Source organism: Sciurus carolinensis, chromosome 16 (assembly GCF_902686445.1).
Source record: "Sciurus carolinensis chromosome 16, mSciCar1.2, whole genome shotgun sequence".
Classification (NCBI taxonomy): Eukaryota; Metazoa; Chordata; class Mammalia; order Rodentia; family Sciuridae; genus Sciurus; species Sciurus carolinensis.
In genome coordinates this window covers 59829606-59901027 of record NC_062228.1, presented here as the reverse complement: position 1 = coordinate 59901027, position 71422 = coordinate 59829606, and the positions used below count along the sequence as shown (strand labels likewise).

The 71422-nt window shown below is 43.9% G+C and overlaps 2 protein-coding genes across 6 annotated transcripts; one reads left to right on the top strand and one right to left on the bottom strand.

Annotated features, from left to right (window-relative positions):
• Window positions 1-55431: 55431 nt before the first annotated feature.
• Fpr2 (formyl peptide receptor 2) lies at window positions 55432-62889 on the bottom strand. Of its 3 annotated transcripts, none has more exons than XM_047528720.1 (3): window positions 62743-62889; window positions 62374-62441; window positions 55432-57599 (listed from the first exon to the last, which is right to left on the bottom strand). In XM_047528720.1, exon 3 carries the CDS (start codon window positions 57586-57588, stop codon window positions 56533-56535), a length of 1056 nt encoding a protein of 351 aa, XP_047384676.1. In that variant the 5' UTR covers window positions 57589-57599; window positions 62374-62441; window positions 62743-62889; the 3' UTR covers window positions 55432-56532. The 3 variants fall into 3 exon arrangements, with proteins under 3 accessions (XP_047384676.1, XP_047384675.1, XP_047384677.1); XM_047528719.1 differs by having other exon boundaries at window positions 62374-62445; window positions 62743-62823; XM_047528721.1 differs by lacking the exon at window positions 62743-62889 and adding an exon at window positions 62592-62611.
• Window positions 62890-65883: 2994 nt separating this feature from the next.
• Fpr1 (formyl peptide receptor 1) lies at window positions 65884-71191 on the top strand. 3 transcript variants are annotated; one of them, XM_047527152.1, is made up of 2 exons: window positions 65884-65949; window positions 69472-71191. In XM_047527152.1, the coding sequence occupies exon 2, from the start codon at window positions 69483-69485 to the stop codon at window positions 70536-70538; it is 1056 nt and encodes a 351-aa protein (XP_047383108.1). In that variant the 5' UTR covers window positions 65884-65949; window positions 69472-69482; the 3' UTR covers window positions 70539-71191. The 3 variants fall into 3 exon arrangements, with proteins under 3 accessions (XP_047383108.1, XP_047383106.1, XP_047383107.1); XM_047527150.1 differs by lacking the exon at window positions 65884-65949 and adding an exon at window positions 67521-67769; XM_047527151.1 differs by lacking the exon at window positions 65884-65949 and adding an exon at window positions 67796-69296.
• The last annotated feature ends 231 nt before the right edge of the window (window positions 71192-71422 follow it).

Below are 71422 nucleotides of genomic sequence, written 5' to 3'. Positions count from 1 at the left end.
CATAAAAGTCTACAGCTTCTACAGCTTGGTGAATTTCTACACTCAGCACCTAGTTCAAGAGTACCAGGGCACTTTGCAGGGTGGCATTGTATAAATCTAACACTGTTTCTCTATCTGATACATTTTTACAAATGCTCCTACATATGCTTTCATGAACATTTTGCATTTTTTAATTTTTTTATTTAAATTTTTTTTACAGACTGCATTTTGATTCATTGTAAACAAATGGGGTACAACTTTTCATTTCTATGGTTGTACACGATGTAGATTCACACCATTCATGTAATCATACATATACATAATACTGTTTCATTCTACTATTTTTCCTTCCCCCACCTCCTTCCACCCTATTTTCCTCTACACCATCCAAAGTTCCTTCAGTCTTTCCCCCCCACCCCCCAGCACTCCCACTCATTATGTATCATCATAAACTTATCAGAGAAAACATTCAGCCTTTGGTTTTTTTGGACTTGGCCTATTTCACTTAGCATGATATTTTCCAACTTCATCCACTTACCAGCAAATGCCATAATTTTATTCTTCTTTATGATTGAGGAATATTCTATTGTGTATGTATACCACAGTTTGTTTATCCATTCATCAATTGAAGGGCATCTCAGTTGGTTCCACAATCTAGCTATTGTGAACTCAGCTGCTATGAACATTGATGTGGCTGCATCACTGTGGTATGCTGATTCTAATTCCTTTGGTATAAACCAAGGAATGGGATGCCTGGGTCAAATGGTGGGTCCATTCCAAGTTTTCTGAGGAATCTCCATACTGCTTTCCAGAGTGGCTGTACCAATTTGCAACTCCACTAGCAATGTATGAGTGTGCCTTTTCCCACACATCCATGCCAACACTTATTATTGCTTGTGCTCTTGATAATAGTCATTCTAACTGGAGTTAGATGAAATCTTAGGATATTTTTAATTTGCATTTCTTTACTTACTAGGGATGACGAGCTCTTTTTCATATATGTGTTGATCACCCATATATCTTCTGTAAAGTGTCTTCTGAGTTCCTTAGCCCATTCATTGATTGGGTGCTTTGTATTTTTGCTGTAAATTTTGTTAAGTTCTTTACAAACTTTGGAGATGAGTGTTCTCTCTGAAGTGTGTGTGGAAAAGGTTTTCTCCCACTCTGTAGGCTGTATTTCCACATTATTTATTGTTTCCTTTGTTGAGAAAAAACTTTTTAGCTTGAATCTATCCCATTTATTGATTCTTGCTTTTATTTCTTGCACTATGAGGGTCTTGTTAAGGAAGTCTGTTCCTAAGCCAACGTGATGGAGATTCAGGCCTACTTTTTCTTCTATTTGGTGAAGGGTCTCAGGTTTAGTTCCTAGATTCTTGGTCCATTTTAGTTGAGTTTTGTACAAGGTGACAGGTAGGGGTTTAATTTCATTTACTGCGTATGGATTTCCATTTTTGCCAACACCATTTGTTGAAGAAGCTATCTTTTCTCAATTGTAAGCGTTTGGCATCTTTGTCTAGTATGAGATAATTGTACTTATGTAGGTATGTCTCTGTGTCTTCTATCCTGTACCATTGGTCTACCTGTCTATTTTGCTGCCAATACCATGCCATTTTTGTTATTGATGCTCTATGGTAGAATTTAGGGTCTGGTATTGTGATACCTCCTGCATGACTCTTCCTGCCCAGGATTGCTATGGCTATTCTGAGTCTTTTGTTTTTCCAGATGAATTTCAAGATTGCTTTCTCTATTTCTATGAGGAATGTCATTGGGGTTTTAATTGGAATTGCATTAAATATGTATAGCGCCTTTGGAAGTATGGCCATTTTGATAATATTAATTCTGCCTATCCAAGAACATGGGACATCTTTCCATCTTCTAAGGTCATCTTCAATTTTGTTAATGTTGTGTAGTTTTCATTGTAGAGTTCGTTAGTTAGATTGACTCCCAAGTATATTTTTTTTAGGTTATTGTGAATGTAGTTTTCCTCATTTCCCTTTCAGATGTTTCATTGCTTATGAATAAAAATGCTTTAGATTTATACATGTTGATTTTGTATACTGCTAATTTTCTGAATTCATTAGGTCTAGAAGTTTTCTGGTGGAGTTTTTTTTGATCCTTTAAATATAGAATCATGTCATCAGCAAATAGTGACAGCTTTAGTTCTTCTTTTCCTATTCATATCCCTTTAATTTCTTTGTTCTGTCTAATTGCTCTCACTAGTATTTCAAGAACAATGTTGAATAGAAGTGGTGAAAGAGGGCATCTCTGTCTTGTTGCAGTATTTAGAGAATGCTTTCAGTTTTTCTTTTAAGAATGATGTTGGCTCAGGGAGGAGATAAAAAAATTCTTAGAGGTCAGTGAGAATGATGATACAACATATCAAAATCTCTGGGACACTATGAAAGTGGTACTAAGAGGAAAATTCATCACATGGAGTGCATTCCAGAAAAGAATGAAAAGTCAACAATTAAATGTCCTAACATTACAGCTCAAAGCCCTAGAAAAAGAACAGAATAACAGCAAAAGTAGTAGAAGACAGGAAATAATTAAAATTAGAGCTGAAATCAATGAAATTGAAACAAAAGAAACAATTTAAAAAATTGACAAAACAAAAAGTTGGTTCTTTGAAAAAGTAAACAAAATAGACAAACCCTTAGCCACACTAACAAAGAGAAGGAGAGAGAAAATTCAAATTACTAAAATTCGTGATGAAAAAGGAAATATCATGATAGATACCACTGAGATACAGAACATAATGAGAAGCTACTTTGAAAATCTGTATTCCAACAAAATGGAAACTACCAAAGACATCGACAAATTTCTAGACACATATGCTCTTCCCAAACTGAACCAGGAGGACATACACAATTTAAACAGATCAATATCAAGCAATGAAATAGAAGACGTCATTAAAAGCCTATCATCCAAGAAAAGCCCAGGACCAGATGGATTCTCAGCCGAGTTCTACAAGACCTTCAAAGAAGAACTCTTTCCAATACTTCTCAAAATATTCCAGGAAATAGAAAAGGAGGGTACCCTACCAAACTCATTCTATGAAGCTAATATCACTCTCACACCCAAATCAGGCAAAGACACATCAAGGAAAGAAAATTTTAGACCAATATCCTTGATGAATATAGATGCAAAGATCCTTCAGAAAATATTGACAACCCATATCCAAAAACACATTAAAAAAATCATGCACCACGATCAAGTGGGGTTCATCCCTGGAATGCAAGGATGGTTTAACATCTGTAAATCAATAGATGTAATCCATCATGTCAATAGACTTAAGGATAAGAATCATATGGTTATTTCAATTGATGCAGAAAGTGTTTGACAAAATACAACACCCCTTCATGCTCAAAACACTACAAAAATAGGGATAGTAGGAACATACCTGAATATCGTAAAGGCTATTTATGCTAAGTCCATGGCCAACATCATTTTTAATGGAGAAAAACTGAAACCATTCCCTTTAAAAACAGGAACAAGACAGGGATGCCCTCTTTCACCACTTCTATTCAACACTGTCCTCGAAACTCTAGCCAGAGCAATTAGGCAGACTAAAGAAATTAAAGGGATATGAATAGGAAAAGAGGAACTTAAGTTGTCACTATTTGTTGATGACATGATTCTATATTTAGAGGATCCAAAAAACTCTTCCAGAAAACTTCTAGACCTCATCAATGAATTCAGCAAAATAGCAGGCTATAAAATCAACACACATAAATCTAAACCATTTTTATACACAAGTGACAAAACATTTGAAAGGGAAATGAGGAAAACAACTCCATTTGCAATAGCCTCGAAAAAAAAAATAAAATACTTGGGAATCAATCTAATGAAAGATGTAAAAGATCTCTACAATGAAAACTACAAAACATTGAAGAAAAAAATTGAGGAAGACCTTAGAAGATGGAAAGATCTCCCATGTTCTTGGATAGGCAGAATTAATATTGTCAAAATGGCCCTACTACCAAAAGTATTATACAGGTTCAATGCAATTCCAATTAAAATCCCAATGATGTACCTTACAGAAATAGAGCAAGCAATCATGAAATTCATCTGGAAGAATAAGAAATCCAGAATAGCTAAAGCAATCATTAGCAGGAAGAATGCAATGGGGTATCATAATACCAGAACTTCAACTATACTACAAAGCAATAGTAACAAAAAACGGCATGATATTGGCACCAAAATAGATGGGTAGATCAATGGTACAGAATAGAGGACACGGACACAAACCCAAATAAATACAATTTTCTCATACTAGACAAAGGTGACAAAAATATGCAATGGAGAAAAGATAGCCTCTTCAACAAATGGTGCTGGGAAAACTGGAAATTCATATGGCACAGAATGAAACTAAACCCCCTATCTCTCACCCTGCTCAAAATTCAACTCTAATGGATCAAGGACCTTGAAATCAGACCAGAGACCCTGCATCTTATAGAAGAAAAAGTAGGTCCAAATCTGCAACTTGTTAGCTTAGGATCAGACTTCCTTAACAGGACTCCCATAGCACAAGAAATAAAAGCAAGAATCAATAACTGGGATAGATTCAAACTAAAAAGCTTTCTCTCAGCAAAGGAAACTATCAGCAATGCGAAGGAAGAGCCTACAGAGTGGGAGAAAATCTTTGCCAATCATACTTCAGATAGAGCACTAATTTCCACAATATATAAAGAACTCAAAAAACTCTACACAAAGAATTCAAATAACCCAATCAACAAATGGGCTAGGGATATGAACAGACACTTCACAGAAGAAGATCTACAAGCAATCAACAAACATATGAAAAAATGTTCACCATCTTTAGTAATAAGAGAAATGCAAATCAAAACTACACTAAGATTCCATCTCGCCCCAATTAGAATGGCGATTATCAAGAATACAAGCAACAATAGGTGTTGGAGAGGATGTGGGGAAAAAGGTACTCTCATACATTGCTGGTGAGGCTGCAAATTAGTGCAGCCACTCTGGAAAGCAGTGTGGTGATTCCGTAGAAAACTTGGAATGGACCCACCATTTGACCCAGCTATCTCACTCCTCGGCTTATACCCAAAGGACTTAAAATCGGCATACTACAGAGATACAGCCACTTCAATGTTCATAGTTGCTCAATTCACAATAGCCAGATTGTGGAATGTAGGGACATGTTTAAGTAGCCCTAAGATGGCGGCTGGCGTTGGACCAAGAGGTGGTGCATAATTAGTGTTAACATGGTGTGAACTACCTTTGCCTGATTGGTTGATGTCTCTTCTGTGCTAGTGGTCAACAGATGTTTCTAATTCTTACTTGGTACCATAGCACATGTTCCTATCATGCTACTTAATCCTAAGCTGATTGACTGCCTTAGTGTATATAAGATATTCTCTTCACCTGGGAGGAGATCACAGATCGCAGAATGGAGAACTAAAGCCACACCTCTAGGTCGCAGGTCGCAGGTTGCAGATCACAGTACACGGGAATAGGAGCACACCTCTGGGTTGCAGGTTGTGGATCGCAGGACAGAGGACTAAAGTCACACCTCTAGGTCGCAGGTCGCAGGTTGCAGATCGCAGTACACGGGAATAGGAGCACACCTCTGGGTTGCAGGTTGCAGATCGCAGGACGGAGGACTAAAGCCACACCTCTAGGTCACAGGTTGCAGGTTGCAGGACGCAGGACGCATGCTGCACCCCGCACCTCCAAGAAGCGACCCACCTCTAAGAAGCAGTAGATCTCTGAAAGCATAGTCTCTCTGAAAGTGTAGCACCTCTAAAATTAAGCAAAGCCTCTCTTCCTCTAAGCAAAGTTTCTCTTTCTCTAAAACTTCTAAATGAAAGCAAATCCTCTCTTCCTCTAAGCAAAGCCTCTCTTCCTCTATAAACTAGCAAATAAGCAAGCAAGCAAGAAAGCAGCCCACTAAAGAAAGATAATAGAAGTAGTTCATTCCCAGTTCACCGCTGATTCCTTCCTGTGGGATTGTTGCTGCAGATGGCAACAAATGGTGGCCCGTATGGGGAAGGGAAATCAGCAACAAATGGTGGCCCGTATGGGGAAGGGGGAATCGATATGGTGGGGAAACTGAGGAACCTCACAGGAATAGGGCGAGGGACAATTCCCAGTCCACCTCCGGGAATTGGCACAGTAGGTAAACTGAGGATCCTCGCAGGAATAGGGTGAGGGAAAGTAGGAACCTCGCGGGAGTCTCTAGCCAGAGCGGTTTAAGGGCAAGGGATGGTAGGAAAAAAGGGTCTGTCAAAGACCCAAATGGCTAAAGGTCAAAAAAGACATGACAGTGAAGGAAATCACTGCACAATCATATATTCAAACAGTGGCAGAAATAAGCCCAGGGTTTATAGAGGAAAAACTGCTCAAGGTGCCACAATGGGAAAGAGAACAAAGTGAGAAATAGAAAACAATGACTCAGAAAACTTAAGAACAAGGGGAGAAGGTAGGGGGGAGTTAAATCTAATACAAAGAACCCCAAAATTCATAGAACCTGCCCATATTTAGGACAAAAATAGAGATATCATCAACCATTAGAAAAACTTTAAAGAGGCAGTTATGACTGATTGGAAATAGCTATGCAGAGCAGTGTTATCTGGAAGACAATATCTGAATTGGAGAGCTCAGTGGCAAGAAATAGCTGTTGAAACTGCTTGCAGAAATGCAGTAGCAAGGTTTCCTGGTAGAAATGTTGATATGCTAATAGGAGAAGGCCAATACACTTCAATAGATACACAAAATCAATATGATCCTGGAGTATATGCACAGATATATACAGCATCAAAGAGACAATGCCCTAACAAAAGACAAAAGATAACTACAGTAAAATCTGTTACACCTCGTACCCCAGGTCTTTGCCCAAAGTGCAGAAAAGGAAAACATTGGTCTAATGAGTGCAGATTAGTTACTGAAGGCAAGATGTTACAAAATCATTTAAAAAATGGAGCACAGGGCCCACAAATGCAGGGAGCTTTAGAGGGAAACAATATCAAATCACATATTCAGATGGTTCCTCATCAAGATCCTTTCTACCCATAAAAAACAACCTATTCCTCTGGCCCTGAATGTTTCTTCTAATGGTACTGCTGCAGTAGTTATTCACCAAGATACTATCATACATCTCAAAAATTGGCTCAATTGGTGGAAATTGAAGCAGCTGTCATAGCCCTTGTGAAATTTAAGGAGCAACAGATGGATCTTTTTACTGATAGTGATTGCATCACTCTCGCGATTCCCAGATTGGAGTTGGCTGAACCTGTGGCCCCTCATACTCCAGCATTCAAATTGTTTTTGCAGGTCCAGGGGCTTTTGTGGGAGCATGGTGAGCCTTGGATTGTTAGACATATTAGAACTCACACCAACTTACCTGGTCCTTTACATGAGGGTAATCATAGGGCTGATTCGGCCACTCAGACGGTTTTCATCTTTTCCTCAGTAAAGCAAGCTGCTTGTTTTCATCCTGTGTAACTCACTTTCCAGTCCCTTATGTTGGTATTAGTCCTAAAAGGGTTTTGCCTAGTCATTTAAGACAAATGGATGTTACACATGACCCCAGTTTCGGGAAACTTAGATTTATTCATATGTCTGTTTGTGTTAGCATTTTACTGCATGTGTAAGATGCACCTATGCCAACAAAGGGATAAGATTATTGTTAAAAATGCACTTGCTGCCTTAGAAGCCAGAACTGCTTGGTTGTCTAAAATGGATGGCTGGTGGTCAAAAATGGGAAAGTCTCATGTGGCTGACATATCAACCTAAGACAGGAGCCAAGACAATAATATCAAGCTTCTTGGTAATCTGATGACAGGTAAGAATGTCAGTAAGACAGGTGGACACCTAAGACAGGCACAGTCGATCCAGATGTAGTGATAGCTATCATGCATCCATTAAAGTTTTCTTCACCTTTTAAAACTAAAAAGGGGGAGATGTAGGGACATGTTTAAGTAGCCCTAAGATGGCGGCTGGCGTTGGACCAAGAGGTGGTGCATAATTAGTGTTAACATGGCGTGATCTACCTTTGCCTGATTGGTTGATGTCTCTTCTGCGCTAGTGGTCAACAGATGTGCCTCATTCTTAATGGTACCATGGCGCATGCTCCAACCATGCTACTTAATCCTAAGCTGATTGGCTGCCTTAGTGTATATAAGACATTCTCTTCACCTGGGAGGAGATTGCAGATTGCAGAATGGAGAACTAAAGCCACACCTCTAGGTTGCAGGCTGCAGGTTGCAGATTGCAGAATGCAGGACTAGGAACACACCTCTCAGTCGCAGGTTGCAGATTGAAGGACAGAGGACTAAAGCCACACCTCTAGGTCACAGGTTGCAGTTTGCAGGTTGCAGGTTGCAGGATGCAGGATGCAGGATGCAGGCTGCACCCCGCACCTCCAAGAAGCGACCCATTTCTAAGAAGCAGTAGATCTCTGAAAGCATAGCCTCTCTGAAAGCGTAGCACCTGTAAAATTAAGCAAAGCCTCTCTTCCTCTAAGCAAAGCCTCTCTTCCTCTAAGCAAAGCCTCTCTTCCTCTATAAATAGTGAACAAGCAAGCAAGCAAGAAAGCAGTTCACTAAAGAAAGATAATAGAAGTATTTCATTCCTAGTCCACCTCCGATTCCTTCCTGGAGGATTGTTGCTGTGGGCGGAAACAGTGGAACCAACCTAGATATCCTCCAATTGATGAATGGATAAAGAAACTGTGGTATATATATACAATGGAATATTACTCAGCTATAAAGAATAATAAAATTATGGCATTTGCAGGCAAATGTATGAAATTGGAAAATATCTTGCTAAGTGAGATAAGACAATCTCAAAACACCAAAGGATGAATGATCTCGCTGATAAGTGGATGATGACACATAATGGGGGGTGGGAGGGGGAAGAATGGAGGAAGGACTGTATAGAGGGAAAAGAGGGGTGGGAGGGGTGGGGGGAAGGAAAAATAACAGCATGAATCAAACATCATTACCCTATGTAAATGTATGATTACACAAATGGTATGCTGTTACTCCATATACAAACAGAAACATGTATCCCATTTGTTTACAATAAAAATAAATTAAATTTTTAAAAAATGATGTTGACCATGAGTTTGGCATAAATAGCCTTTACAATGTTGAGGTATGTTCCTACTATCTCTATTTTTTTCTAGTGTTTTGAGCATGAAGGAGTATTGTATTGAATGCTTTCTCTGCATCTATTGAAGTAATTATATGATTCTTATCCTTAAGTCTTTTGATGTGATGAATTACATTTATTGATTTCCATATGTGAAATCAACCTTGCATCCCTGGGATGAAATCCACTTAATCATCTTCTTAATATATTTTTGTATGTGATTTGCCAGAATTTTGTTAAGGATTTTTGTGTCTATATTCATCAGAGATATTGGTCTAAAATTTTCTTTCCTTGATGTGTCTTTGTCTGGTTTTGATGTCAGAGTGATACTAGCTTCATAGAATGAGTTTGGAAGGGTTCCCTCTTTTTCTATTTCCTGGAATACTTTGAGGAGTATTGGAATGAGTTCTTCTTTGAAGATATTGGTCCTGGGATTTCCTTGGTTGGTAGGCATTTGATGGCTTCTTCTATTTCATTGTTTGAAATTGATCTGTTTAAATTGTGCATGTCCTCCTGGTTCAGTTTGGGAGAATCATATATCTCTAGAAATTTGTTGATCTTCAATATTTTTTATTTTGTTGGCATATAGATTTTCAAAGTGGGTTCTCATTATGTTGTGTATTTCAGTGGTATCTGTCATGATGTTCCTTTTTCATCACAAATTTTAGTAATTTGAGTTTTCTCTTTCCTTCTCTTTGTTAGTGTGGCTAAGTGTTTATCAATTTTGTTTACTTTTCCAAAGAACCAACTTTTTGTTTTGTCAATTTTTGAATTGTTTCTTTTATTTCAATTCCATTGATTTCAGCTCCAATTTTAATTATTTCATGTCTTCTACTACTTGGGGGTTATTCTGTTCTTTTTCTAGGGCTTTGAGATGTAATTTTAGGTCATTTAGTTGTTGACTTTTTAGTCTTTTCTTGAATGCACTCCATGCAATGAATTTTCCTCTTAGTACTGCTTCCATAGTGTTCCATATATTTTGATGTGTTGTATCATCATTCTCATTGACCTCTAAGAATTTTGTTTTCTGTTTTCCATGCTTCATTCAATAGCATATTGTTTAGTCTCCAGGTGTTGGAGTAATTTCTGTTTTTTATTTCATCATTGATTTCTAATTTCTTTCCATTATGATCTGATAGAACACAATATAGTATCTCTATTATTTTGCATTTACTAAGGGCTGCTTTGTGGCATTACATGTGGTCTGTTTTAGAGAAGGATTCGTGTGCTGCTGAGAAGAAAGTGTATTCACTTGTCAATGGATGGAATATTCTATATATTAAGAATAATTAAGTCTGTTATTGATTGTGTTATTGAATTCTGTGGTTTCTTTGTTTAGTTTTTGTTTGGAAGATCTACCCAGTAGCGATAGTGGTGTGTTAAAGTACCCAGAATTATTTTGTTGATTCCTGAAATTGGGAAGGATTTGTTAGATGTACACAAATGGGCCTTTGGGGCATAAACATTTACAGTAGTTATAACTTCCTTAAGCAGTATGAAATGTCATTCTTTAACCCTTCTAACTTTGACTTGAAGTCCACTTTATCTGATATAAGGATGGAAATCCCTGCTTTTTTCACTGAGTCCATGTGCATGGTAGGTTTTTTCCCATCCTTTCACCTTTAGTTTGTTGGTATCTTTTTCTATGAGATGAGTCTCTTGAAGGCAGAATATTGTTGGGTCTTTCTTTTTAATCCAATTCAGTGTATATATTTTGATTGATGAGTTTAGGCCATTAACATTCAGGGTTATTATTGAGATATGATTTGTATTCCCAGTCATTTGGGCTTATTTTTGGTTTTTAACTTGACTTGGTTTCTCCTTTTTATGGTTTTTCCTTTAAGGTAGTTCCTCCCTTTGCTGACCTCCATTGTTGTTTTTCATTTCCTCCTCATGGAATATTTTGTCGAGAATATTCTGTAGTGCAGGCTTTCTATTTGTAAATTCTTTTAACTTTTGTTTATCATGGAAGGATTTTATTTCATCTTCAAATCTGAAGGTTAGTTTTGCTGGGTACAGGATTCTTGGTTGGCAATCATGTTCTTTCAGAGCTTGAAATATGTTGTTCCTGGCCCATCTAAGTTTTAGAGTCTAGGCTGAGAAATCTGCTCATATCCGTATTGGTTTCCCCCTATATGTAATCTGATGCTTTTCTCTCACGGTCTTCAAAATCCTACCTTTATTTTGGCTGTTAGGCATTTTCATTATAATGTGCCTTGATGTGGATCTGTTGTGATTTTGTGCATTTGGTGTTCTGTAAGCCTCTTGTATTCGATTTTCCATTTCATTCTTCAGGTTTAGAAAATTTCCTAATATTATTTCATTGAATAGGTTGTTCATTACTTTGGTTTGTATCTCTGTGCCTTCCTCAATTCCAATAATTCTTAAATTTGATCTTTTCATGATGTTCCATAGTTCTTGGAGGTCTTGTTCATGATTTCTTACCATCTTCTCTGTTTGGGCAACTTTATTTTCAAGATTAATATTTCATCTTCATTTTCTGAGGTTCTATCTTCCAAGTGATCTATTCTGTTACTGATGATTTCCATCGAGTTTTTTATTTGGTTTATTGTTTTCTTCTTTTCAAGGATTTCTGTTTGGGTTTTGTTTTTTTTTTTTTTTTTTTTTTTTTTGAGAATCTCTTTCTCATGGTTGAAATTATCTTTTGCTTCCTGCAGTTGGCCTTTCAACCGCTTATTGGAGTGATCATTCTTTGCCTTCATTTGCTCTCTTATCTCATCCTTTGCTTCATGAATCATTTTAATTCTGTATATTCTGAACTCCTTTTCTGACATTTCTTCTACAATACTGTCACTAGATTTTTTTAATATAGAATCTATTAATATAGAAACAAATCTAGATTTGTTTGGATCATTTTCTTCCCTTGTTTTTTCATGCTGTGCATGTAACTTCCACTCTAGCAGTTCAGATCTGGTATATTGCAGTTTTTCCCCTATAGGCTTATAGTGACCCTATAGGTTTCCAAAACCTCTTCTTTAAAGGGGAGATCAATATTAGCCGTGCCCAGTACAGACAATATGCAACCCTAAGCCAAATAACTCCTATGAAGATATTAACAATATTGTCATAATAAACAGAGAGAATGAGTTCAAATAGTATCTACAGTATAACAAATAGATTTACAATAAGGTCTGTAGTTTCTAATGGAGGACAAGGAGGATGGGGAAGGGTGTAGGATGTAACTGTTAATGGGATAAGAAAAGACTGTGTAGGTTTTATTTATTTAAAGATAGTAACACAGACTTCTCCCCAGAGGGAGAAGGGGGCCATGGCTGACTTTCTAGAATCCCATGAAGTGAGCACACCCAGCATCTTTTATAGATTAGGGTCTTCTATGTTTTCTTTCCCCCCCTGCCCCTCATCTCTCTCTCCTTCCTGCCTATGTGACTAGGTTCAGGAGATGGCAAAAAGGTGAGAAGAAGATGGACAGGGGGAGAGCCAAATGAGGGATTCAGAAAGGTTGGGACCCAAGGGGCATTAATGAGCAATTCCCTGCCTGCATCTTCTTTGGGAGGGGCAGTTAGGCAGGTAACCTTGGTGACCAAAAGATCACTGGAACACTGACATTCCAATCTCCCAGGGCCATCTCCAACTTCCCAGATTCAGATGGCTTTCATTTCTCCATTCAACCAGATTTCTTATTCTACTTTAACTGCCTGTCCTCAATTCTGGCTTCACAATCTCTAGCCCTATGCCCCTTTTTGCCACAATTAAAGAATTGCCTCTTAAAATTGGCCTCCTTTAAAGGAGGTTGTACAATTTTTTGGGGGGGTGCATATAGATTTTTTAATTAACTTTTTTTTTATTGTAAGCAAATGGGATACATGTTGTTTCTCTGTTTGTACATGGAGTAAAGGCATACCATTTGTGTAATCATAAATTTACATATGGTAATGTTGTTTGATTCATTCTGTTATTTTTTCCTTCCCCCCCCACACCTCCCAGCCCTCTTTTCCCTCTATACAGTCCTTCGTTCCTCCATTCTTGCCCCCCTCCCTAACCCTACTCTAACCCTAACACTAACCCGTCCCACCCCCCATTATGTGTCATCATCCACTTATTAGCGATATCATTAGTCCTTTGGTTTTTTGAGATTGGCTTATCTCACTTAGCATGATATTCTCCAATTTCATCCATTTGCCTGCAAATGCCATAATTTTATCATTCTTTATGGCTGAGTAACATTCCATTGTGTGTGTGTGTGTGTGTGTGTGTGTGTGTGTGTATATATATATATATATATATACATATATATATATATATATACATACATATAATCACAGTTTCTTTATCCATTCATCAATTGAAGGACATCTAGGTTGGTTCCACAATCTGGCTATTGTGAACTGAGCACCCATGAACATTGATGTGGCTGTATCTCTGTAGTATGCTGATTTTAAGTCTTTCGGGAATAGGCCAAGGAGTGGGATAGCTGGGTCAAATGGTGGTTCCATTCCAAGTTTTCTAAGGAATCACCACACTGCTTTCCAGAGTGGCTGCACTAATTTGCATCCCCACCAGCAATGTATGAGTGTACCTTTCTCCCCACATCCTTGCCAACACCTGTTGTTGCTTGTATTCTTGATAATTGCCACTCTAATTGGGGTGAGATGGAATCTTAGGGTAGTTTTGATTTGCATTTCTCTTATTACTGGAGATGTTGAACATTTTTCCATATGTTTGTTGATTGCTTGTAGGTCTTCTTCTGTGAAGTGTCTATTCATTTCCTTAGCCCATTTGTCGATTGGATTATTTGTAATCTTGGTGTTGAGTTTTTTGAGTTCTTTATAGATTCCGGAGATTAGTGCTCTATCTGAAGTATGATTGGCAAAGATTTTCTCCCACTCTGTAGGCTCTTTCTTCGCATTGCTGATAGTTTCCTTTGCTGAGAGAAAGCTTTTTAGTTTGAATCTATCCCAGTTGTTGATTCTTGCTTTTATTTCTTGTGCTATGGGAGTCCTATTGAGGAAGTCTGGTCCTAAGCCGACATGTTGAAGCTCTGGACCTATTTTTTCTTCTATAAGATGCAAGGTCTCTGGTCTGATTTTGAGGTCCTTAATCCATTTTGAGTTTAGTTTTGTGCACGGTGAGTGATGTGGCTTTAGTTTCATTCTGTTGCATATGGATTTCCAATTCTCCCAGCACCATTTGTTGAAGAGGCTATCTTTTCTCCATTGCATGTTTTTGGCCCCTTTGTCTAGTATGAGAAAATTGTATTTATTTGGGTTTGTGTCTGTGTCCTCTATTCTGTACCATTGATCCACCTTTCTATTCCGATACTATGCCATTTTTGTTACTATTGCTCTGTAGTATAGTTGAAGTTCTGGTATTGCGATATCCCCTGCTTCACTCTTTCTGCTAAGGATTGCTTTAGCTATTCTTGGTTTCTTATTCTTCCAGATGAATTTCATGATTGCTTGTTCTATTTCTTTAAGGTACGTCATCGGGATTTTAATTGGAATTGCATTGAATCTGTATAGCACTTTTGGTAGTATGGCCATTTTGACAGTATTAATTCTTCCTATCCAAGAACATGGGAGATCTTTCCATCTTCTAAGGTTTTCTTTAATTTCTTTCTTTAGTGTTCTGTAGTTCTCATTGTAGAGGTCTTTCACCTCTTTTGTAAGATTGATTCCCAAGTATTTTTTTTTTTTGATGCTATTGTGAATGGGGTAGTTTTCCTAATTTCTCTTTCTGAAGATTCATCACTTATGTATAAAAATGCATTAGATTTATGTGCATTGATCTTATATCCAGCTACTTTCCTGAATTCACTTATGAGATCTAAAAGTTTTCTGTTGGAATTTCCTGGTTCCTCTAAGTATATAATCATATCATCATCAAATAGGGATAGTTTGAGTTCTTCTTTTCCTATTTGTATCCCTTTAATTTCTTTGGTCTGTCTAGTTGCTCTGGCTAGAGTTTCAAGGACGATATTGAATAGAAGTGGTGAAAGAGGGCATCCCTGCCTTGTTCCAGTTTTTAGGGGGAATGCTTTCAGTTTTTCACCATTTAGAATGATATTAGCCATGGACTTAGCATAGATGGCCTTTACAATGTTAAGGAATGTTCCCTATTTGTTCTAGTGTTTTGAGCATGAAGGGATGCTGTATTTTATCAAATGCTTTTTCTGCATCTATTGAAATAATCATGTGATTCTTGACTTTAAGTCTGTTGATATGGTGAATTACATTTATTGATTTCCTGATATTGAACCAACCTTGCATCCCTGGGATGAAACCCACTTGATCATGGTGCACTATCTTTTTAATATGTTTTTGTATGCGATTTGCTAAAATTTTGTTGAGAATTTTTGCGTCGATGTTCATTAAGAATAGTGGTCTGAAATTTTCTTTCCTCGATGTGTCTCTGTCTAGTTTAGGTATCAGGGTAATATTGGCTTCATAGAATGAGTTTGGAAGGTTCCCTCCTCTTCTATTTTATGGAATACTTTGAGAAGTATTGGAATGAGCTCTTCTTTAAAGGTTTTGTAGAACTCAGCTGAGAACTCATCTGGTCCTGGACTTTTCTTTGTTGGTAGGCTTTTGATGACTTCTTCTATTTCATTACTTGAAATTGGTCTATTTAAATTGTATATGTCCTCCTCGTTCAGTTTAGGCAATTCATATGTCTCTAGAAACCTGTTGATGTCTTCAAAATTTTCTATTTTGTTGGAGTATAGATTTTCAAAATAGCTTCTAATTATGTTTTGTATTTCAGTGGTGTATGTTGTGATATTTCCTTGTTCATTTTGAATTTTAGTGATTTGGGTTTTCTCTCGTCTTCTCTTTGTTAGTGTGACTAAAGGTTTATCAATTTTGTTTATTTTTTTGAAGAACCAACTATTTATTTTGTCAATTTTTTGTATTGTTTCTTTTGTTTCAATTTCGTTGATTTCAGTTCTGAGTTTAGCTATTTTCTGTCTTCTACTACTTTTGGTGTTGGTCTGTTCTTCTTTTTCTAGGGCTTTGAGCTGTAGTGTTAGGTCATTTATTTGTTGAGTTTTACTTCTTTTATTAAATGCGCTCCATGAAATAAATTTTCCTCTAAGTACTACTTTCATAGTGTCCCAGAGATTTTGATATGATGTTTCTTTGTTCTCATTTACCTCTAAGAATTTTTTAATTTCCTTCCTAATATCTTCTGTTATCCATTCATCATATAATAGCATATTGTTTAATCTCCAGGTGTTGGAGTAGTTTCTGTTTTTTACTCTTTCATTTATTTCTAACTTCAATCCATTATGATCTGATAGAATACAAGGTAGTGTCTCTATCTTCTTGTATTTGCTAACATTAGCTGTGTGGCCTAATATATGATCTATTTTAGAGAAGGATCCATGTGCTGCTGAGAAGAAAGTGTATTCACTCTTGGTTGGATGGTATATTCTATAAATGTCTGTTAAGTCTAAATTATGGTGTTATTGAGATCTATGGTTTCTTTTTTCAATTTTTGTTTGGAAGATCTGTCCAGTGGTGAGAGAGGTGTGTTAAAATCACCTAGTATTATTGTGTTATGGTCTATTTGGTTTCTGAAATTGAGAAGGATTTTTTTTACATACATGGATGAGCCACTGTTTGGGGCATAGATATTTATGATTGTTATGTCTTGCTGATTTATGCTTCCCTTAAGCATTATGAAATGTCCTCTTTATCCCTTCTGACTAACTTTGGCTTGAAGTCCACATTATCTGAAATGAGGATGGATACTCCAGCTTTTTTGCTGAGTCCATGTGCATGGTATGTTTTTCCTCATCCTTTGACCTGTAGTCTATGGGTATCTCTTTCTATGAAGTGAGTCTCTTTCAGGCAACATATTGTTGGATCTTTCTTTTTAATCCAATCTGCCAGTCTATGTTTTTTGATTGATGAATTCAGGCCATTAACATTCAGGGTTATTATTGAGATATGATTTGCATTTCTGGTCATTTGGTTCATTTATTTCATTTTATTTATTTATTTATTTTTTTGACACGACTTGGTTCCTCCTTTATTTGACAATTCCTTTAGGATAATTCCTCCCTTTGCTGAGTTGCTTCTTTGTTTTTCATCTCTTCCTCATGGAATATTTTGCTGAGAATGTTCTGTAATGCTGACTTTCTTTTTGTAAATTCTTTTAGCTTTTGTTTATCATGGAATGATTTTATTTCATTGTCAAATTTGAAGGTAAGTTTTGCTGGGTATAAGATTCTTTGTTGGCATCCATTTTCTTTCAGAGCTTGAAAAATGTTGTTTCCAGGCCCTTCTAGCTTTTAGGGTCTGGATTGAAAAATTTGCTGATATCCGTATTGGTTTCCCCCTGAATGTAATTTGGTTCTTTTCTCTCACAGCCTTTAAAATTCTGTCTTTATTTTGTATGTTAGGTATTTTCATTATAATGTGTCTTGGTGTGGGTCTGTTGTAATTTTGTGTATTTGGAGTCCTATAAACCTCTTGAACTTGATTTTCCATTTCATTCTTCAGATTTGGGAAATTTTCTGATATTATTTCATTGAATAGATTGTTCATTCCTTTGGTTTGTTTCTCTAAGCCTTCCTCAATCCCAATAATTCTTAAATTTGGCCTTTTCATGATATCCCATAGTTCTTGGAGATTCTGTTCATGATTTCTTACCATCTTCTGTTTTGGCCAACTTTGTTTTCAAGGTTAAATATTTTGTCTTCAATATCTGATGTTGTCTTCCACCTGTTCTATCCTATTGCTTATGCTTTCTATGGAGTTCTTAATTTGGTTTATTGTGTCCTTCATTTCAAGGATTTCTGTTTGTTTGTTTTTTTTTCAATATCTCTAACTCTTTATTGAAATGGTCTTTTGCTTCCTGTATTTGCTCTTTTAACTGTCAGTTGGTGTGATCATTCAATGCCTGCATTTGCTCTTTCATCTCATCATTCAGTGTCTGCATTTGCTGTTTCATCTCATTGGTTCTTCTCTGATCATTTTAATTATGTACATTCTGAACTCCCTTTCTGTCATTTCTTCTGCTATGCTGTCATTGGATTTTATTGATGTAACATCTAGATTTGTTTGGGGCATTTTCTTCCCTTGTTTTCTCATATTGTTCAGGTATCAGTGGACTGCTAAGATATTGCAGATTTCCTCTGTTGACTTATAATGTCCCTGAAGATTTCTAGTATATCCCCTCTTATCCTTCAGTAGCCTGAAGTCTTGGAGGAAGTTGATAATGCGGTGTTCCACAAGGAAGCTGCCTCTCTAGGGGTGGTGACCTTCAGGTGGGGTATATTCCCTGATAGTGGGCAGAGGTGCCTCCACTTGTTGACCAATGGTCATCCAAAGGGGAACTAGTCTGCAGGCTGAGGCAAGGCCTGTTTGGGCCTGTGTCTCTGGTTTTACCGTCCTTGTGGGTAAACCTCACCCGGCAGGGAAGACTCACCTGGTGGGGAGGTCTCGCTGGTCAGTTCCCCTCCTAGAGGTTCCCCTCAATCTACAACTACCGCCTGGGCTGGGCAGCCTTCCTCTGCCATGTTCCCAGGGGCCCAGATCTACCTCCTGGGCCTGGGAGCCTCACCCTCCGCAGACGAGTCTCCTTAGGCTGCCTCTCCTCAGAGAATCTGCCCACAGTCCTGGAAACTTTGCTCCGCCCTAAGCATGTCTCTGTGGGGCTCTTCCACCAAGAAGTCGCCTAGGTCCTGGGACCCTGCTCTGCACCTAATCGCCTGGCTATGTGGCCCCTCCTCTGAACAGCCACCTGGAGCCCTGTACAGTCACTCCGAGTCCCAGCGACCCACCACACGCCTCTTCCTCTGGACAGCCACCCGGTGTTCTGACGCAGTCACTAGGAGTTCAAGCAACTCACTTCGCATCTCCTCCTCCCGCCAACTGCCCATAGCCCTAGGCAGTCACTCCGAGTCCAAGTGACCCGCCCCATTCCTCCTCCTCCTCCAGGTAGCCCCCCGGGTGTTCAGTAGTGGTCACTCTGAGACCAAGTGACCCACTGCGCTCCTCCTCCAGGCAGGCCCCCGGTGTTCAAGAGCAGTCGCTTTGAGTCCAAACAACTCACCACTCGCCTCCTCCTCTGAGCAGCCACCTGGAGCTCTGATGCAGTCACTCCTAGTCCAAGTGACCCACCGCACTCCTCCTCTTCCTCCGGGCAGCCCCCCAGTGTTCAGAAGTGGTGCCTCTGAGTCCAAACAGCTCGCCGCGCAGCTCCTCCTCTGGCATCCGCCTGTAGCTCTGGTGCAGTCACTCTGAGTCTAAGTGACCCGTTGCGCTCCTCCTCTTCCTCCTCCAGGCAGGCCCTGGTGTTCAGAAGCGATCGCTCCGAGTCCAAACAACTCGCCACACATCTCCTCCTCTAGGCAGCCGCCCGGAGCCCCAGTGGTTGCTCCAAGTCCAAGCACTGTGCTGAGCGGCCTTCTCTATGATGCTCCCAGTTGTCCAAGTTCACTGCTCCAGTGGGGGGAGGGATGTCTCGCCGGGCAACTCTACTTCACAAAGTTCCCTGTGTTCCGGGACTACTGCCCCATCCGGGATGCCTCCCCAATGGGAGAGAATCACCCAGTGGCTTTGAGTTGGTCCCAAGTGTCTCACTATCTCGTCTTTTGAATCCTGAGTCCTAGAGCAACATGAAATGCAGCCACCCTCTAGTCCGCCATCTTGAAACCTCCTACAATTTGTTTTAAGGTGGCAGCCATTGCTACACATGAGAGCGTGTTGGTCCAATATCAGAACAGAGACAGATATAATCTAATATTTTTCCCTTTTTACAATGTTGCTGAATTACCTGTTGGCAAACTTTATTAGCATTTTCAAAAGCCAGCTCTCTAACTAAATTCTCGGTCACTTGGATCTGCAACTATATGGCACATGGCTTAATATAGATGTACCACAAAGTCTGAGAAATTTCCTTTGGCTCCTGGGCCCTGCCAAATCTGGTTGAGTTCTAGGGTTTTCTCTCCCTTAAGAGGTAATTCTCCCCATGCCCTTTTCACACATGCGCTTATCTGAGCATAAGTTTGCAAATCATAGTTTAATTGCTGCCCCAAATCAGCAAATTGTCCTGTCCCAATTAGCATGTCTAAAGTAATTTTAACTCCATGCAGTCTGTTAGTTTCTGCCTGCTCATAAGAATTCTCCATCCAATTGGATTTCCATAACAAATATTTGCCTCCCAAAAAGCAGGCTTTCACTAGCATGAGTCAATCACTAGGCAGTAGGGCCTCATTAAACATCAATTCTAGGGACTGGGGAGATAGCTCAGTCGGTAGAGTGCTTGCCTTGTAAGCACAAGGCCCTGGGTTCAATCCCTAGCACCAAAAAAAAAACAAAAAAAAAAGTCAATTCTAAAAGGATTTGTATGAAAGGTGTATTTGCTCCATACATAGAGCAAGCCGATTTTAACTCTTTTAATGTTTTTAAAGGAATAGGTACATGAGTTCTTCTTGGATCCTCTGGATTCTGAGGATCTGTTTGTTCAAAAATAGGGTATTATCTGAATCCTGCCAATTCCTCCCCTATTGCTTTAGCAACTTGAAGGTCCTGTTGGAGCTGGGTATTTTTTCAGCAACAGGAAGTTTGGCCTTCGTGACCTGTAATCTTCCTCTAGGGTCAAGGTGGATCAATAATAGCATTTCTATGTCTCATGATCAAATTTCCCAAAGTCCACAATCCAATATCTTGGTCTGAATACAAGCAAGTCTCTATTATAGTCCAAATTCCTTCTGCATTTTCAACTGTACTCCTAGGCATGTTAGCTAAAATACAACCCAAATGTAGTTCCCTGTCTAGTTTTTCCCAAGGACACAAATCAAGCAATTCTTCCTCAGAAAACCATGGACATCATCATCTCTAAAAATTGAGCAAGATGAGTTTGTTTTACATACTTTCCCCTCTGTTTTATGATAGTTTTCAAGATAGCTCAGTAAAGTTCCCTCTCAATAAAGAGTGGATTCCCCATGCTTAGCACCACGCTATAAAAAGATTCCTCTCTCTTCCTCTCAATAAAGTATTCACACATGCATGTTTTCCACGAGAGAGGGCCAACACCCACCTGTAATCTACTTCTTCTGGATTCCTTTTGAATAGTCCCTGTCCAGGCGAGATTTTGCCACATGTCCTTTGTGGGTGAGGAAAAGTGTTCCTGTCAGAGGGATGGACTGGCTGTAAATTAATGGCTAAGGAATTTATTTAACAGAAAAAATAACAGGGTACAATTATCTTTTTGGATCAGGGGGCATACTAAAGGGTCTGGCTCTAACAAAATGGAGGAGCCCACATTTTCTTTATTTATAGTGGTACAGAAAAAAGGGGAACTAGGAGGAGCTTCTTCCATGAGAAACAGGATGGGGTGGAGTTAAGCAAGTCATTTTGCTTTAGTGGGTCATTTGCCATATTTAGGGATGCAAATTTCAGTGGTGAGCCACTGCTTGGAAACCACATACTCTGGGCAATCTGGAACAATCTCTCATGATTGTCAGTTCCTGAGAGCCAGATTTCTGTATCTGATAGCTTGACCAAGTCTGGTTTTCTTTTTGCTGGACCATGCCTGGTTTTTTTTTGCATGGCCATGGATGCACCACCATCCTTGGTGGTGCATGGCTGCAGTTTCTATTTTTTATCATTGATTTATAATTTCATTTAATTATGATCAGATAGAATGCAGGATATTACCTCTATTTTTTATATTTGTGAAGAGTTGTTTTGTGGCATAAAGTGTGGTCTGTTTTAGAGAAGGATCCATGTGCTGCTGAGAAGAAAGTGTATTCATTCATCAATGGATGAAATTTTCTATATATGTCTGTTAAGTCTAAATTATTGAATGCATTATTTAGTTCCATAGTTTGTTTAGTTTTTGTTTGGAACATCTCTCCAGGACTGAAAGGGATGTGTTAAATTCAGTCAGTATTATTGTGTTGTGGTCTATTTGATTCCTGAAGTTGAGAAGAGTTTGTTTGATGTACATAAATGCTCCTTGTTTGGGGCACAAAAATTCAAAATTGTTATGTCTTGCAAATGTATAATTCCCTTAAGCAGTATGAAGTGTCCTTCTTTGTTCCTTTTTGTTAACTTTGGCTTGAAGTTCACTTTATCTGATATGAGGATGGAAACCCCTGCTTATTTTCCAGATTCATATGAGTGATATGTTTTTTCCCATCCTTTCACCTTCAATCTGTGGATATCTTTGCCTATGAGGTGAGTCTCTTGGAGACAGCACATTGTTGGGTCTTGTTTTTCAATCCAATCTGCCAGTCTGTGACTTGTGATTGATGAACTTAGGCCATTACCATTCAAGGTAATTATTGAAATGTGATTTGTATTCCTGGTCACTTTGGCTTATTTCTGGGTTTTAATTTAACTTGTTTTCTCCTTTGATTGATTATTCCTTTAATGTAGTTCCTCCCTTTGCTGGTTTTCACTTTTTCTTCACTTCATCCTCATGGAATATTTTTTGTAGAATATTCTGTAGTACAGGCTTTCTAGTTGCAAATTATTTTTTTTTATTGTACACAAATGGGATACATGTTGTTTCTCTGTACATGGCGTAAAGGCATACCATTTGTGTGATCATAAATTTACATAGGGTAATGTTGTTTGATTTGCAAATTATTTTAACTTTTGTTTATCATTGAAGGATTTTATTTCATCTTCAAATCTGGAGCTTGCCTTTGCTGGATATAAAATTCTTGGTTGGTCTTCATTTTCTTTCAGAGATTTATGTATATTATTCCAGAACCTCCTAGCTTTGAGTGTCTGGGTGAGGAAATCAGCAGAAATCCTTATTGGTTCCCCCTATATGTAATTTGATTTTTTTCATTCATGGCCTTTAAAATTCTAACCTTAATGTGTATGTTAGTCATTCTCATTATAATGTGTCTTGGTGTGGGTTTGTTGTAATTTTGTGCATTTGGGGTTGTGCAAGCCTCTTATGTTTGATTTTCCATTTCATTCTTCAGGTTATGGAAATTTTCTGATATTATTTCATTGAAAAGATTGTGTATTACTTTGGTTTGTATGTCCATGACTTCATCTATCCTGATAAGTCTTAAATTTGGCCTTTTCATGTTATCCCATAACTCTTAGAAGTTCTATTCGTGGTTTCTTACCATCTTCTCTGCATGGTCAATGTTATTTTCAAGATTATATATTTTGTCTTTGTTGCCTGAGATTTTGTCTTCCAAGTAGTATGTTCATGATACTTTCCACTGAATTTTTAATTTGGTTTATCGATTCCTTCATTTTGAGAATTTCTGCCTGATTTCTTTTCAGAGTCTCTTTATTGATGTCGTCTTTCACGTCCTGAAATTTATCGCTGATTTCACTCCTTACATCATCCTTTATGTCATGGATTAATTTAACTATGTACATCTAAACTCGTCTGAAATTTATTCTACTGTGTTGTCAATGGATTCTATTTTTGGAGCATCTTGCTTTGTTTGGGACATTTTATTCCCTTGTTTCTTTATGTTGTTTGTGGTCTTCCCATCCAGCAATGTGAATATGAGGCAGTATAGTTTTTACCTTGTAGACTTATAGTGTCCCTGATGGTTTCTAGTACCTTACCTTTAAGGAGGAGACCAGTATTAACAGTACCCAATGCAAATAATATGCAGCCTTAAACCAAACAGCTCATATTAAGACATCTACAGTTTTGTTACAATAAACAGAAATGATGTATTCAATTATTGTCTACATATAAATAGTAAGTATGCTAAAAGGGTTTACAATTTCAATGGTGGACAAAAAGAAAACAGAAGTGGTGTAGGATGTGATGTGTATGAGGAAGGAGGAGAGAAGACAGAGGTAAAAAGTTATAGGAAGAGTGAAAGAGGAATTAATAGAGGTTGGCTGTTAGCAGGAGAAAAGAGAGAAAGAGAATACAGGGAAACAGATAAATGAGAGGAAAAATATTTGGCCTTGGGTTGTGGCTCAGTGGTAGAACACTTGCCTAGCACATGCAAAGCACTGGGTTCAATCCTCAGCATCACATAAAAATAAGTAAAAGTATTATGTCCATCTATAACTAAAAAAGAAAAATTTTAAAAATCAAAAGTAAAAATAAAAGAATGCCCAAGAAAACTGCAATATACTATTCAGACCTCCAAGTGCTCAATAAATTGATGCATAAAAAAACTACTTGGTTTCAAAACTGGTAGAGATGTGAGAGGGAAAAAACGATCTCAAGGGAAAATTGAACAATTTTTTCCATTGGTGTTCAAAAGTCTCTCAGCTTCCCTTCTGAGCTGATAGGTGGGGTTGTCTGGAGTTTGATGGTAGCTCCACCCTCAGGATAGTGAGTGTTGCTAGGGTGGGAGGGCTCGTCCTAGAGGCAGAACTCCTGGAGGTGGGGTATAGTAATTGCTGGTCCATGTTGGAAGACTGCACCCCAAGAATCTCCTTTGGGGCTGGGGAGATAGCTCAGCTGATAGAGTGCTTACCTTGCAAGCACAAGGCCCTGAGTTGAATCCCCAGTACCACCAAAAAAAAAAAAAAAAAAAAAAAATCTCCTTTGGGTTCTACTCATTTGATGTAGGAGCCTGACCTTGGCCCCTTACATCACCTGTGGACCTCACAATTACTGGTCTCTGATTTAGTCTCTAAATTCAATCTTTTTCACTCCTGTCCTTTTAAATTCCTGGTCAGGCATTTCTATCCCAGGCAGTCCTGAGGGCTGGTTGCTAGGACCTTTGTCCCTCTCATGGAGACTGTATTAGGCAGATCAAGACCCAGGCACTGAGACCTGTGGGCCAGCCAAATAGTTGCAAGCACTGGGCCAGGTTGGGGGTTATAGAGTAGTAGAGAGACTGAGGACTGGGGAACTGGGGCCCTGTTTGATGCTGGACTGGTGCTGGACCTGGCAATGGATTCCATACTGGAGAGGGAGTCAGGGAGCAGATTGGTGCCAGGACCCATCAAGTGCTGGTCCAAGTGGGCCCTGTGAATCTGGTGGCTGCCGGACTGGCTGGCTGGTCAAGTTGCTAGTAAGATGCCCTCATACCCTCTTTCAATTTTCCAACCTACTGTAGCCAGCCCTATTTGTCCCCATGCATTTCAGGACTTATAAAGCTGACAGAGCCCAGCTCTCCCCAGTCTCTCTAACCTGTTTTTCCCCCAGGTGAAATGCTCCCAATTTCTGACTTTCCATAGGATTTCTAGACTCAGACCAACCCAGGCAGACCCAGCTGCAAACTCACTGATCTGGGTTTCAGTTCCTATAGGTTTGCCACACTGAAATCCCAAGATCTCGATGTTGTTTTAATTTGCAATTAATTTGTAATTTGCAATTACCAGGGATGCATACAAATAAAGGAGTGACCCTGTGAAGAAACAGCAAGATGGTGTCCATTAGCACACCTAGCAGAATCTAGGTGTAAGCAAACCTGCAGGTACCTCAGGTGTAAGCAAACCTGCAGGTACCTTGATAATGGACTTCCAGGCCTTGGCTGGTATCCCAAGCCATGTCCCATGATGATGGTGGTGGCAGTGGCTTAAGAAAAGTTTTGATGTAAAAGAAAAAGATTTATCTTGTGCATTATTTTATAGGCATGCAACTGAAGGATTTGGGAAGTAGACTAAATAATGAACCACATGTGGCAAGGTCCAATAAGCACAAAAATAAACATACCAGGCTGGCCAGTCTGAATAACAATTTTGAACTCACTGGTGTGGAGCCTGCTAACCATGAGTGTAATCACCAGAAGGGTTAGTTCATGAGTTCCTGAAGGAGCAAGAGTTCTATCAGAACTGAGAACACCAAAACAAATCTGCACTAATTCTAGTCCCCAGCCCTCAGGACCTTCTGAAGACCTTCCCTTGACAAAGACTTTTGGTGACTTTATCCTTAGGCTACTTTTCCTGGCCCAGACTGGGATTCAGGTCCTTGAAAATACCTGTCTTCTCTTAGCTCATGCCTCCATGTCCTGTGCTGGCCATGCAGTAAGGCCCACACACCTGATTCTCAACAACATGACCTTGGCCAACTTCTTGGATCTCATCAAGGGAATTCTCCAGATGATATCCATCTGGGGAGTGATGCCCTTCCTGGGAAACACAGGGTATAAATTTGCTTTCTGTGTCCACAGAGTGGTCCAGTCCTTTCTCTTTGTACTACTTACCTCTTGAGCAGTTTTTGGGCAATCACCATCAAGCCTAGAACTGGTGCCAGGATGGGGCTCAAAGACCCTGTTTGGAAGAACAGCAGCACCTTCTACCTTCTGTGTTGGATCTCCAACTTGCTGATCAATATCTTTATTCCTATAAATATCAGTGTCCTTCAGCACATCCACAATTCTACCAAGATGAAGGACTATGAACTCTGTTCTTCTAAAAGTCCTAAAATAAATGCTGCCAAATACATAATTCTGTTGGCTTTCCGTGATGTTCTATTCCTGGGGCTCATGTCAGGGGCCAGTGTCTACATGGTTCTTCTCCTGCACAGGCATCACCAGAGGATAATGATCCTCAGCAGTTCCCACAGATTCTCCCCTGAGGCAAAAACCTCTCAAACCATCCTGCTTCTGATGAGCATTTTTGTTTTGTTTTATTTCATCAATTCTACCCTTATAATTTATAACATTGGTTTTTTTTTTTTCCAAGTCTTGCCCTGCAGCACACCACTACTTTCCTGACAGTATGTTATCCCACCCTTAGCCCCCTGATACTGACGCTTTGAGACTCCTGAGCACTAGTATTCTGCTCATAAATGTTGAAAAAAAATCCAAAATTGTTGTTGGTACCCTTCACAATGCTGTTCAGTAACTCAAGCAAGGATCTTTGGATGTCTACAACATGAAAGATATATTCCCCAAAATATGGATGATAAAAAGATTTGCATGATATTAACTGAGCCACATAGAGGCTTTCAGCTTTACTTGGAAAGCAGACATAAAACCAATTAAGCACAATACCTTGTGTTAGCATTACCTTGATGCTTTCTGGTTATATTGTTCCTTTAACATATTGGATGAACTATGGAGGTAAGTTTGGGTAGAAATAATTTTGAGACGTTAGAATTTTTTAATGGTTTATCAGGACAATTATTAAGTTTCATCTAATATTGTATATTGATAAACAATAATGGCTTTGTGTATCAACTACAATGGCAGCCATGGGGAATCATTCACTCATAAGAGTTTTGGTACTTATTTGTAAAATTAATAAATTGTATCCTATGAGATCATGTGCAAAATAAGAAAATGAGGTGATAAGTCAGCACTTCAAAAGTAGCAGTGTGAGGGCCACTGTGAGGCCATTCTTCCATGAAAGCAACATAAATACCAGCCAAATTATCCATCAACTTTTTATAGCTCTAGAAATTAGTAAAAAGTTTCCAATAAAATTTTGAACCTCCATAAAAACAGTGGTTTTTGTGGATGTTGAACAACGCCTCCCACCCCCACCTCCCCAGCTCTCTACACTAGCTTGAAGAATAGCACCCTCATTGCCACAGTATTCACAAAGACCATCAACCTCGCAACCACAAGGGGTGCAGTAAACTTGGCAATTTTCCACACCCAACCTCAGAGCAGTGCCCTTCTGTGGCCTGTGTGCAGCTCCCTGGTAGTTCTACTCATGGTCCTAACATGCTCTTTGATAAAACTCACAGCTCACTGAGAAGGAAAAACCCTATACCAGAGCACTAGTCAAAGCCAATCAGCTGTCATTGTCAAACCCTGCAGCAGTCTAAGGCTGAAGCACTGGCCAGAGTAAACAAGAGCCTGTTCAAATGATTTTAAAGGGACATCTGAAGTACACAGTGTTCACAGGGAGCCCTTAACAACTGTTGACCTGTTCTTGAAGCTCTAGAAAGCAGCAGACATCCCCAGACTGTGTGCATACCCACAGGGGACCTATAATTTTCCTCTGGTTGACTTTGAAGTCCTGCAGAAAAAGGAAGAGAGCCAAGGCTGACTTTTAAACTACTCAAGCATTGAAGTATTGCCTTAATACACACAGTGTCCTTGGCAAAGAGTGGAGACTTACTGGATCGGGTGATGAGGGAAATCTCCCATGACTCATTAGTTTATCAAGCAGAGATTCCAATGGGTGCATACTACAGGGAACATAGAGGTACAGGATAGTCCAGGCATGTCACTAAGCAAACTGCAACAGTGGCAGCTACAGTGAATACTGGGGAAAGAGAATTTGGTTTTTAGCCAGCAATACATTAGCTAAAATGTCTAGTCTCATCAGAAATTAGTGACACACAAAGAATCAAGGTTATGTCCCAGACACAAGGACAAAATGTGTTTTTCCACTGCTCTCAGATCCAAGTCAAATTATAAAACTTCAATGACCCTAAAAAATGTGTGGGTTTCTTCCCACCAGCAAACAAGCAATTCTGCAGCAGTGGGACACCCTCTGGGGTAGGGGAAACATTAATTCAATTGTTCCAACTCTTGTATCTTAATGCCAGATCCCACAAGTTTAGAGTTCAGTCCCCAAGACTGCCCCCCTTCAGATGCCAGTTGAAAGTCCCAGGTTCTTACCTGTGCTTCTGACCTGTCCACTATAAATTGAAGTTCCCACAACTCGTTCCTTGGGTTCCATTAATCTGCTTGACAGTTCACAGAACTCAGGAAAACAATTACTCATGTTTGCAGTGTGTTATGAAGGATACAGGTGAAGAAGTGTGTAGGTTGAGGTATGGGAGAAGAGAACAGAGCTCCCACACACTCTGTGGCAACTTTCAGGGTTCCAGGAACCTCTAATACCAGTTGGGTATTCAGTTGAGGTCAGGTCAAGTTGGCATCCTGAACAAAGATTTGAGTGAGACACCAGAATAAAGGCAGAGTGTAGATTTAGTGAAAATAACACTCCTTAAAATAGAGCACAGTGGACCTAGTGAGAGAGTGATTCAAGGCCCCATGTCTGGGTGAGTCTTTTATGCTGAGTTGTTCTTTGATTCTTTTCATGCAGATCTGATTGAAGATTTAGCCCTACCTTGAACTGGTGGTTACTTTATTTTCACCAAATTAGAGCACAGTTTCCATTGGTTATGTTTATGTTTATCTGGCTAGAACACAGAACTTGTGGGGGAGTTGCCAAGGTGATAAGCCCTTAGTGGTGGAAGTTGCCATGGTAATGAATGGGACTTATTGTAAACAAGGCCATAAATACTCATCTCCCCCATCTTATACTGCAGTAAGAATGTTTCTTCTACCCTGTCTCACCATCCTGACAGCCCTAAACTCTTACCTCACCCTCACATATTCAGTTATACAGAAGCTCCCCAAACATTTCATTACATAGGCATGATTGATTACATCATTGGCCACTGGTGATCCACATAACCTTCAACCCCTCTTCTCACTCCCAGAGGTTTGGAGATAGGATTCACTCTCAACCCTACAATCCTGCCAGTGTTTCTAGCAACCAGCCCCCATTCAGAAAGTTACAGGGACTGCCAGCCATCATCAGCTCATGAGCATACAAAAAGACACCATCACTTCAAAGATTCCAAGGATTTTAAAAGTTAAATGCCAGTTCAGCACACCTAAGGAGTCTGAGGCAGGAAGATTTCAGATTCAAGATTAGTCTGGGTAACTTAGACCTCATCTCAAACAAACAAAAGAAAAATAAGGGATGGAGGGCAGGCTGGGAGGTTAGGCATGTAGCTCACAGGTAGAGTGCTTCCTGGGCAAATATGAAGGACTGGGTTCCATCCATGTTAGGATTTCTGCTTGATTTTTTTTTCAGAATCTTTATCTCTTTATTGAAGTGATCTTTGGCTTTCTGTATTTTCTCTCTGATTTCACTCCTTTCATCATCCTTCATCTTGTAGATCAGTTCAACTTTGTACTTTCTAAACTCCTTTGCTGACATTTCTTCCACTGTGATGTTGATGAATTCCATTATTGAAGTATCTTGTTTGGGGTGCTTTGTTCCCTTGCTTTTTCATGTTGTTTGTGTGTCTACCCATCTACCAGGATGGATCTGAGGCAGGGGGAGACAAATAATAACAGCAACCAATGCAAACAATGTACAACATTAAACCAAATAGTTCTAGCTATGACATCTACAATGTTAATTGTCACAATAAGTAGAAATGATGTGATCAATTTTCACCCACAGTAATAACATTAAGTTTGCAAAAGGGCTTACAGTTTTTGAATGGTGGACAGGGACAGGACAGAAGTGATGCAGGATGTGAGGATTATGAGGGAGGAAGAGAGAAAATAGAAATAAAAAATTTAAAGGAAGAGTGAAAGAGAGAATAATAGAGATTGAATTTTAGCAGAAGAAAAGGGAGAAACAGAATCAAGGAAAACAGTGAGAGGAAAAAATATACAAAAAGTAAAAATCCTTAAAAATTAATTCAAAACAAAATCAAAATATACTGATCAAACATCCTAGTTCTCAAAATACTGATCCATGAAAAATAACTGGCTTAAAAAATGTTAGAAATTAGTAAAAAACAAACATGAATATGTGTAAGTGTCCATGAACCATTCAGGTCACAGTTAAACAGAGAAAAGAAAAAAGAAAATAAAAAATAAAGATCTCGATGAAAAGTTAAAGAATTGTTTCCACTGGAGTTCAAATGATTCTCAACTTCCCTTCTCAGCAGTGTTAGGTGGTGTGGTCTGTAGTGTGATACTTGCTCCACCCTCAGGGTGGGGTTTTCTAAGTGTATGAGGAAATCCCATAGGTGAAACTCCTGGAGGTGGGGTTTAGGCTTAGGTAGTCTCTGTGATCTTTGTTGAATGGTGATTGGTCTGAAGATTTTAAATCAGAACATCACCAGGACCCAGCAGTTGCCAGTCCCCTCTGGAAGACTGGACTCCAGGGATCTCCCCTGGGTTCCACTGGTGTGATGGAGGAACCAAAATGTCCCCTCCATCACCTGCAAAGCCCACATTTCCTGGTCTCTTGGGTTCAGTCTCCAAACGCAATCTCTTCCACCCCCACCCTTTCTAACTTCCAGTCAGGTGTACCTCTCCCAGCCAGTCTTGCAATCAGCCAGGTTAAAGCTGGAGGGGAGAAACCTAGTGGGTTTCCATGACAAGTCTTCTGCTGTGTAAACCCTTCTCCACATTTGACTTTCTGGTCACTTAGGCACACTCTGTGTTGTGCAGTGGGGGTTTTCCAGGCCTGTGTTTTGGGCCAAACTTGGGTTTGCAGATAGGCTCCACCAGCTGCCACAGACCCTGCAGCATGGCTGAAAAATGGTTCCTCCCTCTGTTCTCTACAGGTTGCCAGGAGAGATGCAGGCCCTTTTCCACACACGGATATTGTGCACATGCCTTTCAGTTTAGCTGGGTAGTGTCTTTGATTTCTGATCTCTCTGACTCAGACACATCTAAGGCCTACTAAAAATGTGAGTTCTCTTATTTCTCCCCTTTACTTGGGGAGGGACTATTCTGTTTGGTGCCTCTCGCTGTGGCAGCAGCAATGTCCCTAGGGATTGCTATTTTATTATATCCAACCTCCTGAGTCCCTGATCTGCTTTAAATGTCCAGTATTAAATCCCAGTAAATTCCACCCCCTGCTTACTTCATCCACCTTGCTGAAAACCTACCTATCTGCTTCCTTGGCTTCATGCCACAGAGTGGCCAGGAAGGTGGCCTTCTCTATTTCACCATTTTGAAAAACTGCTCCATCCCTGTTAGGTAGTAGTTAGCAGTGAGCAGTGAAATGCATGGCAAGGGCACAAGTGTTCTTCAAATTGCTTTCAAAGTGGATGGGAAAGAAAATGGTGGCAATTAATTTATAGAAAATAAACACAAGCAAAAGGAGCTAATTGGGGGAATATGTCAAAAGGATTAATGTGGCTAACTCTTGACAAGATCCATTGCAGTAGATGTGAAGTTAGGAATTATGGCTATAGATATCTCTATTTGGGAAGGAAGATTCCTTTAGTGATGTGGGTTCAGTAAGTTAACTTCTGACCTGCTACTGACCCCAATGTCCCCATTAACATGGGATTGACTTGTAGATGAGACCCCCATGAATAGGATGACCATCATGACAGTTCCAGAGAGGACCAACTGAGGTAAAAGAAAAAACTCCACCATCCAACATGAAGAGTTGAACACCTGATTTGCAGAGTGCAGAAGGTGGACTCCAGTTCTCAAGGCAAACATCAAACAGTAACAAATTTGGAAACAGCATTGTCTCCTTTGTTGTTCTGTGCTTGGAGATGATCCATTCTCTCTTGAGTGTGCTTTCTGCTTGAGCCTCACTTTTACTTTTACTGTATTGTCACTTATAATAAAATTCTCTTGTATGGCTTCTGGTATCTGACTTTAAATTTTTTTTGTGGAACACAAGAACCGAAGTTTGGGGTTTCAGCTACCTACTCTCTTGTGACATCCTGGGGATGTCAGAAATACCAGGAAAAAGGGACAAATACTAGATATATATTTCACAGTCTCACAAAAGGAGTCATAGAAACTGTCCTTGAGGAGGACTATGTCAGACTCAATATGCAGACTTTAAATAATCCTTTATAAGTACCTTCAAGGAACTAAAAATGCATAAAGAACTAAAGGAAAGTATGACAATGATGTCACACTAAACGTGGAATGTAAAAAAAAAAAAAAGGTAGAAATTACTTTTTAAAATTTGCTAGAGGGTTCAATTTGCAGATTTGAGGTGGCAGAAAGAATACAGAAAGATGATGATAGATCAATAGAGATTATTCAGTCTGTGGAACAGGAAAATATATGACAGAGAAAAGCAAAGAGAAAGTGAACATATCAGTCTTTGGGTGAAGGTCTCAGCCCCATGGTCCTAACAGACCAGGCATGGCCATCTGTCCCCATAGGAGAATAACAGGACAGGAGTTTACTCAGCATAGCTTCCCTGGGAAGAAGATATATAGGTGTACAGTGACCAGAGATCTCTTTTCAAGGGACTGAAAAAAACAGATTTTATAGAAAAGGGAAACAAAGGCAAGAGTTGGTGGCTGGTCTACAGAACTGGCAGAGTAAGTCATCTTGATCATCAGGCATGTTCTTGTTAATCTTTATTCAGGACTAATTCTGTGAAGCTCTGGGAAGGTCATCATTGCTTGAGGGGGTGATTCATCCAGTGAGATTACTGCTCCTTCCTGGGTGGGGAAGCCTGTTTCATCATGGGCAATTGAGCCCAGGTGGGGGCATACTTATCATGGGGTTCTCTGTTCTGCAAGTTTCAATGTTGTTTGAAAGTAGGTTCAGTCCCTTGTCATAAAGATATTTATCAACCAGAAATGTTGTTCCTAGAATCCAAGGTGACTGCAGAAAAAAGTGGCACAAAGGGGGGGGGGGGGTTTGATGGCAGTGGGTCCAGTAGGTAGGCGGCTTTGGGATGGTAGAATTTTGAATGCAATATAATAATAGTATCTCATCACATTTATATCCAACAGTTATTAAGATCATTTCATAAATACTTAGTGTATATTTCTCTTTGTGTTATTTATCTACTTTCCAACCTGAGCTATTTGAAAGAACATGATATATTTTTTTAATGTTATTTCTTCTGCTCTGTGTACTTGGAGAAGGTACCCAGACTCTACACACTTGCGTTTTCTCATTAGGAAAAAAAAACAATATCCACCTATCAGTTTTGTTTTGAAGATATAATTGAAATGGACTGAACTTAAGGGTCCCTCTGAAATTAAGACTAACTTCCTGGTAATAAAAGTAAAAGCTGCAGAACTGCCATCTTGGTACAAGCAGTGCCAAGGAAGCTGAGAATAGAAATTATACCCTGCCCTCTCCTGACTTATTCTCTGTCCAGCACAGGCTAACTATACCTGCATATGTACATTTCCTATCTCTTGTCTTACTTTGTCACCTCTTCTCTTACAAAAGCTTTCCTGAACCTTATATACCAAGAAATGAACCACTTAGGTAATATGGTGATTTCATTCCTAGTTTTGTAAGGAATCTCCACACTGCTTTACAGAGTGGTTGCACTAATGTATAGTCCCACCAACAATATGAGTGAACATTTTTTCCCACATCCTCACCAACATTTATTAATATTTATATTCTTGGTAATTACCATTCTGACTGGAGTGAGATAAAAATCTCAGTGTAGTTTTGATTTGCATTTCCTTGATTGTTAGAGATGTTGAACCTTTTTTTCATATGTGTATGTGTGTGTGTGTGTGTGTGTGTGTGTGTGTGTGTGTTTCACATTTCTTCTTTGTTTGGGGGGTACTCAACCACTGAGCCACATCCCCAGTCCCATTTTGTATTTTATTTAGAGACAGGATCTCACTTTTGCTGAAGCTGGCTTTGAACTTGCAATTCTCCTACCTCAGCCTCCCAATCTGTTGGGATTACAGGTGTGCACCTGTATTTTTTTTTTTTCAGATTTCTTTTGCTCACTTGTTGCTTGGATTATATCTGAGTGTCAAGTTTTTTGAGTTCCTTATGTATTCTGGATATTAATCTCCTATATGCAGAACAGGTGGCAAAAATCTCCCATTCTGTAGGATTTCTCTTCATTTTGTTTCCTTTGCTGTGCAAAAGCCTTTTAATTTGATGCTGTCCCACTTATTGATTCTTGGTTTTGTTTCTTGCACTCTAGAAGTCTTGTGAAGGAAGTCAATGCCTGTGCCAATATGTTGGAGTGTTGAATTGACATTTTCTTCTAACAGTTGCAATGTTTCTGGTCTAATTCCTAGATCTTTGATCCACTTTGAGTTTTGTGCAGGGCAAGAGGGATCAATTTTAATTCTTCTACATAAGACATAAGTTTTGCCACCCCCATTGATTTAAAAGGTTATCTTTTCTTTCCAACACGTTTTAGGCACCTCTGTTGATTATCAGATGACTGTACCTATGTGTATTTGCCTCTGCTTCTTCCATTCCATTGCTTTTCATGTCTATTTTGGTGAAAATACATTGCTATTTTTGTTACTATAGCCCTGTAGTATAATTTGAGGTACAGTATTGTGATTCTTGCAGCATCGTTCTTCTTGCTCAGGATTCCTTTGGCTATTCTGGGTCTCTTATTCTTTCAAATGGATTTAAGGACATTTTTTTCTAGTTCTGTGAAGAATGTTATTGGTATTTGATGGAGATTATATTGAATCTGTATGGGTCTTTTGGTAATAAGCCATTATAACAATATTATTTGTCTACCCAATAACATGGGAGGTCTTCCCACCTTCTAAGGTCTTCAATTTCTTTCTCCAGTGTTCTAGAGCTTTCATTATAGAGGTCTTTAACCTCTTTCATTAGATTTATTCCTAATTGTTTGACTCCTTTTTTTAGGCTATTGTGAATAGAATAATTTTCCTAATTTCTTTTTCAGCATTCATTATTGGACTATAGGAAAGTGATTGATTTATGTATGTTGATCTTATATCCTGCAAATTTACTAAGGTTATCAGCTCTAGAAATCTTTGTGTGAAGTTTTTTTGGGTTTTCTAACTGTAGGATCATATCATCAGCAAAGACAATTTGGCTTCTTTTCCTATTTTGGTCCCTTTAATTTCCTTCTCTTGTCTGATTGTTCTGGCTAGCGTTTCAAGGATGATGTTGAATAGGAGTAGTGAGAGTGGACATCTTTTTCTTCTTCCTGATCTTAGAGGAAATGCTTATAGTTTTTCTCCTTTAAGTATGATGTTGACCTTGGAATTGTCATATATAGCCTTTAAAATGTTAAGGTAGGTTCCTTTTAACCCTAGTTTCTCTGGTATTTTAAACATAAATGGGTGCTGGTTTGTTAAATGCTTTTTCACTGTTTATTGAGATAATCATGTGATTCTTGTCCTTAACTTTATGTGCTGAATTACATCTATTAATTTTTATATGTTGAAGCAACATGCATCCCTAGGATGAAACCCACTTGATCATGGTGCACTATCTTCTTAACGTGTTGTTTTTTCCTTTCCATTACTATAAAACTATCTTGGTTTATTTGAGTTAATAACTTTTGCGAGGTTAAAGGTGAAATTTTTTTTAATTTTTTTTTTTATTTTTTACAGACTGCATTTTGATTCATTGCACACAAATGGGGTACATCATTTTGTTTCTATGTTTCTACACAATGTAGTCATGCCATTTGTGTGTTTTTTAATACAGTTTGCCAGTATTTTATTCAGAATTTTTGCATCTATATTATTGGGATATTGATCTGAGGTTTTCTTTTCTTGATGTATCTTTGGTTTTGGTATCATGATGATGTTTACTTCATAAAATAAATTTAGCAATGTTCCCTCCTTTTGTATTCCATGAAATAATTCGAGGAGGATTGGCATTAGTTCTTTTTCAAAGGTCTGGTTGAACTCATCCAAGAATCCATTTAGTGCTGGGTTTTTCATTGGAAGCTACTTCGATTTCATTACTTGATATTGGTCTAAGTTTTCTCTTCCTTTCTGGTTCAGTTTGAGTAGATCACATACTCTAGAAATTTGTTAATATCTTTGAGATTTTCTAACTTATTGGAGTATAAATTTTCAAACAGTTTCTAAAGATCCTCTGAATTTTAGTAGTGTCTGATGATATCTCCTTTCTTATCTCTACTTGTGTTGTGTCTTCTTTCTCTTTGGGTTAGTTTGGCTAAGGATTTATTAATCTTGTTTGTATTTTCAAAGAATCAGCTCTTTGTTTCATTAATCCTTTGTGTAACAAAAATGCCTAATATAGAGAATAATGATATCATTTTAAATGCTGCAAAAAATGGCAGGTCACATTTAGAAGTAAACCAACTTGGATATCAACTGATTTCTCAATCCAAACCCTAAAAGCCAGGAGGGCTTGGAATAATATATACCAAGCCCTGAAAGAAAATGGGTGCCAACCAAGACTACCATATCCAGCAAAACTATCCTTCAGAATTGAAGATGAAATAAAAACCTTCAATGATAAGCAGAAACTAAAAGAATTCATAACCACTAAGCCAGCACTACAAAACACTCAATATTTCTTGAAGATATAAAAAATACTAATGAAAACCAGTATTGTAATCATTTATTCTAGAAGAATAGTCAATTAAAGGAAACTTAAGTATGAATTAAGCATTTCCCAAATCTTATATTTGAATTTAAGCTTTGGAGTATTCATTTTAAAACATCCCATAATTTTATTCTTATTTATTTTGAAAATAGAGTATTTACTTCATATACCATGTTAATTGTTCCTCAACTTGCTTTTTCCATTTAACAGCATATGAAAGCAAATTTAAGGAAATCATGAAGATAATTCAGTTAAAAAGCAAGGTTCTTCTCATCCAGAGGTATAGAGACCAACATTGTTCCCATTTGTACAAATGATCTCAGTAGATGCTCCATATACTTGGGACATCGAACATCAGAATGATATGAGAGAATTTAAGCATCCTGCAGTATCTCAAATTTGTAGAGAGCTGAGTGCCCAACATTACAGGGAAGTATTCCTTTATTCCTTCCACAACTTCATTAACAGCATACTCCTTATTAATTTCCTGAAAATCTCTTGTAGTTTGTATAATCCCCTAGGAATGGAATCCATTCTTTTTGGCAGGAAAGAGCTGGCTTTTTCCTGGGAATGAAGTTCCAGTCATCAAAAAGTCACAGTTTTAGCTCTTCAGGAATTTTAAACTTCAATTCTGTTCATAAATGTTTATGTTTGACAGAAAGATCTACCTGGGTCATTTTCTTCTGATGAGGCTGATGTCTCTCACTGGTACTGCCACCATCTCTTTTTTCCAGGTGTTTTCTTTTTTTAAATATTTTTTTAGTTATCAATGGACCTTTATTTTACTTAGTTACATGTGGTGCTGAGAACTGAACCCAGTGCCTCACACATGGGAGGCAAGCATTCTACCACAGCAACCCCAACCCCATTTCCAGGTGTTTTCTGTTTTTTCCTCTTTGTTTTCACTTCAACATTTTTCTGTTGCAGATCAGATATCTTCTTCCTGGAGTGGTCTCTCTCACCTTCCCATCTGCATACTGCTCCTGAATGGTTTTTTAGAGTTCTCACTGATTCTGCAGATTTGTGTCCTGGACTTGAGTACTCGGCTCTCTGGAACCCCTCATCCTAATTTTTATTCCAACCACTATAATAAAGTATTTCACTTGTTTGTTCTTTATGAAGCAAAGCGTGTAAAGGTTGCCATAAAGAGGCAGAGCACTCACATACCCTCCTGGAATTTCAGCTTTGGGTCCTGCTTGAGCATCATTTATAAGTGATTTGCCAACTCCACCCTCTTATACCACCCCCAACGACTGACCCCTACTCTCTACCATATTGAATTTTTTGTCAGACATGCTGTCAGGCACAGCCAGCTCCCCATGCTTGGCCCCATTTGCCAGTACTGAAAGACCTCAGCACTGTAATCCACCTACACTGCTCCTGCCCCTTCTCATAACTGTAAATAGTGATCTCTAAGTTTCCATCCTTGTGTTAGTCAGATTTTCCTACCTGTGACAAGAACAGCTTGGAGGAGGAAAAGTTAATTTGGGCTCACAGTTTCAGAGTTTTAGTACTTGGTCTGCCATGGGCTAGCCCCACTATCCACCAATAGGTCTCAGAAGGAAAGATGTTGAGGGTCGTCTTGGGCAAGATGGCGCCTGGCAGTGAGCCAAAGGGCACCGGCTACCAAAATAAGGAAGTGTCTGGAGCCGGCAGGTCACGCCCCTGCCTTGCCACATGTTGAGCTAAGATGGCACCTGCCGAATACTGGCGGGGCGTGCCTTTCCTTCACACGTAACTGTCAGAAAATACTATGTGTGTATCAGGCTAGATTGTGTGGTGCTTTATGATTGGCCAAGTATGCTTCCTTACTTTCCTCTGATTGGCTTTTGTATTAATATAAACTGGACTCACTTCCTTAATAAACGAGACTTGATCAGACTTTTGTCTTGTCTCCATTTCTCGTGTCTCTTGTCTCTCCCAATCCCCGCTCCCCCTTCCAGGGTCCCGTTGTAGTCCTGTGGGTCGGGACAAGGAAGTACCCAAAAAAGGCTGTTTGCTGTTACTAGTTCCTTGGAGACTTATGACGTGTTAATGCCAGGCTCAAGGATTGGCTATCTAATATCATGCCACGCGTGGACAGCTCGTGATTCATATAGTGCTATGCTGACATTCCTCTGCATGCTCTCCTGCGTGAGAGAAAGCTTTACTATAATTGGCTGATAAGTTAGGAGCCTGGGGGAGGAGAGAGGGAGAGAGAGGAAGAAGGAAGATAGAGAACAAAGGAGACAGAGAAACAGGGAGGATGCAATAAATCTCGTCAAACTAAAGATTAGTGGTGTCGCCTTTCTCTGCGCTGGTTCCACTGGATGGAACAGAAAGATGTAGGTTGATGATTGTTACTGATATACTAGGCTTATTCTTAGGGAACTATTTTTTGCACTTTGTGGCATTCCTTCCTGCATTGTATGTGACACTATGCCACTTTCTTAGTAATTTATTGTGTGTATGTGTTTTGTAAACTTGCTCACAATATAATTGTCAAGCACTTATCCTAACCCTTTTAATGGGTTAGCAATTTTCTATGTCCTTTGTTAAAGGACCATTCCCAGTGTTTGGGGAAGAAAACTACCTACAATGTTCCCTGTGTCCTTATTTATTCCTCTCCAGAGAAAGAGGATGAGTTTAACCAAATGGTTTGTCCTGGATGGACTATAGCACTTCCTTTCTCTGTGGTTAACTATAGGTAGGTGGGGTATGACTGGAGGAGGTCGGTCACTGGAGGCTGCCCTGGAAGGGTTCATCTTCCCTGGGACCTCTTCCCCAATCTCTGCATTCTGACCACCTTGAATGTGAAGCTGTCTTGAGCAGCTTCTCTCCACCAGGCCCTTCCACCATGATGTTCTCCCTCACCTCCTCATGGCCAAAACAATAGAGTTAGCAGTCTTTGACTTTATCAGGAGGGAAGTTACCTGGTATGGAGGAAGGGGAGTCCCTTTCTTGTGGTGTGCTTACTTCCTGTGGTATGGCTACCAGCATATTGACGTGCTTGAGTTCCAATGGCCCTAGCCTTGGGGCTCCTTCTGTTGAACTCTGCATCTTCCAGACCCAGCGGTGAGCTTCTTCACCATTAGTGGACCATTGTTTGTGCAGTCCTGTGGCTCACTGTATATTCCTGTGAACTTTTCTGCCTTGCTTTGGGCTGCTTTTTTACACTACCTCACACCCACACCCTCTACAAGATCCTTTCCCAGGGTTCTCTGGTTCTTTGGAAAGTTAATATGATCGCTATGTACCTCGCCAGATTATTCAAGATAAATGGAGGAGTATCCCACAAATTATCCGGCCATATTTCTGATAATATTCTACAAATTCAAAATTCTTTAAAAACAATTCCTCAAAACTGACTCACCACTGTTGGGATACTTATCCACACAGGTTAAAGAGAAAGCCCACCCGAGTGACCACATTCACAATCACCGGCGTCCGAGACACAGGCGGCCCCCTTGGCGAGGGGCGGCCGACGGGGTCTGCGCCACCTTCTCCCGTCGGGGGCCGGGACTCGCCCGGGGCGCCCTCGCAGGCCCCGCTTCCTAACGACCCGGCTCCAGCCTTCCCAGACCTCTTTCCTCAGACGCATCTCGGCGTCCTGGCGGCGACCGCTGCCTGGCTCTGGGGGGGGGGGCCCGTTCTTTCGGGCCCACCCGCTCCCGCCCGGCCTCGGCCTTGCTGCGGCTTCATCGGACGCCGAGGCTCGGTGGGCGCAGCCGCTTCCGCTGAGTTGCAGCCTGCGACTGGTTAGGCTCTTGGGTCAGGTTGGAAGACTGACAGCACCGAAATGCTACTGAGCACGCGCTTTACGGTGGCGGCGCCGGTGGACGCAGAGGTCCTGGGAATGAGAAGTCCTGAAAACAAGTGAAAGAGGATCCGTTGCACTTTCTCCTTGTCGCCGAGGCCGGTAGATTCCAACGCCTGAAACGGACGTCTCACTCTCCGTATGACGTAACTGAAAGATGGCCGCTCCCGGCATCCGGTCACAACCTGGGCGCGGCCATCTTGCCGAGCGATAAGCCTTCAGGCACCCGGAAGTGGCGCGAGTACGTAGAGCCCTCCCGGTAGGTCGCTACTCTGAGGGCCTGGCCCAAGGAGCGGAAGCGGAAGTGCCGTACGGAGGTCGTTTCCCTGGGCGTCCATTCCCGGGGAAACCGGTACGCGCATGTGATTTCTGCGCAGCCGTTTAAGATTCCGTGGCCTTGGTTGTGGTTTGTGCTGGGTTGTGGTTTAGGAGGCTCCAGGGCTGTCCCGGCCCCGGCCCGCCTCGGAGAGAAGGGCTCCTTGTGTTCGACCGAGGCGGACCTTGCTGTGGACAGGACTGGGGCCGGCGGTGGGAGGCAGGCACTGGGGTGTTCCCTATCCCAGTATTTCCGCCTGAGGAGTTCCACGAGTACAGAAAACGTGGAAGGATAGCAACATGGGCCCCTGTGTACCCACCATCGTCGCCATGCGTTTTTTTAAAATCATGCTGCAGGCGAGGACTTGTTTGCACTCTCGTATTTTTATTTTATACTTTTTTTTTTAACAGTTTTCTAAATGTTATCAGTAAAAAGTCTCAGTTACAGAAAGCATATCTAAAATGTCTAAATTGCTGTGCAATAAAATCATATCTGTGTGTGTATATTATATACTTGCAATTTGAAAAAGGACTCACATTCAGATTTACATCTCACATATATCGTAAAGATTGACCTAAATTCTTTTAATTTATGAGCACATTTCCAGCTTATTGGCACATTGACCTTTTTTTTTTTTTTTTTATAATTGCCAATTAATGAGAAGAACGAGTTTTTTGAAATAACACGTTCTCCTAGCTTTTTATGTCATTTCTGCCACGGGTCTGGGTGACTTTGGGTAAGATACCCCGCTGCTATAAATATCAGTTTCCCCCTTCAAATAAATTGATACCCACCTTGCAGGTATGTTTCCAAGGCAGTGAAGCCCTTGGCAAACTGCTGATTATGGTAGTGTCAAAAGAACCGAAGCAACTTAGCGAAACCCTTTCTCTAAATAAAAAATAAAAAGGGGTGGGGATGTGACTCAGAGGTTAGGTGCCTCTGGTACCAAAAAAAAAAAAAAAAAAAAAAAAAAACATTTTCCTTTAAAGGCCCAATTGCCTTTTTTTTTTTTTTTTTTTTTTTTTTTTTTTTTTTTTTTTTTTTTGCGGTACTGGGGATTCAACCCAGGTTCTTGTGCTTGGGAGGCAAGCACTCTACCAACTGAGCTATATCCCCAACCCACCCAATTGACTTTTATTTGCACTTTGCCCCATTCTAGAAAACAGAATGAGTGTTCCATTGCATGGGACAGAATGTTTGGTCTTTGTAAGGTGGGAACAAGGAAACGACAGCATTGGTTCAGCTGGCTGCCAGTATTCTGCCACCCACCCCCACACACACACACCATTTTACAACCCACATTGTCAGTCCCTGAACATCCCAGCCAGCTAGTTTTCACAGGTCTCCTCAGCCTGTGAACATTCTTGGCAGTCATTGGTCCAGATTGTCAGCCTGCAAACATCCTAGCCAGTCATTGGTCCACTCGTCAATCTGTGAATTCTTGTCAGTCATTGATCTGTTATTAGCCTGCAAAATTCAACTACTTAAGAACAGCTCCACCACCTCACTCTCCCTCGCTCTTGCTCTTGCACCGTTCCCTCTTGCTCTCCCCCCCCCACACACACACTCTTTCTCTCTCATTTTCTCTCTCTCTCACCCTGTGGGCAGACACTGCCAATCTGCTTAATAAAATCTCTTGGGTGAGTTCCCGCGTCCGAAGTGGTTTCTGGGTGCTTTCAAACAGCAAAAAGCAGCCTGGTCAACATCATCACTACAGGTTACTTGTCTTCTAAGAAGCAAAGCAGGGGGGACCTTCCTTATTACACTAACTTCAGTAGACTACCATGTTTCTAATCAGTTGCTGTGAACCTCCTGTTTTCAGGAAAAACTGGTCTGTTTGGGATGGCCTGCCTCCTTAAAGTTTCAGCTTGATTATTGTAGCGTTGCCTTGCACTTCAGAGTTCAGAGCAATGTAATATTGAGGGCTTTAGGCTATGTTGGTATGTTTCAAGGGTATCTTGGCGTCTCTGCTTTATTCCCAGTGTTAAATTAATTCTTTACAATCAGAACTAATTCTTGAACAATCAGCATTGGTTAGAATAGCTATGACTGAGGGTTTGTGTGAAAATTACATCTCATAAACAGAAGTGCGGACTTGAGACTCCCCTTGGGATTTCATTGCAGAGTTTTTAAAACACAGACCGTTCTCAGTGGTGGACAGCTTTATTTTTATAGGTAAAATGTTCGCTTAATTGTGATATAGTTTTCATACCAGTTGAAGGACTTTCAGAAATGTCTATCATTGTGTAAACTACCATTTGAATCAATATATAGAACCTTTCTGTCAACCTCAAGTTTTCTTGTGCCCCTTTGTATTTGAATTTGTTCTCCCAGTCTCTGTTGTCTTGCAACCTCCTGTGTGCTTTCTGTGGTTATGCATATTCTAATAATTCAAATTAGGCAGTCTTATTAGTACATTTATTATTAGTACATGTATTTATTATTAGTGGCATGTATTATTAGTACATTTTGCATGTATTATTAATTTTTCTACTGAGTAATATTTGCTGGTACTAATATGCCACAATATGTTTATCCATTTCTCAATGGATGAACATTTTGAATTTTTTGTACAATTTGGAAATTGTGAATAAATGTGCATGTCAAAGTGGCTGTAACTTTTTGTATTTTCACCAACTGTGTTTAAGTGTTCTTTTTGTTTTGCATTCCAGTCAATATTTCTTTTTTTTTAAGTTGTCAATGGATCTTTTATCTATTTATATATGTGGTGCTGAGGATCAAACCCAGGGCTTCACACATGCCAGACAAGTGCTCTGTACCACTGAGCCACAGCCACAGCTCCCGGTCAGTATTTCTTTGTACTTATTTATTTGTGTACACAGTGCTGGGAACTGAACCCAGGGCTTTGTGAATGCCAGGCAAGTGCTCTACTGCTGAGCTGCACCTTTGGTCCTTGTGTTTTCAATTGTAGCCATTCTAGCGGGAATATAGCCAGATTTTCTTATGTTTTTGATGTATTTGAGTTTTCAACACCATTAATGACTGATAAAGCAAGAATAGAAGCTTTGAGGGTTCCTTCTTCAGTTGTGGCTGGACAGTCTCAGGCAGCAAGCTGCAGCTCTGGCACACAGAGGTTTACCTTATTGTTTCCCTTCTTCTCTGGCCATGTGTCAGGAAATAGTTGTTCTAGATATTTTTCCACATTTAGCTGGTCAAAACAAGAAGAATTCTGATAATCCTACCTGTAATCAGAGGTTTTACCAATTCTGAAGGTTTGCCCCTTAATCCTCTTCCACTAGTTTCATATACTTAACTTGGTGTTTGATCTGTCCTTTCTTGATTTTCTCTAAAATGTGGTAATCATTTAGTCTGTATCTTATAGAGTTGTGAGCATGAAATGACATAATAACATGCTTAAACCATCCCTTGCCCATTTAGGAACTTGCTCTTATTTCTGCATCAAACAGATCATCATTTGAGTCTGTGGATGCTGGTTTCCTGAAATGAGGTCGTTCTTGTAATGGAAACATGGTGGATCTCAATTTCAGAAACTCATCATTGTTGAGGATGCTCTTGATGAGACAGAATTATCAGAACTTCAGGGTAAACAGATACTGAAAATGTTGGCCATTTCCTGAAAGCTGCTGAAAACGACCAAGTCCAGGTGAGCTGTTTGCCACCACCAGAAACTTTTAAAATCTCCTTTTATCTGTAAAAAGAATAATGGTGATGATGTAAAATTACACACCCTGACACCAGCTGAAAGAGTGGAAGCAGCTGATGTTTCCAAAAACATGAGGATTGAAATGCCATCTGTGCTGGTATTGAGTGGGGAATGTGACCTGATGTCCCTGCTCCCCAGAACGTGGTGCACCGTTTCCTAGGGCTGCCGTAGTGACAGACACTCATCCCCACTGTGGGTGGGGGACACGTTCTGCGACCCCAGTGGATGCCTGAAACTATGGGTGGGAGCAAACCTGATAGGTAGTACTTTTTGTTGGCCATACATACCTATTATGAAGTTTAGCTTATAAATCAGGCAAGTAAAATTCCACAATATCTAATAAGGTTCAACAACTGTGATGGCAGGCTGTGACAGCATTGCCAGCATCGGAGTCCTTGTTAAGTAAAAACAGGCACTGCTTTAGTGACACGCACTCTGGAAACCGCATGGCTACTAAGTGACCTATGGGTTGGCTGTACGTACATATGGACCCGTGGGCTCAAGGGGTGGCCTGCCTGTGGTGGGACAGAGCCGGGTGGCAAGCGATTTCATTACCCCCCTCAAAAATGCGTGTGGTTCAAACTTAGGAGTTGTTTACTTCTGGGATTTTCTGGTTAATGTTTCAGTCTGGTTGACCGTGAGAAACTGAAGCCACAGATAGCAAAACTGCAAAGAGGGGGTATTTTGGTGCTTTGCATTGCCATGACCAAAATACTGACAAGAACACCTGAAGAGGAGGGAAGATTTATTTTGGCTCACAGTTTCAAAGGTCCAGTCCATGCTGGGCCAAGTCCGTTCCTTTGGGTCCAAGGACGTCATGGAGGAAGGGTGCGGTGGAGAAAAGTAGCTCAGGACCACAGCCAGGAAGCAGAGAACTCCGCTCACCAGGGACAAAATATAAACCCCATAGGCCCAGCCCAGTGACCCTCCTCCTCCAGCCACACTGGCTTGCCTAAGTTACTGCCCAATTACATCGTGGGTAATCCACTGACTCAGCACACCTCTTATAATCTGTTTCAGCTGGAATGTTCCTGCATTGCCCCACATGTGAGTGTTGGGGGGATTACTATACTACAAACTGGGTGGCTTACAACGAGAAACTTGAAGTCAGGGGGGCAGCGGGCCATGGTCCCTCCGAAACCTTCCTTGCTTTTCCCAGCTTGGCATCCTCGACTCCTGGGTGTGTCACTGTCTGCCGTCACCATCTCTCTGTCTTCACGTAGCACTCCCACGGTGTGTGTCTGTCTTCACGTGACTGTGACAAGGACAGCAGTCACTGACTTGGGGCCCTTGCTGTGCCACCGTGATCTCACCTGAGCTGGTGACATCCGGGCTACTCTGAAGTGTGACCTCAGCTTCTGGAGGTGGCCCCTCTAGCTGCTTGGTTCCTTCCTGACTTTCTGGTTCTGGAGGTGGTTGCTGCTCTTTGCATTTGCTATTTCTGAATTGCTTCCAGCCCTCCTTTACCCCTTTTTAACTACTCTGTAATCGTTGGCACCTCTTCAAATTACTGATGTGAGTTCTTGCACTTACTGAACCCTGACGGATAAATACCTTTTATTAAATATGAAAATATACAAAAGAACCATATTTTTCCATGTGTGGACAAATACCATTAAGAAGAAAACAGCAGTTAAAATACCACACGCCTGTTGTAGACCATTGCCATGCCCAGGCAGAGGAGACCACAGCATGTGGACAAGGCAGAAGTGACTGGGGACTGGCAAGGCAGGGCTGGAACGTGCAGGGACAGCCCTTACCAAGGGCAGGCGGGAAACTCCCAGGCCGGTGCTGCTGTGTCAGCCCACAGCAGATTTCTTCATGAAAACCTCAGTTCTATTTGTAAAAACCTCTTTTAAAAAAACTTTGGGAAGATTTTATTTTGAATTTTTTTGGTAAGAGCTCTTGACTGATAGGTTCCGGCCCATCCAGATGATCAGGTGTGCTCTCCTTTGCCTGAAGTCACCTGCCTGTAGATGTGAATCATATCTGAGAAAACTTCCCATCCTGGTTGACCCGCATCAACTTGGCACCGGACACAACTGACGGTCCTGCGTGCAACCAAAAAACGCACTTTTTCTCCAGAAAAGTCTTCAGAGTCCTTGGTGATAGTCACTATTCTCCTTGATATCCTCACACGTAAATACATACTGTAAAATCACCTGTTACGATATGTCTTGTTAACGTCACCCATTTCTTAAGGCATTTATGTTATTGATACACTTTATGTAGGTAAGGATAAGAGAGGAAGAAGGTCACGGCTCAGTGGTAGAGCACTAGACGAACATGAGAGAGGCCTGGGATTCGGTCCCCAGAACTGAAGAAAAACAGGGAAAAGAAAATGGTTTGACACACACAAATCGGTCTATGACAAAATAAGGTGGAAATACTCATAAAATCACAGCTTTCATTTCTGCAGCTGATCACATGACGATAGCTGGTATTTATAACTACCCCCTTCATTCCCCTTCCATATTCCGTTGTCCCTCACAAGTTCTTCAGGTGGTCATCACTCTTCACCTGGTTGGGTGATGCAAACCTTCAAACTTGAAAGGTCTGGGCTGTTAGCAGTCCTGCCTGATCTGGGTCATTGCCTTTTCCAGAGTCCTCTGTGACCGACCAGGCAGCAATGGGAGACGCCCTGAGGGGTCTCCTGCATGGCAGTCACAGCTTCCTGAGCTCCACGCTAGCACCCCACTCTCTCCCTTTTTAATTAGGACACATGGTCCCATCAGGCACAAGAAGACTCTTCTTTGCCTGCTGATTCAGAAGCAGGAAGAACCCAAATTAGTGGTGGCAGTCCTCCCTTTCAGTTCAGTGGAATCACTGTCCTGTCTCTGGATAGAGATCCTTTTCCCTTTGGAACAAAGACCTGTGAGCCAACAGAACATATGATCATGGGAATGGGAAGCAAAACTTCTGCTGGTGGATCCCTGGGGGTAATAGCATTTTCCGTGCCCAGTTCTACCCCTTGATTCCTGGGCCTGTGGATCCTGGCTACAGCACCACGTGTCAGTGCTGAGTCAGAGCATGCAGGGCTTCCTGGAAGACACTGCTCTAATCCCTCCAGGTATTGGCACTGGCTGCGGCACTGACCGAGTCTTCAGAAGGCCACTGTTCCATCAGCCTGCTACCTGAGGATGGAGGGGGATGTGGTAAGACCAGTACATGCCAGAGGAGCGCCCACTGCCACACTTCATCGGATATCAAACCAGCTTTTTTTTTTTTTTTTTTTTTTTTGCAGTCCTGGGGATTGAACCCAGGGCCTTGTGCTTGCAAGGCAAGCACTCTACCAACTGAGCTACATCCCCAGCCCTATCAAATGAGCTTCTTGATCCGAGTGAGGCTATGTGGAATATCACAATGTGCACAGGCCAGTTGGTAAGTCTGCTGATGGTAGTTTTGACAGAAGCTTTGTGTGCAGAGAAATAAAAAATCCATGACCCGAGTAAAGATCCATTTCAATGAGAACAAGGCACTGTGCTTTCCATGGTGGGAGTGGTTCGTGTGAGTACCCCTCTGTGGGGTGGTTGGCTAATCACCCTGCAGAGTGGTGTCCTGTCAAGGACTCACTGGTCAGCTCTGCTGTTAGCCAAATGGGCTCTCAGCAGTGGCTGTAGCCAAACTGTACTTTGTAAGCAGAAGTCCCTTTTGCTGATCCCAAAACCATCCCTGCCACCAAAACCCTAGTGGGAGGCAGGGAGTGGGTTGGAATGGTCAAGGATAGAAATTAGATTTATCTAATGCATCCTCTAATTTATGGTCTTTTTACTGCACTGGAAGGGGCCAGCGGTGATAGACATGGAAGACAATGTACCAGGTGCAGAACAGCACAACCTATGTAAACCTTTGTCAGTGGTGCTTGGTTTTGAACTGGACTTGAGACTCGCATCCTGACACCAAAGGCTGGGTGCTTGTCCCTAATGCCACTTCAATAACAAGAACAAGGTTTTGAGGAAAAGGAAATTCTAAAAAATTATCGCTTTGCTAGCAGAAGAGAAACATAGGGGACTCCTGTCCCAGAGACTGTGATTCTGTCTGGGGAACCATGGACTTTTACCGAGTGGATTTAGAGGCTGCACTACAGCTGTGCCCTGTCAGGAACCATAATTCACTTACAGCCTTAAAAGCCAGCTGTTCCTTAGATCCCCAGTGCCAGCCCCAAAGTCTGGATTCTCTCATTCCTGTGTCCATGAGCTGAAGGACAGACTTGGCCTATGATGGGAAGAAGGGTCATCTTGCTTCCCCCATGGTTAGGGAAGGGGAGAGGGAGAAGAGGAAGGGGAAGATGTCCATTTTAAAATAAGCCACCAGCGATAGAGCAGCAAGGGTTATATTCAAAGCATGAAGTCCAGAAAAACTTCAAGGTATAAGATGCTTACCGAGACCAGGTAATCCACAGCAACCTCTGGAGACGGTGGCAGGCTGTGTTTTCCACAGAGCACTGTGCTCTGAACGTACTGCACCCATGCGTTCTCACAGGCGACTCCCCTGGGGAGGGGTGTTTTTCTCCCCCACTTGAATCTGGGCTGGAACTTTCGATGACCCTAATCAATGCAGCATGGCAGAAGTAAGGCTGCGTACCTTCCAAGTCCAGGGTCATCAAAAGACCAAGACTTCCACCTAACTCTTACTCACACAGGTCACTCATTCTGGGGAACCAGCAGCCATGTTGGGAGAAAACTCAAGCAGTTCTGTGGAGAGCAGCCACCCTGCTGGCAGAAGACCTTCAGCCGTGGGACTGTGTCACCTGGAGGTGACTCTTCAGGGACTGTGTCACCTGGAGGTGACTCTTCTAGCCCTGTCAAGCCTTCAGATGGTGGACATCAGCAACAGAGACTACAACCCCATGAGAAATCCCCAAGCCGGAAACACCCCACAAAGCCACTTCCAAGCTTTGGCCCACAAAAATTGTAAAAGAGAATAACAGGTTCCTGTTATTTTAAGCCACTAAGTTTTGGGGGGTGATTTTCTATGTAGCAATAGATCACGAATACAGGGATCAATTGGTATAATATTGGATCACATGTGACATAGAAGTAGGTCAAACATTATGAAGGGCAAAGTATTTTATCAGCTCTGTGAGTTTCACACAATTTCCACCATTAGCTAGTTAATTCCTTGATCATATCTTTCCAAATTTACACCTTGATTGCAACTTCAAGTGGAAGAGAACACATTAGTCAAAAAAGTAACCATTTGATAACTATTGACCTAAAAGTTAAGAGGAAGGAAGTGTTAGAATTGGAGGGCAGGTTGGGGAGACTCTGGCATGTGTGTGTGTGTGTGTGTGTGTGTGTGTGTGTGTCTGTGTGTTTGTGTCCGTCCTTTCTCCCTGTCAATATCTCGTGTGCTTTATGTATCCATACACAAAGCTGATCCTGATTTAGCCATGCTGATTTACTGGTTGGTGCAATATTGCTGGTGGGAATGGGGAGGCAGAAAGGGTGGAAGGAGACTTCTTTCTAATTATTGATTCTATTAACTGTTCCTAAAAATCTCTTCTTTCAGAAGAACAAAATATCAACAGCTTAGCTTGCTGACACCTGCCACTTCAAGATCAAGGCATGCTCCCAGAGGACCTTGCCCAAGATGTTAGGGACAGCAGCTTTTCTCTCAAGATTTGTTTTGCTGGCTGGACTTCTGCCTAGGTCCTCCTTCCAGTGGCTGCATGGACACCAGTGTGAAGAAGACGGTTTGCTCTGGGGTGTGGACTGTAAGGACATATGTCTTTCCAAGGACTGATATTAGTTCTTAGTCTTCTGTACAGTATTAGCTCTTGTTCTGTTCTTCACTAGAGTATTTATTCAACTGCTAAGAATCAGGAGTATCTAGTTGCATGTCGCAGTTACCAGGGAATCCTTCAGGTGAACAGATTCAGGCTGTGAAGCGGGGCAGCCTCCTGAGTTCTGCCTCAAGACTTTATGAATCAGGGCCAAGGCCTATAATCCCAGCAGCTAGGGAGGCTGAGGCTGGAGGATCCCGAGCTCAAAGCCAGCCTCAGCAAAAGCAACTCGGTGAGACCCTGACTCTAAATAAAATACAAAATAGGGTGGGGGAGTGACTCAGTGGTCGAGTGCCCCTAGTTCAGTCCCCCGTACCCCAGAATAAAAGAATAAACAAAAACTTTATAAATCAGACGCCACGGCGCCATGGTGTACTAGCCCGTATTTGCAAAACTAGCAAAACTGAACCACAGACTCCTCAGGTGACTCTGATGGAACGCCCCTGATGCACATCATCACCGACACGTGGAAGCGGAGCGTGGAGCTGGGGAGGCCTGAACCTGAACCAGAGGGGAAGCGCAGCAGCATCCAGAGATTCTGAGTGGTTTGCACAGATTTTCTTTTATCTAGAAGCAGCGGCAGCTCTTAGGGTGGGGTGGACACAGGAGCAATCTCCAGACGCTCCAGGGTCTGGCCTGTGCATTCCGAAATAAAGGGGACTTCCTGGACTTGAAAGGCAACGTTCCTAGCTCGCAGGTCCCCTGCGGTCCCGGGAGACAGCTCCCCTGGGGTTACCTTGGCGCAGGAGGAATTGCTGAGGACGCGGCCAGACCTCCTTCCGCGGCCAGTGCTTGAGCGGCCGCAAGGTGGCGCTCCCTCCCCAGCCCGTCCTTTGCGCGGCGCCGACCCGGGAGCGCTGCAGAGCGGGCGCTCCAGCCAGCCGCCGCCTTTGGCCCCTCGCTTCTGCCGCTGCCTCCAAACCTAGAGAACCGCGCGGCTCTGTGAGTGGGCGCGCTGCCCCAAGCTGCCTGAATCCACGGTTGAAGCTTTCCTGGCAGGAAGGACAAGGAAGCCGAGTTTGACTCTGTGCGTGTGTGTGTGTGTTTGACTTTTAAAATGTAGAAAATAACAGGCTGGACACGGCGGTGCACACCTGCAATCCCAGACTAGGGAGGCTGAGATCGCAAGTTCAAAGCCAGCCTGGGCAGCTCAGCAAGATCCTGGCTCTAAGTAAAATATCGACCCTGGGTTCAATGTGAGCATGACGATTATTACACCACGAAAAGAAACCACCGCCCAAGTGAAGAAATAGATCCGCGGCAGCAGCATCCCAGGCCCCAGTGACCTCCACCCTCCTTCCCAGCCTCTCCTCTCCTGGCTGTCACCAGCATCTGACTGTCGTGGTCCTTAGCACATCCCTCCCCTCCGTGGTTGGTCTGTGTAGTTACAAACCCCTAGATGTGTATTTTAATCTTGTTGATTTAAGTTTTGACATATAATCAGAATCATATGGTTTATGCTCTATTTTCTATTTTTTCCCCAATATAATATCTAAGAATCGCATATATAGGTGTAGTTTTCTTTTTAATTATTACCAAACAGCAACTCGCTGTGTGACTACACTATAATTTACTTATTCTATTGTTCACAAACTTTTGGGGTTACTATAAACAGTGCTGTAATAAACATTTGTGAATGTGTATGCTATTAAACATGAATACGTACCTATAATTGAGAATATTTACTCAGATGTGGAATTGTTGGTCCTAGGAGAGTAAAAAAAACTCTTAATAGAAATTTCAAGTAGACACAAAAGAAAAGAGTGTAATAATAATTCACCAACTTCAACCATTGTAACTATTTTGTCAATCTTATTTCATTTAGTTTTTCATTCCTTTCTTCTACTCTTGAAATTTTAAAGCAAATTTTAGATATTTTATCATGAATTACTTCAGTCTGTATCTCTAACAGATAAGGACTTTAAAAGCAATATCCACAAGGTCATCACACCAAACCAATTGGGCTTCCAGATAGACACACACCAAGAAAGTCTTCCTGTAGCACTGGGCTTTGTAACCCTGGAAAGAGTAGATCCATGCAATCATGCAGTGTCTTTTAATTTACAGAAACCTGGTGTATACACAGAGGGCATGTGCAGGAGAAAATGTTCACAAAAGATGTCAGATAAAAACTCTTACCAGACATATTCAAAGGATATTCAATATTAAGAACACAACAGTTGGGATGGTGGCACATGCTTATAATCCCAGTGGTTCAGGAGGCTGAGGCAGGAGGATCACAAGTTCAAGGCTAGCTTCAGCAACTTAATGGGACCCTAAGCAACTCAGCAAGACCCTGTCACTAAACAAAATGTTAAAAATGTCTGGAGATGATGTATGTGGCTCAGTGATTAAACACTCCTGGGCTCCATCCTTATAAAAGAAAGGAGGGAGGGAGGGAGAGAAAGAGACAAACACAGGCAACCCCTTTTAATTACGGAACAGAAAACTTAGCATACACCTGAACAAAGAAGATACACAGATGCCAATTAGCACGTGGAAAGATGTGGTGGTTGTGTCCTGTGGGGGAGTCAAACCAGAATGAGATAAGGTGCCCTGTGGGCTGGGGTGGTGGCTCAGTGGTAGAGCGCTTGCCTTGCATGTGTGAGGCACTGGGTTCGATTCTCAGCACCACATATAAAAAAATAAAAATAAAGGTCCATCAACAACTAAAAAAATATTTAAAAAATAAAAAGAAGTGGTCTTGCTCCAGTCCTGACAACACCACATGCCTTGCAGGACGTGGAGGCGTATGACGTGGTCTGTGGGAACCTGACCAGTACAGTCCCCTCAGGGACAGCCTGGTGGTCTCCCTCAGTGTGAAGCACCACACCCTCACCATGCAGCCTAGCCACTGTGCTTCTGGATATTCACCCCAAGGGACTGAAAACTCGTCCACACCAAAACCCACACTTGATGGCACAGAGCCGCTTTGCTCATTACCAAAACCGGTAAGCACCCGAGGTGCCCTTCGCAGGTGAATGGCCGAACGCAGGACACCCAGACATGGGATGTTGCTCAGTGCTAAGGGGAGGGGACTGTCCAACTTTGAGAAGACACGGAGGAAACTTGAATGCACGTTACCACAGGAAAGCAGCCCATCTCAGAAGGCGTACATGCTGTAGGTCCCCCACCCTGTGACATTCAGGAAAAGACAAAACTGCAGCCAGTGAAAAAGATCAGGGCTCACCAGGGGTTCGGGACAGAGGGGGACAAAGTGACAGAGCACAGAGGACTTTTAGGGCAGCTCCGCATGGTCCTATAATGGTGGCGCGTGTCATTGCCCATCTGTCCAAACCCACTGATGTGCACCCTGATGAGACCGCGGCTCTGGGTGACGTGTCAAGAGAGCCTCTTCTGCTGCGGCACACATACTCCCCTGGTGGGGGCTGTGGGTAACGGCAGAGGCTGTGAGAGGGCAGGAGGCATCTGGAAAAGTTCTGTATCTTCTGCCAAATATGCTGTGAATCTGGAACTGCTCTGAAGAAAATAAAGTCTATTTTAAAGGGAAAAAAAATACTGCGGCCGCCTCTCGTGTGCTGATATGATACCGATCTTGCGTCTCGTTGCTTGGAATGCGCTCACAGCTGGACAGAAGGATGGCTGGGGACATTGCTGTGGCTGGGTGATTGACACCCTCTTTGTTAGTGAAGAAGGGGGTGGATGCTGGGGAGCAGGGGAGTCCCTGCCACAGGCCAGCCGTTGGCCACTGGGCAGCCCTCCATACTCTTCTTACCGAACACAATGGTCCCGACCCTCCAAGACCCAGATCCCCAAAGTTCTTGTTCGTTTGTTTGTTGTGGTGCTGGGGAGCAAATGCCAAGGTTTCATCTTGGTGTTTCTGACTCAGGTCTGGAAGCATTTCCATGTGACAAGTGACCCATGAACCTAAAGAACCCTCAACTTCCAAAGACACCCAGTGTAGACAGGATGGTGCTGTGGGTTCCCAACACCCACCTGAAAACTCCTAGTGAGGAAAAGACAAATGGACAGGTTGTGACAGGTACGACTGTATTGCCATCAACCAAGACCAAGACCAGTCAGTGAGAATTCCCTGCCCTGGACACCAGGGGCATTTCTAGTCAGCCCGCAGGGAAGCACGGGTCCTCCCACCTGCGGGTGCAGTGCAGTTCTGGGCGCTCCTGAGTCCCCCTCCTTGCACTTTGCCCTGGTTTCCTTTCCTCTGAGGCCCCATCTGAGTCGGGCATTGAAGATTTTGCATGTCTGGGGAACTTGGAAGAATAGATAGCAGTCAAGAATGCCAATGGCACGGGCCAGATGCTCTGAATCCAAGTGTGAAGAACTCCAGGGGGTGACCTGAGGGCGGGGAGCAGGCGTGGGGCCGGGTAAAGCAGGGGGTGCAGGACTTCTCAGCACGCTGCTGCCCGATGCTCATTGTGAGCTGTTTCCATGAGCAGTTACGTGAAGAAAGCGCGTCCCGGGTTGACTTATTTAAAAGCAAGGCCATCCTGTGACAGTGAGCCAGAGCGCGTGCCTTGAAGCAGCCACTCAAATCCAGAAGCACTCGTGAAAATAGAAGCCGGATGGGAATTTATGAATGCCGTGTGTGGGGACAGGAGCTTACCAAGCAAGGCCTCGCTCGCGTCGAAAGGGCCGGAGAGTATTAAAAATTTCATTAATCACTCAGATTTTTGTGGTAAGGAGGATGGAACCCAAGGGTGTTCTACCACTGAGCTACATCCCTAGCTTTTTTATTTTTTTATTTTGAAATAGGTTCTGGCTAAGTTGCTCAGGCTGACCTCTAACTTGCGATCCTCCAACCTCAGCCTCCTGAGTAGCTGAGATTGCAGGTGTGCACCACTGTGCCCAGCTGGAGATTTTTCTAAATTAGAGATCAAAGATTCTCACTTGACATCTAGGTGATACTATTGTTTATTAATCCATTAATTCACTAAGTATTTATTCATTCATTCAATCAACATAACAGTCATTATTTTATACATGGGGGATAAGGATCCATCAGTGAGAGACACAGAGCGGAATCTCTGCCTTCGGATATTACATTCTCATTGCTTAAAAGAAACCATATCAAGTTCTGTATACAATTTTGTTTTTTCAGGCTATTTGACAGTTTTGAGAAAACAACTACATCCTTGAAAATTACAGTTTACCAAAACTGAAAGAGAAGGAAGGGAAAATTGAATCATTACTATTAAAGAAATTGAACCTGTTATTAAAAATCTTCCCAGGAAAAAAATCCAAGATTCATTGGCTTCACTAGTGAGTTTCTCCAAACATTTAAGAAGGATGTAACACCAGAAAATAGAATCAGAGAACTTACTTCCCAACTCCTTTTAGGAGACCATTCTAAGTGTGATGTAGAATGTAACAAGGACAACAGAGAAAAGTAAAATAAGAGAGCCGTCCTTGCATAGGCACAGATTCCAAAGCAATCAAGTGAGACAGATCATAAATACATAAATACGGCAGGGTGAGTGTGCTGTCTTCCAGGAGGACAAGGGTGATGGGACACTGAGTCAATCCCATTTATGATAAACGGATGAAAAAGATGTGATCTTTATATAAGTAGAAAATGCATTTGCTAAAATCCAACCACTCGTGGTTTTTTTAAAAGGGGAATTTTTAGCAAACAAGGAATAGGAGGAAACTAATCTAGTCTGATATTTTAAAAATAGATACAAAAAGCCTACAGTGAACCTTTCATTTCATGATGAAGTGATATAGTTTTACCCGTCACATATACTCTTTTATCTGAGTCTTATAAATTCATGTCACTCTTCTCTCTTGGACTCTTCTTCCACCTCCACCTAGTCCAAGGTACAAGCTGAGGTCAAATACCAAAAATGGCACCAAGAGTAGTCCCACAGTCTGTTTCTTTCCCCTCAAATCAGGGGACACAGAACGACTTTTTCAGGGTAAATAAGAGCATGGCTCGAGGGAAGAGGAATCGGGAGCTGGGAACCGGGTGGGACCAGGCAGAGCTCCCCATGTCCCGGGTCCCTCCTCACTTTGCCTGTAACTCGACCTCTGCAGGAAGCGAGGAAGAGTTGGTGGCTGTGCTGCTGGACTGGGCCGTGTCCTCGCTCAGGGCCCTCTCCAGACTGGCCGGCAGGGAGTGGACCAGCCTGTCCCGGAAGTCCTGGCCCATGAAGACGTAGAGCATGGGGTTGAGGCAGCTGTTGAAGAAGGCCAGCGAGCTTGTGGGGTTGACCAGGACGTCGAGGATTTTGTACTTACCAGCGAGCAACATCTCTTTGAGCCAGACCGTGCCGAGAAGGGCCACCAGCTGGAAGGGGAACCAGCAGATGAAGAAGGAGGCCACCACAGCAGTAAGGACCCGCAGCGGGCGGCTGGAGTGGATCATGCCCTTCCTGTGGAGCTTGGCAGCGATGAGGCCGTAGCAGACGGCGACGATGGACATGGGCATGCTGAAGCCGACGACGAAGCGGATGATCCCTCTAACGGTCAGCATGGTGATGGCCACCCTCAGCTTCTCCTCAATGGTGTCACCCCAGGACCCAAAGTTGAAGGTGCAGTACACGTTCCCAGCCGGATCCCTGACCGTGGTCAAGAAGATGAAAACCGGCAACGTGAGGACCAGGGCAAGAATCCAGGGCCCCAGGATCACCTTCTTGGCCAGACCTACGGTGCGGTGGTTCTGGGCCCAGACCGGATGCAGGACGCAGATGCAGCGGTCCAGAGCGATGAGGGCGATCAGGAAGACACTTCCGAACAGGTTGATGTCCACCACAATGTGAACCAACTTACAGAGGAACCAGCCAAAAGGCCATTGTTCCCTCATGGCCATGGAGACAATGAGGAAGGGGAGGGTGGCCGTGAAGGAGAAGTCAGCCACGGCCAGGTTCAGGTAACAGATGGTGGTCACCGTGTGCGTCATGCGGAAGCCAGCCACCCAGATCACCAGCCCATTGCCCAGCACCCCAAGGACAAAGGTGACTGCCAGCACCACCAGTGGGAGTATCCGCAGGGCCGCATAGCCAGCGGACTCATAGAGAGACTCTTCAGATCCATTCAGAGGGATGGAGAAGTTGGCGTCCATCCTGCCCACACCTGAAACATGTCAACAGCGGTCACTTCTCAGGTGTGTGTCCACCTCTCAGCATCCCTGTTCAGAGCCTGAATCACCCACCTCCATGGCTCCTGCTCCAAACAGGGAACCTACACTACAAAGCCTCATGGCCAGCAACACCCTGAAATATTGGCACTCTCTTGGATGTTCTTTTGGAAAAGGACAGTTCTTCATGCTCACACCACCATTAGCGTGTGTCCTGCCTCTCAGCAAGATTACTTTACTAAGAAGGCTGCAAGCTTCTCTGCACCAGCAGAACTAACCTGAGAGGGTCCTGGCCGCAGAACTTGGAGCAGAGGCAGCTTCAGCACAGGGGTGAAAGCAGTCAGTAGGTTCAAGTCTGTTTCCACCCGTGACTCAGTGCAAGCACGCCAGCAAGCTCTGCACCTCTTTCAGTCCCTGGTTCATGCAGTCTCCCAGCTCCCTTGACAGCCCCCGATCACTTGTTCAGCCCTCTATTTCAGTAAATTTAAGGGTTTGCTCACCACTACTGTGGACAGCACAGAGCCTGTGGATTCTGAGCTCTCCACCGTAGTAGCTTGAGCGGCGACTGAGGCCGTGTGGCGATGTGTTGCAGCCCGTGGATTCCGTGCAGGAGGAAGTCAGAGGAAAGGTCGACTCTGGACCCACTCTGTCCCTGCCTGATCTCAAGCTCGTCTCTCACTCGGATGCGGAGGATCTGCACGTATTGTACAGCTTGAGTGGGATAGAGTGTGCGAGAGTGGCGTGTTTTGTGGGTATTCGAGCTTCTCATGAGAACCACGCACAGTGTTCATTTCCAGACACAGAATCTTCCTCTGTGGAAGAGCTCTACAGTGTTCCTTGTTTTTAGCTTTTGCAAGAATAAATGGATATTCAGGGCAATTAGAAAACCTGCTGAAGGTCACTTAAATGGGAGAGGAAGGACTTCAATCCAGCGTGGTCTGGAAATAGAGTCGCTGAACACTTACTGTGATGCTCATGATGACCTTGCGAGGTCGCCATGTCATCCCTCCTGCCAGGTGGAAACCACAGCCCCGGGGGTCAGTGCGGGTCCAGCCAGTCAGTGGAGGTGGCAAGATTTGAAAACCAGGCTTCATCAGCTCCACAGCAAACTCCTTTCCCACTCTAACCTGCTACCCCTAAAGACCGCCCGGCATGACGGCACCTGCGGCCATGACTCTCCTCCGTCTCTTCCTTCTCACTCCTCCTGTCCTGGTCTATGTGCACCACAGTCACCGAGGTCCTCTGTGGGACTGTGCAGCCTTGGCAGGTTTCACAGCCTCGGCACTCCTGACATCTGGGGCTGGGCGATTCCTTGTTGAGGGAGACATCACGTACATTATGAGATGCTTAAGAGCATCCTTGGCCTCTATCCACCAGATGCCAGGGGAACGTCCCCTTCAGTGACAACCAAAAGTGTCTTTTGACATTATAAAATGTCCCCCAGGAGGCAAAATCACCCCCGGTTGAAAGCCACTATTGTAGACTACCCAAGCTCTAGAGGCAGATAAAGCTGCATTCTAATCCCATCTTGGCTGCCTCCCTAACATGAGTTCTTGGTCAAAGTCATCTCTCCGAGCCTCAGTTTCCTCCTCTGAAGAAGAGGAGAGGTTTTTATGGTGAAGGCTGAATTTCAGATGAGAACAGATGGAAATCTTCTAGGACAGATGGAGCAAGTGGGGATTGAGCCCAGGGGTGCTTAACCCCTGAGCCACTTCCCCAGCCCTTTTTAATTTTTATTTTGAGGCAGAGTCTCACTAAGTTGCTCATGGCCTTGCTAACATGCTGAGGCTGGCCTTGAGCTTGCAGTTCTCCTGTCTCAGCCTCCTGAGCCACTGGGATCCCAGGTGAGCATCACCTTGCCCTGCAGGAGCAAGTCTGTAGCAAACGGGGTCTCTGTCCTCAGCAGGCTCTGTGCTGTGCACCAGGGTTCAGCTCTGGCCAGGCCGGGTAGAAGTTCCAGGTGCGTGGAGAACAGTGCTCTCCACAGTAGTAGCTGCTCCCTACGAACATCGGCCACCCTCACGCAGCTTCTCCTGGCCTCTGCCCCCGTCTTGGCAGCTTTTGGAGATCTCGTGTGTTAATGTGTGTTAAGCACTCAGAATGCACTCAGAGACCTTGCAAATGCTGTGTGTTGGTTACAGTTAGTACAGTCACTGTGCAGATGAGGGAGTTAAGACTTGGACTGGTTACTTTCATGGTTAAACCTCCCAGAAGAAAGCTAGAGATAGAATTTGAGTCCAGCCTGACCGATTCCTCCAGAACTGTGCTCTGGACCCTCCCCACCCCGAATTTCCTCAACAGACTTGGGTTTCCTCTTCCCACCTCTGAACATCCTACTAAGCACTTAGAAGATATGCTACACTCAATAAGCTCTAGATACTTAAGATGTCAATGCAACAGGAAGGACAGGGACAGACACGGTGATGGGTGTGGCCAGGTCCTTGAGACCCAGCTGGGTCATCTTGGCTGCACCTGTCTGCAGGGCCAAGCGGAACCTGCACCTGCAGAGGGACTTGCTCTGGTGCTGGCGGCCCCTGTGGTGAGGATGGACCAATCCTCCGTAATGACAACATCCTCACTGTGGGACAGAGGAAACGCAGCCCAGAGGGGGGAAGTGACTTGCCCAACGTGCCGGTCATTAAGGGGGGCCACTGAATTTCACATCCATAGATTTCAAGTGAAAACAGCACTTCCTCGCTAACTCACCGGACTCCACAGCACACTCACTTTCCCGCCTTTCCCATGCTTCCGCTGTCCCCTGGAACCACCTGACTCCCTCTGTGATCCCTGCACCCAGCTCAGGATCCACCTGCACTGGTCACGGCGGGCACAGAGCCGTCTTCATTCTGCATTTGCTGGGTGGGGCCCTTCTCTCATCCTCCCAGCAGACCACCTCCTGCATTTCCTTACCCACCAAGACTTACCTCCCCCCAGGTCATTCTCACAGGCCTATAAGCACGACCATATCCTCCATATCCTCCCCCTTTCTAGAAGCCATCCCCGGCCTCTGTTCCTTCCAGCTTCAGCCCTGCGCCTCTGAGGACACCTCTCTGTGAAAGAAGCCCGCCGCCAGGCATTAGTGGGCTGTCTCTAACTGCCCTGTCCTCTTCTCACGGTGTCTCGGGACTCACTGCATATCAACTGACGACCCCCATCTGGCCTAATCCTCCCCAGGGACATCCTGCCACCAGTGACTAGGCCCATCAGGCCTCTTCCTCCCGGGAATGCTTCTCATGCGTAGGTGATGAAATGCACATAGCACACATTCTTGGTTATCTTTATAGCTCAACTGGCCACTTTCTCTTTAAATGGTGGGCTGCACCCAAGTCCACGCTCACCAGCCTCCGCCAGAGTCTTTCCACAGGTGAGACTATCCAGTCTCCTGCGTCAGGAGTCAGGCTGACACCTGTTAACTGAGGTCGTCACCTGAGCCACTCCTGCGGCTTCCTGACATCTCCCCAGGGGCGTCCCAGCACCCTGACCTGACACTGCCCAGACCAGACTCCTCCCAAATGGCCGCTCTCCCATCACTGTCTGTTTGGAGCTTACGTGTTCACCTGTTAAAGCTCCAAATACAGAACTTATCTTTGATTTCTTTTTCTTTGCCCTCCGATCCAGTTCAAGACCTACTGACTCTGAATGTCCTGAGCACACAGTAGACTCCTCCCCACCACCGCTATGCTGGCCATGGCCCCTCAAATCTTCACCAACCTTGCAAATGACTTGGTCCTGAACCTGCTGCCTAACCCCTCCCCACCCTATCCATTCTCCAGACAGACACTAAATGAGGTGTGTGTGTGTGTGTGTGTGTGTGCGCGCGCGCATGTGTGTGATGCTAGGGCTTGAACTCAGCTGGACAAGTACTCTACCGCTGAGCTATAGCCCCAGTTCTTTTTATTCTGAGACAGGGTCTCACTAAATTTCCCAGGCTGACCTCTAACTTTCCATCCTCCTGCCTCAGCCTCCAGAGAACCGGGGATTACAGGTATGTGCCCCTGCACCTGGCCCAAATGATCTTTCAAAAGGACAAATGAGATCATGACATTAAAGCCAAGCATGCTGGTATCAGTCTGCAGTCCTGGTTATTCAGGAGGCTGTGGCAGGAGCCCAGGAGTTGAGGCCAGCCTGGGCTGCCTGAGTGAGACCCCATTTCAAAACACATAACTTTAAAAAGTCACGATGTTGCTTGGTTCAGCACTGCCCAGCAGTATCAACTCAGATCTACCCACCGCGCTGTGGCCTCATGGAGCTCCTTGGAGTCCTTGAATGTGCAAGCTCGCTGCCCCCTCGGGGACCTGCATTTGTGTCCCCTGCTGCTCACTGCGCTCTTCCTCTTCCTTATGAGCCACCCTTGCCCGGCTCCTCCTGAATATTCATAGCGTCATCTTAAATTCTAAGTCCTCACCAACCAGGGCTGTAGAGCCACCCCTGCAGCAGGCACGGCCTGCCTCACCGAATGTGTTTCCAGTTCATTTGCCCGTTGATTTACTTTCCTTCCTAGTCACCCTCTGTGCCAGGCTGCCAGCTGCACAGGACTACCAACTCATTCAAGGCTGCCTCTCTGGAGTCACACTGCCCAACAGAAACATTTGTGAGCCACAAATGTGAGCCACCTGGCTACAGTTTTCCAGTAGCCAGGGTGGAAAAAAAAGTTTTGAGATTCAGGGGGAAGTTAATGATATGTTTTATTTAACCCAACATATCAAAAAGAATATCACTGGAGCATGTAACCAAAGTAAAAATTGTACAGATGGGTGTGGTGGAGCATACCTGTAATTCCAGCTACTCCAAAGGCTGAGGCAGGAGAATCCTGAGTTGGAGGCCACCTTAGTGAGGACCTGCCTCAAAAAGGAAAAAAAAAAAAATCAATAAATGAATATTAATTAATTAATTATTCTGTTTATTTATCATTATGAATAAATAAATGAAATACAAACAATTAACAAAATAGCTACATCTTTTTTTTTACACTCTGACTTTGAATATACCAAATGTATTTTGCCCTCAGCACATTCCAGAGCTGAGGTGCTGTCTGGGGTGGCAGGGGGTCTGATCCTGCTCTGCTCCGCGGTTCAGCAGGTGTCTGTCATGTAACAGGCCGTCAAACAATAATTTTTAAATTGTCAAACCCCGACTTACTACAGGCCGGGGTCCTTCTCCTGCAGCTTCTGGCTTCCTGTGGAGTGACTCAGGCTCTCTCAGCTGCGGCAGAGCCTTTATTGGAGTGGGAGGGGCACAGTGGGCCAGGGCCCATCATGTGACAGAAGCCCGAGGTGTCACGGGATCTGTCCACGACGGGCTCTTCTGACATGTCTGCTGTCCCCGGATATCAGGGGTCAGGGAATCGGGGTGCCTAGACTTTCTTGAGAGTCAGGAAAACGAAGGAAGCAACGCCCAAGGTGAGAAGAATCAGAGAGAGGCGCGGAAGACAGAGCTGGGGAAGCGGAGCTCACTCCTCTGCTGGCGCAATGCCTCAGAGACAGGATGCTGGGGTTTTCCACACCAGGTAACTCTCCAGTTCTCTGTGGACACCAGCTGGGTGTCCTGCAGCTCAGCTCTGTGCCTACCCCTCCCAGATGCAAGGGGAGCGGGCAGAGCGCCACCTCTCAATGGGAACTTTGTGTCACCTGCAAAACACTGCATCAAGGCACGGGGAGACCCCGTCACCCAGGCAGGGGCCCGCGGGAGGAGCACAGCGCATCGGGGAGACCCCGTCACCCAGGCAGGGGCCCGCGGGAGGAGCAGAGAGCATCTGCGACTGCGGTTGCCACACGCAGCACCAGCGATGGAGCAGCTAGAGGGACAGAATGGCTTTCCTCCCGGTGCTGGAGGTCCGCAGTCCCAGATCCAGACCTGGCTGTGGCTTATGGACGGCCCCCTCTCCGCACCTCCACGTGGCCTGTGCTCTGTGCCTGTCTCTTCCTCCTAATCTCCTCCTAACAGGACACCAGTCCACCCTAAAGACCTCACTTTAGCTTAGTGGCCTGATCCAAGGGCCCACCCTGAGCAGCCACGTTCTGAGCTGCTTCAGCATAGGAACTGTAAGAACCGGAGAGGGGCACCACACAGCGGAACTGGGAAGAACCACCCAAGACAAGGTGGAGAGGGGCCCAAAGGGACAGATGAGCAAGATGATGTGCCTGAAGTTCAAGAGCAAGGCCGGAGCTGGAGACAGGGGCTGGGGGCTGCTGGCGGTGGGGTGGCAGAACATGAAGCTCGAGGGGTCCACACAGAGAGAATGCACAGTCGGAGGCAAAGAGGGTTCTTCTAGTTACTGGGATATTTGTGTTCGCTGCACAGGAATTCATGGCGAGTATGCACAGCAGTTATAGTATTTGCTCAATTAAAACAGAAGACCTCTGTAAATTGTATGACTCTTGACTCAGAGCTGAAGAGACTCAGGGCGGTTCATCCTGGGGTCAAATGAGTCAAGAAGGGTTTTTACATTTTTTTTACTGGTTGAAGAAAAACCAAAAGAGCATTTCATGACATGGAGAAATGACATAAAAGGGCAGGGTGGGGCTCAGTGGTCACCAGCTTGCCTGGCATGCACGGGGTCCTGGGCTCCATCTCCAGCACCAGGGAAAACAGGCACCAAATCCAGTTGCAGTGTCCTGAGGTGAAGCATGTGGGCACACAGGGACATGTGGCTCCACCGACTCCGGCTGTCCTCCTGTGGGTCAGCAGGGCTGAGCAGCTGGCAAGGACCCTGTGCCCTGCCAAATGTGGAGTCTTGCTCTCTGGTCCTTCACAGAAAACACTGGCCCCAGGCTCGATGACTGGTCAGTCACACAACTGGTGGCCGGTGGGCCCGGTTCCAGCCCCGGTGGCACCATCCCAGGGTCACCGCCGTCTCGGGCAGTCCTGGCACTCCCTGGGTGGAGGGCGTGGGCAGCAGGCTCAGGGATCCCCGGGCAGGGCCCCAGAGCCACTTCCCTTGGGCCTTGGCTGGATTGGGCAAGGGGGCCCCCTGGGTGGAGGCCGCTTTGAGACTTTCCTTCTTTTCTTCAGCCTAACTACGCCAGGCGCACACGCTTGTCTCTGCGCACGTTTGCAGATCCTGGTGTGCTAACTGCGGACTGTTTGGTGGCAGTGAACAGAACCTGCTTGCAGGGACCAGGCAGGGGCACCCAGGAAAGACCGCCAGCTTGACAAGATGCCGGATGTGCTGGGCCGCGCTCTCTGCAGAGTCCTTGTCTCTGGGCCTCTCTTGGTCCTTCTCCACCAGGCACAGTAGTGTCCCTGCCGTTCTCCTCACTTGACTTCTCCCCCAAGTTTGCCTTCCTCTCAGATGTTTTCCATTGTTACCCTTCCTCCCTCGGGAGTCTTCTGAAATACGACCACGAATGAATTTTTATAAACTGTGAATCTAAACATATCTCATTTCTGATTTTAAAAAAAATCTTCAGCGATGCCCTGTGTCTTCCCCTGGCTCGGGGATGCTGCGGTGTGATGCAGGAGGGATGGCAGCTGTCTTGCAGCCAGAAGGTGTCAATAAGGAAGAAATCCACAGTATTTAGGGATGATAAAGTGGGCAAATTCAAATAAATATGAATCATGATCATATTATTTCAACAGAACCTAATCTACTCCTACCCACCTCCAAAATCTTACAAAGTAAGCCATAAATGTTGTCCTCGGTTTCATTGTTAAGTGAGGTTGTACATTACCTATAATTGAGGACACGCTAATTGAAATAAGACATTGGGAATGATGTTTGTAGGATGAGTGTCCTTACCTCTGCTCTGTTTTTCCATGTTTCTTTACATCACTCTGAGCCTTCGGTGACACCTAAGTTTCAGAAGCCCGGCACCTGGCAGGCGTGGCCAGTGGTGGCTAAGTGAAGGTGCTCAGGTCTGTCCGACTGTCCCAGCCTCCACCCTCCCTTCCCCTCTCTGCTCCAGGCTCCTCTCTCACCTGCCTTGCTGCCTTTCGCTGCTTATCACAAGATCTTTCTCACCTTGTGACTCACCCTTTCTTTATCTTGATTTCTCGAGGGAGAAGGGGCCTGCACACCCAGATTGCCTGACCCTTGACATGGGGAAGTCTGAGCATCTGCACCCACAGAGGATCTAGGCTGGAAAACACCCAGGTGCTCAAGTTTCTAAGAGGGCCAGGGCATTCCCCAGATGCATTTGAAACAGGGGCCCCATCAGCATGTCCTTGGGGTCATTTTGAATCACTAGGAGTCCTGGTTTCCTGTTTCCTTTTGCCCAATTGGTTTGGGTTCCTGTCCCTTCCCCTGCCCCCGGGTATATCTTCTGCTGACTCTCAGGACTGGTGTCACTCCCCAGGGGATAAGGACTCAGAACTTCCCAGAGCAAGGACCACAGCCGAGACACACAGGTGAGAAGCACGGCCTGAGACTGAGGCGCCGGGCAAGGGTGTGCTGAGCAGACTGTGGGGTCCGTGAGCCCTTGGGTTAGGTCCTAGAGAAAGATGGGTTGAAGACGTGCACACGGCAGACGCACGTCCCTCTTCCAGGACTCTCTGCTGTGAAGGAGAGGTAGCCAAAGAATGGGCTGGAAAATCAAGAATGGTGGGAAATCAGAGGGCGATTTTTTGAAGATAAGTGGCTCTGGAACACACTGGGGTGCTGACTAAGAATGGGGGAGTGGAGAGAGGCTATGGGCGCTGCAGGAGGAAGGGGGTCAGGGCAGGAAACGGGATGGGTGGCTCCGGAGGAGGAGGACAGCATGGGTCTTGGGCCGGGATCTTGGGCTCTGGTCATGGAGCCGAAGCCAGGGAACAGCAGCTCTGAGCAGCCAGGACGGTGGCTTTGCTGGGGCAGGAAGCAAGGGCATCGGCTGTGGGAGGGAGAGGAGTTCAGAGCTCTGAGGAGAAAGAAGGACTGAAGGCGTTATGCTGGGTCATGGGAAAGTGAGTGTCCCACGCCGCTCCACGGAGAGTGGGGTCCCGGACATGGCAGGGGAAAACCCAGCTCTGCCCCCTCCAGAATTGCAAACTTGGGTCACGCCCCGCTGCAAGCCCGAGTTCTATCTTCTGAAGTCTGGTGTCCTTATGGAGCTCGGGGAGATCAGAAGATGTGGCCGCGCGGCAGGCTGGCGGAGGGGTGCAGGAAAGGGCAGCACTGGGTCCGGCTCACTGGGAATCAGGGAACGGGGTCCGCGCCCACGGGAATCAGGGCGCGGGGTCCACTCCCACGGGGAATCAGGACACGGGGTCCGTGCCCATTGGGAATCAGGGAACGGGGTCCGCGCCCACGGGGAATCAGGACACGGGGTCCGTGCCCATTGGGAATCAGGGAACGGGGTCCGTGCCCACGAAGAATCAGGGCATAGGGTCCGCTCCCACGGGTTTGGCGCCCACTGGGAATCAAGGCACCGGGTCCATGTGTCTGGGGAATCAGGGCTTCTCCCCTGCACTGTGGGGGAGCCTTAGCTGGCAGCTTTCCTTCTCTGCCCCGTCCTATCATTGCAGCATCCTCCTTATTCATTGCACAAACCTTTTGATGGGTTGCCTTAGAGATCTTGAGGACAAACAGTCCTCCCACAGTCCCTCTGGCTGACTGGAGGTGGGGGAAAACATCTCCAAGCCGTTTCTGAGACGGAAGAGCATTGAGGTTCGGCAGAAACGTGAACTCTGCCTGCAGTTTTAAACGCCCAGCAGACACTTCATAAGGCAAGAAGCAGCAAGTGGCTTTAGTTTTACTGCACAATTTAATTAAATGATTATATAGCTGGATATAGCCAAACTATTATCATTTCAATGTAGTCAATGTAAAAGTTGTTGTTATTATTATTATTATTATTATTATTATTATTATTATTTTGGTACCAGGGATTGAACCCAGGGGTGCTTGACCACTGAGCAACATCCCCAGCCCTTTTTGTATTTTTATTTAGAGACAGGGTCGCACTAAGTTGCTGAGGCCCTCACTAAGCTGAGGCTGGCCTAACTTACAATCCTCCTGCCTCAGCCTCCTGAGCCACTGGGCTTACAGGTGTGCGCCACTGTGCCCAGTTATCAAAGTTATCAATAAGATATTACACGTTACTTTCTTCATATTACGTCTTCCAAATCTAATGGATATTTTACTCTTACAGCCCATCTCAAATAGGACTGGCCATGTTACAAGTACTTAAACATGAGGAACACCTGCCATGGGAGACGACATGTCTGTAGAGGTGGCCCAGCACAACAGGGTCAGAGAGAACCCGGGCTATTGGAAGACCCCAGGCATTTAGCTTACATGCCCTAAATCTGCATGAGGTGTATCATACTAAAAAAAATACAAACAGAAACCCCCACCACCCTAGCATTACTCAGTATGGGTGTTAATCTGTCATCTGTCACTGACTGAGCCTCTTGGTGCTAATCCATTTCATCTCACAACCACTCTTTTCTTTTCTTTTCTTTTCTTTTCTTTTTGGAATCAACTGTGGATATTATTAGTGTTGGAAATCTGCTGCAAAGACTAGAAGAGATCAAAGCCCTTGGGCTGAGCCTGGCTTGTACTCTGCATGTCAAATCTCCTGAGATCTCATGCAGTTTGGACGGTTATTTCTATCTTGCTCTTCTGCATCCCTGAGAGTCTGGAGCCCATCCAGCAGGCAGAGGAGAGCATCCCATCCACCCGCCAGGATAATCCCAGAGGCCAGAGGAGACAAGGTCCCCTGACCCGGCTCCCTGTGGCACAGGGTCCACCCTGAACCCTTGCCAGTGCCATCGGTGGCCCCTCTCTGATGCCGTCCACCTCATTCAAAGCTCATGAGTATTCATCATGACCCGCCTGCCACAGCAGTGGAGGGAGGGCCCCTGGTGACCCCTGAGAGAGAGGAGGCAGTTCCTGGAAGGAAAGCTGGTACTGGTCAGTCCTCCTGCTGAGAGCAAGGGTGGTAGGTCGGAGCTCACGCAGCCTCAAGGAGGAGATGAGGCTGCCTCCCACCTGCTTCCTCGTGTCCAGGCACCGCTTTGCTTTTTGTAAGTTGTGGCAAAATACACACAACATAAAGTTTACATTTTAAGTGTACAATACGTTGGTAGTAGTTGCCCTTAAAATGTTATGTAACAGTAACACCATCTAGTTCTAGAACTTTTTCCTCACTCCAAATTAAAATCTGTACCAAATAACTATTTATTCTCCTCTTCCCCAGCTTCTGCACTCACTAACTGCTTTTCTTTTTCATTGGTGGAACTTGAAATTGAACTTGAGGAGGGGATACTACACCCCTGAGATACACCCCCAGCCACCACCACCCTGTTTAATTTTTTTTATTTTGAGACAAGATCTAGCTAAGTTGCTTAGGCTGGCCTGAGACTTGTGTGGTCCTCCTGCCTCAGCCTCCGTAGTAGCTGGGGTCACAGGTGTGTGCCAGCGTGCCCGGTCACTAATCTGCTTCCTCCCTCCAAATTTGCCTATTCTGGATCTTCGCTGCAAGTGGAATCTTAAACCTGTGCTATCTTGTGTCTAGCTTCTTTAGTATCACGTTTTCAAAGCTCGTCTATGTGGTAGCCTGTGTGGACACTTCATTCCTTTTTATGGCTAGTGATCTTCCGTTGTGTGGAAGCGCAGTGTTTTGTGTACCCACGCATCTGCTGCTCGACACCCGGTTGTTGCCCCCCGGCTGTTGTGCAGAGTGCCGCCTTGCGCGTTGGTGTTCAGTCTGCTCGGCGGCGGGAGCCTTGCATGGGAGAGCGGCAGGAACTTAAGATGCACTCTCACCCAGCAGGTCTGTGATGAGGTGGCCCATTGCTAGAAGTGGGTAGATACAGGGGACAGAGGCGGCCTTGTCCTAGCTGGCGTGGGAGCCCTAGAGGGAAGCGAAGGAGTGTGAGCGGAAGGCAGCGGGGGAGAGGCTACATGTGGGCCCGTGACTAAAACATGCCATTGCTGAACTACTTCAGGTGCGGACAGGATGCAGCTCAACTCCTCTCTCCCCATGAATGCATCTGCAGGGGTGCAGGCTGCCTCTGCCGGCTACGTTGTCCTGGACGTCTTCTCGTACTTGGTGCTGGCGGTCACCTTTGTCCTCGGCGTGCTGGGCAACGGGCTGGTGATCTGGGTGGCTGGCTTCCGCATGACCCGCACGGTCACCACCATCTGCTACCTGAACCTGGCCGTGGCCGATTTCTGTTTCACTTCCACTCTGCCCTTCCTCACGGTCTCCAAGGCCATGGGGGGACACTGGCCCTTTGGCTGGTTCCTCTGCAAGTTCATTTTTACTATAGTGGACATCAACCTGTTCGGAAGCGTCTTCCTGATCGCCCTCATCGCTCTGGACCGCTGCATCTGCGTCCTGCATCCAGTCTGGGCCCAGAACCACCGCACCATAGGCCTGGCCAAGAGGGTGATCCTGGGGCCCTGGATCTGCGCTCTGCTCCTCACTTTGCCAGTTATCATCCGCGTGACAACCGTGACAATGCGTGGGACCGGGAGGACAGCCTGCACTTTTGACTTCTCTCCCTGGACCAGAGACCCTGCAGAGAAGATGAAGGTGTCCGTCATCATGCTGACGGTGCGAGGGATCATCCGCTTCGTCGTCGGCTTCAGCATGCCCATGTCCATCGTCGCCGTCTGCTACGGCCTCATCGCCACCAAAATCCACAAACAAGGCCTGATCAGATCCAGCCGCCCCTTACGGGTCCTCTCTTTTGTTGTAGCGGCTTTTTTTCTCTGCTGGTTCCCGTATCAGGTTGTGGCCCTCATAGGCACCATCAGAGTCCGGGACCTCTTGAGAGGTATGGGCAGTGACCTCAGAGTAGCGGTCAGCGTGACGAGCTCGCTGGCCTTCTTCAACAGCTGCCTCAACCCCATGCTCTACGTCTTCATGGGCCAGGACTTCCGGGAGAGACTGATCCACTCCCTGCCGGCCAGTCTGGAGAGGGCCCTGAGCGAGGACGCGGCCCAGCCCAGCAGCACAGCCACCAACTCTTCCTCGCTTCCTGCAGAGGTCGAGTTACAGGCAAAGTAAGGAGGGACCCGGGACCCGGCCAGCTCCAGTCCCGCTTCCTCTCTGCTCAATTTACACTGTCTCCCAGGCATTTGCAGCTCATCTCTTGCCCTTGATTTGGGGGGAAGGAACAGATGTGAGGCCACTTTTGATGTCTTTTTTATTTTTAATTTGGGGACCTCTGTTTGGTCAGAGGTGAGAAAAGAGATCATGCATCACCATTAACCCAAGAGTCCAGGTGGATACCTGTTCTTGTAACATCACTAACAATATCCACTTCCATTCCCAAAAATGTCCAGGTGGACAATCAATTGTTCGGTCACCTTAGGAAATGAAGGAGGAGAGAGAAGCATGCCTTAAGTCAGAGAAAAAAATAAAAGCAGGTGCTTTCTAAGAGGCCTCAGGCCAAAAAGTAAGTAAACTATGGAACTCTGGAGATGTCAGCTGAAGCCCTTGAACTACCCGGAATACAGCCTGTTTCCTCCTGGGGTAAATGCTGGGAAACCCATTGTCCTTCCCTCAGGGTGGGCCTACGGGGCTCTGTTCTGGTTTCAGTGAATGAATCCAGTTCACGGAGTACCTGGTGCTTGTCATCCCGCCCTGAGCGCAGTTCACCGCGAGTGGAACCCAGGAATTCCCCTAATTTTTTAAAAAAATCTTTGTTTAGTTGTCAATGGATCTTTTATTTTATTTATTTATATGTGGTGCTGAGTATTGAACCCAGGGCTTCACACCTCAACTCCAGCCCCTAAATTTCTTTAAAAGCTGCTTGCACAAGACCCTCCGACTTGGAACACGCTTCAGAGAAGTTTGGCGACCTGAGATGTGTACCCAGCAGCCCACAGCACCGTGGGCATGTCGGGCTGGACTTCAGACACCCTCCTTCCGGAAGTCCATCCTCCCTC

What these genes read in the sequence shown, in the direction of transcription:
- Fpr2 (XM_047528720.1), bottom strand. Translation starts at nt 57,588, where the DNA reads ATGGACGCCAACTTCTCCATCCCTCTGAATGGATCTGAAGAGTCTCTC.
- Fpr1 (XM_047527150.1), top strand. Translation starts at nt 67,712, where the DNA reads ATGAGGAACACCTGCCATGGGAGACGACATGTCTGTAGAGGTGGCCCA. An exon ending in AGGTGGCCCAGCACAACAGG is followed by an intron (nt 67,770 to 69,471) that starts GTCAGAGAGAAC and finishes GAACTACTTCAG; the next exon opens with GTGCGGACAGGATGCAGCTC.